This window comes from Temnothorax nylanderi, unplaced genomic scaffold (assembly GCF_030848795.1).
Source record: "Temnothorax nylanderi isolate EJ_2023f unplaced genomic scaffold, tnyl_v1.0 TNYL_tig0942_pilon, whole genome shotgun sequence".
NCBI lineage: Eukaryota > Metazoa > Arthropoda > Insecta > Hymenoptera > Formicidae > Temnothorax > Temnothorax nylanderi.
In genome coordinates, this window is record NW_027250004.1 from 1 (window position 1) to 50567 (window position 50567).

The following is a 50567-nucleotide window of genomic DNA, read 5'->3' on the forward strand; positions in this document are numbered from 1 at the left end:
GAAGAAAATACCACAGTTTGGAGCGATTCTGACGTGGGCCAAAAAACGGCCTTATTAACACCCCTAAAAAATCATAAAAATAATGCCTCCCTTCTGTTACTTTGTATGTGGGATATAGATAGGATAAAACGTATACTCAGATTCGCTGTCGTCGACCGACTGTAACTCGTTTCCGGGCGCAATCGTGGAATCGTGGTCCGGTAACCAGAAAACAAACGGATATAACTAAAAGACAATCGCAGATCGATGTCACCTATTTGATGCGGTCTCGCCTCGCCGCCGATGTCGAAGCACTGTAGTACACACGAACACACATACACACAAATTCTGCGTTCTTACATGTAAAAAATGGCCTGCTCTGATATATTTTAATTGGTTTAGTATGCTGAAGTATTGTAATAATCAAGATTTGTGGACTGTTGATGAAAATAGAGTTAAAACTTCCAAAAAAATTTTCAGCTGCGTCTTTTTTTTAATTTTCAAAATTTTGCTCTTAGTAAAATTTTCAAAAAAAAGTTGGAGGCAGAAGATGAGCTCCGATCAAGTTGAAATTTTACAGATATTAGTTTTAAACATATTCGCATCTTTTCTGCCTAGTGGCGTTATAAAATTCAAAAAATTTTTTTTTCGCTTCACCCTACAGTTAGTAAAATTTTCAAAAAAAAGTTGGAGGCAGAAGATGAGCTCCGATCAAGTTGAAATTTTACAGATATTAGTTTTAGACATATTCGCATCTTTTCCGCTTAGTAGCGTTATAAAATTCAAAAATTTTGTTTTTTATATGCAAGTTCGCTCCACCCTAATGCTCATATATGAATTTTGACCTGGTAAGAGCTTATATGGTCATATGTGATTATATAAGATTATATATAAGAACATAGATATGTATTTAAATAAGTTTCAGAAAATTGTTATATATTTTAAAATGTTATTTTTTAAGCGTGCCACTTTATTATAGGAGTGGACTCCACGATACAACTGATATAAAAATTACTATTAAAAATTCTATCGCTCCATAGCGCGAGACGCCGAGACAGTGTCGTGTCTTTTGATACCGTTCTTATAACACTGTTTGTCAAATTTTAAATACGAGAAACAGATCCTATCGAATGCCATCTATCGGATACTTTGAGATGCAATATTCTGATCTGATCATATATAATCTTATATGACCATGTAAATTCATATATGATTATATTATTTTCAGTTTAAAGTATAAGGTATGTTTGCAAAATAATACGATTAATATATTTGTTTATAAGAACCATAATATATATTATATAACAGTTTTTTTCACGAATTATTACTGGTAATTTCACTGTTTACGAAAATATTTAATAAAAATTAATGTCAATTAAAAAAAACTGAGTTTTGCTGTACGTCGCTTTGTTTTGCCGCCAGGAAAGAAAAAGTGACGCGAAGACAAATTTTCGAATTGAAAAATGCCGGTGCAAACTCGACACCCCGCCGGGGCAAACTCAACACTTTGTCTGATCGACACAATTTGATCTGGAACTTATTTTTTACTGTCTGAAAATGAAAATACATTGTTTATTGTGTATTTAAAAAGTACAAAAATTCGGAATAAAGTAGCTAGAACAATCATTTGAAATAATGAGAACAAAAATTGTTGAACTTTCAATTATCTTCATCTAAACTCATGTCTGAAAAACAATTAATGCAGGTAAACTCGCGATCGGACGTGCGCATACATTTGTCATGAGCCATACGGCTGCATGACAAGCATCGTTTGTTACTGGGAGCCGACGAAACGGCGTGGTGTTGACTTTGCCCCGGACGTTGTTTTTCACTTTTGTCACTTCAAAAACATGAAAATTTTGAAAATATCCAAAAACGATTATCGGATTTATCTTATGCAAAATTAGAAAAAAAAAGAAAACTTAAAATAACATAAGCAATGAGAAGTGCCGTTTTCGGTCGAAGCCGATCTCGGTAATAATATTTCACAATATCAATTTTATTATTAAATACATTTTTTAGTTTTTTAAACTGCGTGCCAATATGGACTTTGTCGGACTTAAAACGCAATTGTGTAAACTGAAACTAGAAATAATATCTCATATTAATTTGATTGTCAAGTAAAATAATATAATAGAAGAATATTTATAACAGTTATACGAACTTATGGATAGATCCAAGTATATGTTCATATATGATTATCTTTAACCTTATATAAATATACTTTTACATGATCAGACATAATAATATACAAGCATATAAGATCATATATGGCTATATAAGGTAATACTTAAAGAGGTTTTATGGAATATATAATCATATATTTTCATATATAGCCATATAATATTGTTCAAGATTATATTTCAATTTCTTATATGACCATATATAATTATATACACAGTGTGACAATTTTCCACCCAGACTTTAAATCTCCCGCCTAAAAGCGTGGCGCTATCTGTCGGAACTATACATATATCGTTAGAAAGGTGGGAATGTCTTCTATACGTCAAGCGAAATTTGAACGCTGTGCCATGTAAGATGACTGAGTTATGACATTTCACGTGACAGCCCAAAAAAAAGTTGTGTCGGAAAATTATAATGGAACAACGCAGTGTCATAAAATTCCATGCTAAATCAGGCATAAATGCCACAAAAACATTCGAATCGATGAAAAAAGTCTACGGCGATGAGTGTTTATCCCGAGCAACAGTTTTCGATTGGCATAAACGTTTTCGCGAAGGTCGCGAATCACTTGAAGACGATGAACGAGAACCGAAGCCTCGAACGACTCGCAACGCCGATACAATAAAAAAAGTTGGCGATTACCTAGCCGACGTATGATGAGAATGCAAGTGTCAGGATGATTTCTGAGGACTTGCACATCAACCGAGAGACAGTCCGCCAAGAATTCGACGTGTTTGGCCAGAATACAAAGATCCGGAAAGTTGGTGCTTGTTGCACGACAACGCACCATCTCATAATGCCATCATTGTACGCCAATTTCTAGCGAAAAATCAGATCTGCGTGCTTGACCACCCGCCGTATTCGCCGGATTTGGTACCGTGTGACTTCTTTCTGTTCCGAAACTGAAATTAGTACTTAAGGGTTGTTTTTTCGAGGACGTAGATACCATTAAAGCTGCGGCGACGCGACAACTAAAGGCAGTACCGGTTGAGTACATGTACCACTCATTTGAATCGCTATTAAGTCGCTGTCAAAAGTGTATAGATACGGAAGAGGAATACTTTGAATAATAAATAAAGAGTTTTAAAAAATATTGAATTGTTTGGATTTTATGAGGAAAGTCTGGGTGGAAAATTGTCACACTGTGTATATCTACTATAATATGAACAAATAAGAGGTATTTTTTCTCGGGTATATAATCATATATGCTCATATATGGCGCTATATAATTATATACTCTCATATATAGCCATATAATATTGTTTAAGATTATATTTTCTATTTCTTATATGATCATATATAATCATATATCTACTAATATAAACTAATATGAACTAATATAAACAAATAAGAGGTTTTTTCCCGGGATAATTTTTTTGTTCAGCGTAAAAAATACTATCAGAAATCATCGTCAAATCAAGGGAAATGAAATTTGGGGAGTATATTCTTTCTATGATGTAAATACTCACTAAGAAGGGATTTTTAGAAATTTGATCTCTAACGGGGTGAAAAGGGTTAAAATGTGTTTTCACGGATTCTTCAATATCTCTTAAGCCCGAAATATCGACTTGGTTTTTGCTTACAAAGGTTACCCATACGAATGCTTAAAAACATAATTCAGGATTTTGCCCTAATCAACCCCTAAAGGAACAAATCTAGATTCGGGGGGATAATTATAGAATCCTTCGTATACCGTAGCGAAGCACGGGGTATCAAGCTAGTTTATTATAAAGTAGTAATTTTCTGAGATAAGATACATTGCAATAGTACAAGTAATGATTTTCACTAATTTATTAATAGCAAGAACAGACAGACAGACAGATAGAAAAAGAGAGAGAATGAGAGTGAGAAGAGAGATATTAATGAGATGTAAAACGAGTATGCTTCAAACAAGCAATCGTAACAGTATATTAAATCGGAGCTCGTGCACCGTCGAAAGTATAATATTAAGCAACCGCGTGAAAAGATATATAGCATCGATATCAACCTTCCGTGACATGTTAGGCACGCACACCGGCAATTAATTGCGCATCGTAATTGTCGTTTGAATGGGGCCGCAATAACCGATCGGAGACCCGGTGATTCCGGTGTTTCCCGCGCGCGAATCGAGATTCAAATTGTCACTGAAGATAATGCCGGACTCAATCCCGGTCGCGTCGGTAGTTTAGCCGCGCAAGTAACGAACAATTAAACCCGTTTTTACTTATTTTGCGCGCCGATGCGGTGAGCACACCATCCGCGTAGAGAGGATGTGAGAGGCCGCGCCTGCGCCGGTTCGCGTGCACCGAGCATCAGCCGAAGGCATCCAGGAAGAGATGCGCGACCGCAACTGCACCTCGATAATCGGTTGCCGCGCGACAAGCGTGATTGCGATTAATTCTTATCAGCTTTATCGCGATCACTGTGAGATTCCGTTGCTTCTTCGTCGACAGGATGTTTGTAAGATCAAAATGTTTAAAAAGAACGTTGCGCCACTGATTTGAATGTTCATAAACATTTCAAGAACCAGAATCTACGATTCTTTTTTGGATTGGGATTTCCAATAAATTTATAAATAGAGTATTTACAAAAATATGTTCGCAAATAAACATTACTGATCTGAATTCTCATAAACACTCCAACCAAATGTTTTTTCGTAGAAAAATAATTAGATTAGGTTCCAATTGGATCTCTCATTGGATCTCTCACAATCAGTTCCAATTAAATCCAAGAAAGTTTTTTGTGTAGAAGCAGAAAAAATGTTATCAAGTATTTCGCGCTCAGATTAATGGTGGTACGAACTCGATAATAACTTTTCTCAGTTGAACGTTTTTGGTGGAAAGAGAGAGAGAGACGCGAAATTCGGATGGAGTTTCGATCCAATAAGAAAAGAAAAGAATTCAATTTATTTCTTTTTCCAAGAATACATAAAAACGATTTAATAATTTGATCAATTTCGAGGTTATTAATTCTGAGCGATTTAAATATAATGTAATTTTTTATAAAATGCAAAAAATGGAATGGTATTGGAAACTTGGAATAATATTGTATAATCCAATCATACATTAATCTTAAGATTCTGAAACTCTTTTACACAAAACCGAATAATTGCTATATTTTTTTTATCTTATACGTAGATAATACGTGCAGTTAGATGTGTGTTTCAACTATCACAGGATTCCCTTCTTTTCTCATCGCATCATAATTCAAGAACTATTTGGCTTTATATTTTTATTGGAGGTTAATCATTTCAGTTTTTGCCAAGAAATATCGCTTTGTTTTCCAAACATGCTCATTACCAAACACAATAACAAATTACTCATAAATTAAGTAAATGTACAGGGTGAGTTAAGTACTTTAAAAGATTTTAAGGGGTGATTTCTCACACAAATTCAAAACGAAAATTTCATATGACGATATGTCCTTTACTTCCAAAAATACAGGGTGTCAAAGTTGAAGGAAAAATTTATTTCTAAAAATTTCGAAAATCACTCGGGTTATTTTGATGAAACTTTATGTATGTTTGAACGACATGAAAACTGATCTTTTCGGGCTATATATTATTTTTTATTCAATCAGAGGCGGACCCACAAGGATAAGCAGATGAGATAAAGTCTACGAATTTAAATTTATTTTTATTCTCCAAAATGGCTTATTCTATCGAAAATATTAAAGAGATCTTTTTTCTGTTGATTTATCCCATTTATCATAAAAAAGTTTCAAACTTAAAAAAATCAGTGGCATACTAGTTTTTTTCGTAAAAAAGGGTACCCGCTTATCCTTAGATTCGTCCCTGATTGAATAAAAAATAATGTATAGCCTTAAAAGATCAGGTCTTTATGTCCTTCAACACCCTGTATTTTTTAAACTAAGCCGGTCATATGAAGTTTTCGTCTTGAATTTGTGTAAGGAATTACCCCTTAAAATCTTTTAGAGTACTTAACTACTACCCTGTATAATAACCTCATTATCCCACTCCCAGTCCCCATCCCATTCATATAACTGATGAGTATTTCGAGATAAAACGTCTAAACAAATTGCTCTAAACAAAAAAAATAGGAGAACTTGGAGCATAACGGACTACGGAGCATAAAAGGATAGGGTCAATAACTTTTTACAGAGATGCTGCCATGTGATGAAATGTTTGGAAATTATTACTCTTAGATGGCTCTAACCGCGTATTGTTATCAGTTTTCATATTATTTTTGGCTGAAAGATACTATAAATTGTTTAATGCGTTCGCTGTGCTCTCCGCGACTGATTGTGAGTTGCAGTTTCTTTGATACATTTGCATAAGATAAGCGCAACAATGAAATTCTATTTTTTATTACCGTAATAGCGCATTTACGTTATTAAACGATCTTTTCTTGTCAATTTAATAAAGTATTTGTGTAAATATTAATTATCTGTGATGATTTATATTACCTAAAGTATATAAACTTATACATTTCGTGGCATAACGAGGCATTAGTCTACGGTAATAATGCCTTGTGTTCTTCAAATGTTTTTTTTTGTACGCTATCAATAAATACCTATGTTATGTTGCGCAATATAGATGCCAAAAATTATTGCACCAAATTTTGATTTTGATTTATATTTTGATTAAAAAAAGTATACTGTAATAAGGAAAGCGTTATTAATAAATAATTATTATTACTTAAAAGTGTAATAATACATTCCTACATATATTGTGTGTTCTAATAAATCATTTTTAAAAAGTTTGGAATATTAATGAACAAGTTTTATGAGGTATTCCATTATACCCCGCATAAAATGCATAATAAGGAAAACTCACGCTTTTAATGTATAAAACAATAATTTCGTTCTTTTAAACTATTTTTTCGCGGTAAAACTTGTGTTTTTCTTATAGCGAATATTTCAAAGAATAATTTGGTGCAAAATCAAGTTTATTTATTTATTTTTAATATGTTTTAAACTTGTTTTAAACTTGTTTAAACCCCTTAGCGTTCCCATTAAGCTCTGGATTCCCCTACGAAGAGAAAATAGAATAGGATTGCCACACAAGCTGTGAGTGGATTGTTTGTAAGATAAAATTATCTAATGGAAAAATGTAATACGGGAGAAAATCGGACTTCAGCTATTGTTGATAGTAATGGAAGAGATAAAGACAGAAAATTAAGACCTAAATAGATTAGTTAATCCAAAATGCCGCAAGTCGACCTATTATCTATCTAGATTTCTAATCAGTCACATGCTCACTTTTGTACTTCAGTTCTGTTTCTTTGGCATTAGCTTTTATACTAATATTTTTCATCTTTATATTTATAAGCTTACTTTATAACTATTTTGTTACCTCTTTTTTCTCCTTTTTCTTTCTCTAATTCAATCTTATGCGTCTTAATATGCGACTTAATATACGTTTGTATATTTTGTTAATACAAAATATTACACATGCATATATCTTCTCTGAGTAATGAAGAAGTGAGAAAGGAGAATCGATTGTGCGTAAGATGCGTTTGTATACGTTAGAAATATAATCGCGATTTTCTAACAATAAAAAAAATGAAGAATGTCGATTATTCTTTATACAAACGATATACGACAAGATAAATTACGAGAATTTTAAATGCGACAGATGAAATGTTGGACCGAATCGTAGAATTTACATGAAGAAGTTATTGTTATGGTCAAGAAATAATTTTCGCGCCTGCAAATAATCGTTCTACGGCATGCAGTTCAATGCGCAAACGTATGTATGGTGACCTCCCCATAGGCGCACGCAAAATCACAAGTATAATTGTTATTCTTTGTCATCGTATATTCAAGATATATTTAATTAGAATCTGATGTAAAATTACGAGGTATCAGTATCCACCACTGGATATCGCGTAGACTACTAGAAAAATTTCCAAATAGAATATAAATAGAATTGTTTTGATGTCTAGTGTGAATGATAAACGCAATCGAAAATAAAGTCTTTTTATTTGCCTACGTAGATAACATGTCAAGTGTGATATTCAAGTATTTTTTAGACTCAGAGATTTAGATTTACTCATATTTATGAATTTATATTCCTTAATTAGTCATTTAATTCTACGCGCCTATGTTAGCTATAATCGCAACAAAAATATAAACGCGAGAATTACAAGAACAAGGTACAAAAAGTACAATAATAATATTTATATTAATAATTTATATATTTATAATATTAATTTGTAATATTTCAATTATTTATATTATTATTATTATTAAAAATGCGATAAGCAGCGAGTAAGTGCGCACGAGCATATTTCCCTAAGAGGGTACAGCTTACTTTAATTATTCCTAAAAATAAAAGATATAAAAAATAGCAAAAGTCATCTGCAGATCAATCCACAGTTCTAGCGATGGTTATCTCGATCTCTTAGGAGATGTCTTAGTAGGTTTTTGCGTATTCGATCGGTATAAGCACGTGGAATTCGCGATGCTCGTGGAATACTCGTGATGAGCACGCGAGCAATTAATACCATATTCCGCTGCTCTCGACGGCAAATGTTTACGACGCGGTGCCGGGCGGCGCGGCTACAATTAATTCGAGTCGAGTTAAGGCTGCAAAGAGTACATACCTGGCAGCGAACCAAGATGTTGTGCTGCAAACGTGTACACACACGACGTAGTTGTCCGGATTTTCATCCGACGTGCGGACCAACTTACCGTACAGCGGACCGGTGGACAACGGCCTCATTTGCCGGAGTTACCTTTTCCCGCCCCGCCAAACTGCACCAACCATGCCCAACACCCGGCAGTAATAGCGCAATAATGCCGTAGCTAAACCGTACGGTATAAAAAGAAACCGAGTCAACGGAGAAGCCGGCTTTTGGCTCACTGTCAAATGGCACTCGCGTTGGACTCCTGAATATCCATCAGATACTTCGTCTCCGTTCAACGATTGACTTTTTAATTTCGGACGAAGTACGCTCGTTCTCTCGAACGTGAAGCAGAAAAATCGATTAGATAAGTTGATTTACGTCGCGGTTATTTTATTGCTACCGCCGGCTACCGGCTCTCTCGTAGATGGACTACTGAAGATTAGACAATAAAAATCGACAATAATAACATACACAATGATCTTTACGGTGATGGAAACAATTAACGCGCGCGCGGAGAAGATATTAATACATCCTAGGCCTTTCAGAAGCGTATTTGTATATCTTTTCTCAAATACTCTAGCAGAAAGTTGATTAGGATTTTAGTAGGATAGGTTTACATATTTTTAGTAAAAATTTGTATTAATAATCATTTATATCATATTCATAGTTATTCATAGTTAACTATAAATAACTATTCATAGTTATTTATTTTTAAGAGGATAGGGGAGAGGGGTATTGGCTCAAAAATAGGCTTGAAAAATAGACAATTTTGAGGTTTTTTTATAAATAAAAAACCTAAAAGCTTGTAGTTTTGCATATGTATTTTTTACTATTTTATTGTTATTTCTACCGAGTTTCATATAAAAATAACTAATATTTATTTAAACGTAACTCGTAAGGTGCAACGTTTCGAAATATTTGTCCCCGATGGTTGCCATATCACGGTCATAAAATTGACCGATTAAGGCTCCTGGGTACTCGTCGCGGCCATGTTGGAATGTGACGTCAGAAGCAAGAAATGACACGTTGAAAATTCTTGCGTAGTATTTCCAAATAAAAAGATATTTGCTTAAAATAACACTACAGATCACTTCAGCACACTTCGAAAATACTCCGAGTTGAGGTTAAGTCTACCTCTTTCCCTTGACAGTTAATAAACAGCCGTAAAACGAATGTGATACGATGCAGGTTTGTGCGCAGGCGCATGACTAGATTTCGTATTACATTCATTTTACGGCTGTTTATTAACTGTCAAGGGAAAGGGGTAGACTTAACTTCAACTCGGAGTATTTTCGAAGTGTGCTGAAGTGATCCGTAGTGTTATTTTAAACAAATATCTTTTTATTTGGAAATACTACGCAAGAATTCTCAACGTGTCAATTCTCAACATTTCTCGCTTCTGACGTCACATCTCATGAGATGTCGGGAAAGTGCCCAGGAGCCTTAACTTCAAATTTTATCTACATATTCTATGTCTCTACATAATCCTACCAAAAGTATAAAAATATCATTAGTATTTTTAAATATCTTTTTAAAAAAGTTAAATTTTTTCTTTAATCTATTGCCATTTCTTTTGGCGTATTGTTAGCTTTTTATGGATGATTGAGGTACGGGCTATAGAGACAAGTCTACTGATTAAAATAAACTTTAACGTTTTTATGTCGCTATGATTAGAACGGGATCAATCATGGTGATCATCGAGGATAAACATTTCGGGACGGTCGCATCTTTGCATTGCATCTTCTATTTTAACAAGTATTAGTTATTTTTATATAAAATTCGAAAATGGTTAAAAGATATCTCGGAACCTGTATATTGTGCGAACTCGCTATTAACATTGTAAACGCTGCTTATGGTACCCATGTGACCAACGGAGTTTCGGCAGGTTACCTGCCGTGTTATGATTTTTACGAGGGCAAACGTGTTTTCGGAAGGTGAAAGTGAAATTTTCTGCGCGTGGAAATATTGTAATATCTGCAATAATATTTGCTCTCCAATCTCGCGGTACGTGATTATAAAGAGTAATGCATGCTGAACACGAATCCAGTGTAGTTTTTTCATTATCGTTGATGTCTAATATTTCGTGGGCGATCAAACCTGAAACTTGTGTTTGGGGCTAATCAGTCAGTAAGCACCCGGGGCTGGTCAGTCACTGTGGCGCGCCGGGCGCACGACTTCAGCTCACGGCGAATTCGCCAATTTCAGGTTAGGTTTCCCTTGAGCGTGATTCTGTCTTCCCTTGCACGTGCGTCAGTTTGTATAGGAGGGAAATAGTACGCACGTATCGTCGCAAAACGGGTGTTTTGGCCGACCGAAAAGATGGCGGACCGTTGTTTTTGAGATCGCTCGCGCTCACGGCACGTCGGCGAGGTACGGCGAGGCACGGCACGGCTCTGAGATCCCGCGATTTCCGCGCGAGAGTTGACATGCCGCGCGCGCGGTACGGTAGATCGTCGTTGTTGGTCGTTGTGTCAGTGACAGTCGCGCGTGCGACCGCATCGTCCAGCGTTCGCCGCATCGTTTCGGCGTCATTGTCGCCGGCGTTGTAGTGGTGGTGGTGTCGGTGGTGGTCATCGTCGTCGTCGTCGTCGTCGTCGTGGTGGTCATCGTCGTCGTCGTCGTCGTCGTCGTCATCGTCGTCGTCGTCGTGGTCGTGGCCGTCGTCGTCGTGGTGGTCGTGGCCGTCGTCGTCGTCGTCGTCGTCGTCGTCGTCGTCGGCGCGTCGAGGAATCGGCGCGAGGACGCCGTCGAGTCGGTAAAATGGTCGCGCTCCACCGCGAGCTTTTCTAACCCCCCTGTCGCTATTTATCGCTCCCCCGCGAGAAACGCGGCTTGGTTAGGTTGCTCGAGGGTCCGCGCTGATCCTATGGCACCGGAACTCCGTCACGCGTGTTCCCCGTGGTTGCCCGCGTTGACAATATGATGTGCCGTTGGGGAGTTTACGATTTGGTTAACCTCTGTATTCACGTGCCTAAATTGTTTTATGGAATAGGTCTAGGTAAAACAATTATTTTTTAATGTTTCGCATAAAAATTTTAAATAAATTTTTATATTTTTCTCTTAAAAAACAATTATTAAAATGTATCCTATCATTTTTCAGGATTAGCTGTACGTATATGTATTGAAAATGCAGTGTGACTGATCAGCCCCGGGGGGGGGTGACGCTTAAACCCCGGCATTTTTGAGATTTCAATTTTTGCACCGTTGTCGTTTTTGCTCTATACCGGTTAAACAAAGCGACGTAGATAAAAATTTCCTTAATAAATTTTGTAGCTAAAGGTTCACTCTTTACAGTGGTATACCACATTTAACTTCATACATATGCAAAACTACAAGTTTCTAGGTTTTTTATTTACGAGAAAAAAACATCCCAAAAATTGCTTACTTTTGAGCGAACACTTCCTTAAATAAAAATATACGAATAGTTATTTTCAAATATCCAATCTGTCAACCTGAAAATTTGTTTAAAAAATGTCTTACCTTTAATCCTTGAAACATGATAATTCTGTCAATCTTAGGATGAAAAAAGTATTAAATATTAATATCTATCTATATTGTAAAAATAGTACTTATGTGTTTGTGAATTTTCTTTCAGATGAGATTAAACAGAAAGAGAGAAAGAAAAGGGGAAGGAAGGAGTGAAAACAGAAACTGTTCGTTGTAGACAAATCAAGAGCATAAGGCCAATTTGTGGGTAAACCTTAGATGTACATTATTTATTAAGGCTAGACACGCGCGAGAATAGAAACGTAAATATCTGCGTTTTCCGGACCGGAAAGAAAGTTTTCTTCAGAATTTAGAGAAATTCGCGGCTTTAATAAATTCGCGTCGTCTGCTCGCGTAAATTAGCGAGCCCACGCAAGCGAAGTGCGCGGAATTATTCGCCGTTATAGTTCGGTGCCGGTTTCTACAGGATCGTTCAAACGAAGACAAAACGCGCGCGCGACACATGAATTATCGCGCCAATGATTTGGTTATTAATAGGACAATAAGTGTGATAAACGAAACTAGTTTGAAAATAACAGCTCTCTTATCTTTCCAATTGTTTTATTTTCTTTTCTTCCATGAAAGTATATGAAAAGAAACATGTCTACATTACATCACAATGGTACCCTTATCTTTTCAGTAATATGACTGTTCTCGTATATAATATATCGTATAATATTAAAAATACATAATATTATTCATACATTTAATATTATATATTTAATATTAATTAAATATATTCTATATTTAAAATATATTTAAAATAATATTATATGTTTAATATCATTACGTGATAAATTAGTCCCTTCCATAATTTCCACGTGATGCTATCATTCAGTTTCACGTTTAATACAATACATACATACGTACAGATATATGTGCAATTATGTATAAAAAAAACATTTTTCTAGAATAGGATCTCAATTTAATATTAACGGCTTAAACAATGATTAAATAATTAATTTAATTAAATTGAGCAAATTCCAGTATGTGAAGATATAAAGCAGGAAGTAAAATCAGAAGGTAAATAAGAAGCACGTTTATTTGTTCTGCGACACTGATATACTTTGCTCATCTCCAAAGGAATGCATTCTTATCGGCGTGTTGATTTTGAAGCAGCCTGTAAAAAATCGACTCTCGAAACTTTACTTCCTGGACGTTCGTTACGAATGGCCGAGTGTCCGACTGACCGTGAGTGCCGAGCGCGAAAAGAGCATCGCGCTGAAACTGAACTGGGCTTACAAGCAGGAGCTTGCAAAATAAGCAAAGAACCGTGAGGCCAACGCTACGTTCATTACCAGGATTATTATATCATAGAAATAGAAATCATTTATTTACGTATTTGTTTTACGTATAATTGGATTTACAGATAGAGCTCGGGTATAAATGTATATTCATACTACATACAAAAAATCTATAATACATAATCTGACAAAAAAATTTCTGATGAAATTGCAATACGTAACATAAAATCAAATAAACGCTTTTTAATTTTCAATATATTCCCCGACAACGTTTACACATCGATGACATCGCTTGTACAAATTTTGGAATGCTTGTTTAAATGTACGTGTCGTAAGAGAGGCTGTTGAGTTCGGCGGTTGCATTCCTTTGACTATCATTGACGTTCTCGAAATATCTTCCCTTCCGGACGGTTTTCAGTTTGGGAAGCAACATAAAGTCCGCAGGGGCCAAGTCCGGAGAGTAGGGAGAATGTTCCAACACTGATATCTCCTTCTTTGCCAAAAGCGTCTTCACAATGATACTCGAGCTGCGCGGGTGCGTTGTCGTGCTGAAGACGCCAACTGCTGCGTTCAGCGAAGTTCGGACGCCAAATTCTAGCATTTCGAATGTCACAGTTGCATTTTTTCCAAATTTATAGTAGAACTTAATGTTCACATACGCTGTCCCAATTTTAACGTCTTTGACATTATGTATCGATGCAAATACGATGAAAATGCGCTATGAGTCGCGACCAATTCTGACGAAGCTTTCTACAAAATTAAACAAATGTCTCAGCTATAATACTTCACCCGCGATTCAACAATATTGTCATCCTGGCGCGCGCAGTATTGCCAGTCCCGAAACTTTTTTGTCGGACCATCTATATATCTTACTAAAAATCTATAATATACAGGACCGGTCAAAAGTATTCGCTTAATAGAAAGGAAAATCATTATTTTAATAAAGAAAGACGTACATAAATGTTATAAATGTTATAAAATTTAATTTTAGTACTGTTCTTTTATGCTTTGATAGGAAAGAAGAAAAAACAAAGATGTTAATGATTTAATTAACATTGAATAATTATCGTCAATGATAATGTATGATAATTATATGTACATCTTTCTTCATTAAAGTAAAGACTTCTCTTTCCATAAATAATGCAATATTTTTTATCGGTACTGTATATCAGTACTTACACGCGAATAATTAAAAAATAGAGTGACAGAGGTATTATCGTTTTAAACATTAGTTATCTTACCTTAACAATTTATTGCATGATTATGCCATGTCATCTCGTCAAAATAACCATGACCTGCTATAACTTTTTTAATTATCGTAAAGACTGTGTAAGTGTATACCTACATGTGTATCGAATTTTTATAATACAGTTATAATTTAGAAATTAAACTGTTCTCAACATTAAATAAAACCATAAAAAACGTACGGAATGTATTTAGCATGTTGATAAGTAAACTCAATTGAGAAACGAATTTAAACGAATCTTCCTTTTCTTTACCATGTCTTCATAAAGTTCGGAATTCACTTCGAGATTAATTTTGTCTGCGAGCGTAATATCAATAAAAATGATGCGTGATGAATAATCAACTTAAATTAACTTTTTAACACGTGACTATCTTCTTGCACGAAAGTGCAATATCTTCGTGAGGAAGATATAATTATCTGAATGACGCATCGCGAACGCATGCTTGAGATAAATCGTCCGCAACGTCAGTTGTCAGTATCACCGAGGGTCCCCTGACTTTTTGTCAGGTGATAAATTCTGGTGGATCTGTGTGGAAAAATCAAAGATGCTAGTGTGATATTCCGGCGGAACAACGCAACGACCTCGCTATGCTCGCCTCGCACAAGCCCGAGTCGTCGGCCGGACACGGACTTCGCAGTAACCACGGGCTCACCTAGTCATTTGGTGCGAGCACTCGGCTGCAGACGTGTTCCGGTCTCACTCTGTCGCATCGTGTATCAGCGAACAGGTTCGAGATTCACCGCGATTCGACTACGCTGCGATAACACGTGCACCGGGATGAAAGACATTCGCGCGCAGGTGAGTCCCACACGGAACTGAAAAATACTCGTGAGAATTGTTTTCCCGTACACCGCACCGCCTTCCTATACGACGAAAGGAGATTCGCGTCGCCCTCGTGTCGTCGAGTCCGACACGTGGACGGTAATTTAATCGATAACGTTTTTGACCAAAATTGATTGAATAATTCTTCGTCAAGATATACCAATTTAGTCGCAATATATCGACAATTTTTTTTCGATAGAGTAACGAATGCAACAATGAATGGAATAATGAACATTTTTAATATATATTTATTGTTTTAAGATTTATGGATGATAAGAGTATAAATGTACATATAGCTTCTTTGTAACGTTATTAGAATTTTTGAAGTTGTTTTAACATGTCCTTATAGGAGATCCTAAAGCCGTCTGTAATACCAACATCTTTACTAAACGCATATCTTTTTATTGTGGCTTTATGGATTTAAAAATTCTTCTCCAAAGTTAAAGTATATGCGCTAATGCTCTCCACGATGGTTGATTTTATACCAAGAACGAAAATAATTTCAGAAATGCAGACAATTAATAAGACGTCGACTCGTGACAACATTTGCTTCATATAAAAATTTTACAAATTGTTGTTACAAAATGAGACCGTGGAAGGTGGATTACATCAAGAAATACCATACGGTTCTCAGAATTAGGATTAGACCCCTAACAAAAAAGTTATGCGTGTAGATCTATTATCGTGCACTGTAGGTACTATAATCTTGTCTATCCTTGTCTAATATGCAAGGGCAGATATAGGCCGGTAACACAGAAAACGATCAAAATTACCGACTTTTTAATTCCGTTTAGATGAGGGTGCATTCCGTCGGAGTTCGGCCTTTGGTTTAGGATCCCCTTAAAAGAGAAAGAGGAAAGGGAGGGGGCGAGAGAGAGAGAGAGAGAGAGAGAGAGAGAGAGAGAGAGAGAGAGAGAGAGAGAGAGAGAGAACTAATAATGATAATAATGAAATATCCGCAAAATAAAAAGTACAACTCCTGTATTGCGGTAAAAATATAACAATCGATAAATGTTCAATTTTTGTACATCAAAATTAAAGATATATATTTTTTAGTTTACAGTATGTTGTACTGTATCTACTTTTAGTAAAAATCGAGTCATTCGGCTTTACGTTTGTAATTAAGGATTTATAGAATTGTATACATTTTTTCAACTGCTCGTATTCACATGTCGCAGAGACGCAAATTTTGGATTTGGTCAAACCTTGTGATTGCTATTTGCGACTACGTTACGACCGGAAGTCGTACTGCTTGCGAAGAAAGCAATACTACTTACTTGTACTACTAGCAGTTCTGCTTGCTTAGGACATGTTGATAACGACATTTTTACAACAAATCTCTTCTTTGATTGGCTGTGACTTGTGATTGCAGTGTAAAAGCGCCTATTGCGTCTTGCTACAATATGGATTGCTTGCAACTAATGTAGAACGACCTTAACGAGCCTCTACGATTGCATCAACGAACTGAGAAATGAGGGTACACAATGTAGTCGTTTAACTAACGGCGTCACTGGAGTTCATGCCATACGATTGACATAATCGACCAGACCTCTCGGTTCGGAGGTCAATGTGATATCTGCCCAGTGCTCTGAATGTCAACGTGAAGAAATTCAAGCAAGCGCGGGTAAACGGCGGGAGTAACTATGACTCGAATAATCTATCGTTCTATCGAAACGTAGTAGCAACTTCCTAACGACTTATTTCTGACTTACTTTAACTTTTAATCTTGTCGCACGTTTGCGATTATATTTTTGTTGCATTGCCTGTTGTAAAGAATTAATATCTTATATATATTATTTAAATTAATAGCTTAGATTCAACTCTTTCTCTGTCTTCTTTTCTCTTTCTTTTCCAATGTTTTTGCAACAATGAGAAATAATACTTCAGCAATTTATAATGATAAAAAAGTAGACAATTAATGGTTCCTTAATACTTGAATATTTTAAACCCAATTTCTTAAATTATTGCTTTCTAAATTTTATCAGTTTATTATAATTACAATCCTTTATTTGAAAGCTGTAATATATGAACTTTATTTTCAATAATAATATCTATATGTAACTAACAATATAAATATGTGTATATTAAAAGAAAAATATTAAAAAATATAAAGTTATTTTTTGTGGAAATTGTATTTCTTTTTTACGGAAAACTATAAGAATAAAAGAAGAGAGTTAAACGTTTAATAATTACATGCGTGCGTATAATTGCGAATTGTTCTGAAAGATTTCGAATTTTGGAATCAATTTCCTCTGCATCTGCGAGAAAATTTTATTAATTATTTCAAGAACGATATTGACAAACCGAATCGTAGTCGGAGAAGCTGATGATTTCGTAAAAACAAAACGTTGTTATCGAATTATGCCTTATCGCTTGACCATTATGATCCGAAGGATATCTTTTTCTTGTCACTGTAGAATTTTGGAGACTATTTTTAAATCTTAACGAAGGAGACCAAAGGGGCAACATATATTATCGCTGTGTATGTTTTACGTACTCGGGACCAACGGAAAGATTCAACGAAAAGTCTATTCTTGTTCCAGTAGAAAAAGGGAAAAAAGGCGCACTCATATCCCAATAATTCTTTCATTTTGAGTGCGTTATGTAATGAATAGATAGCGTGTTTTATCACACGAAGAAATCCATATTTTAAGTAATTAAAAACCGCCCTCCAACGAGAGAGAATATCTCTTTCGTATAAAAAGATATCAAAAAATAATAGAAGATAAAAGATTTTAACACATTTCGAACATTTTGTATTTCTGGAAGATGACTATCGTAAAGTAAAACTTTTTTTTGACGTTTTAATTGCTCGAAACAATAAGAGGAAAAGATAATAAATGTTGCCTAAGAATATTAAAATTAACGGAACGCGATTATCTAACATTCTGCGTTGCATTTTCATGCTTAATTATGCGAATTCGGTGATATTCGCATTAATTAAGGAGTGAATGTTTGCGCGTTAAAATATCGCGAATTATCTTCGCGCTTTCAGTTATAGTTACTGACATTCTCGCTGTAAGTGGAACGGAGAATACGAGAGCCTAAAAACAATTTTGTTTTTAAATCACATTTTTTTGACACATTTCCTCCAGAAACGCGATCCGCGGATAACAATTTTAATCAGTTTTCTAGGAATCACGCGAAAGAGAGTGAAATCGTTTTATTTCTGGACGAAAGAAGAAATGTGTTTACAGTGGAATCATCACCGATAATAATTTATCACGTGAAATATCCTACTCGTTGATCTATTGACCTACTATTAATCTATGTCGTTCATCATTCCCGACGCTATTTTAGTCGTAGCGTCTAGTTGAGCGTTGTTTACGGTTAGGCACAGATATGGTAATTACATTAATTACACCGCCCGATAATAATCTTTTGTTTTTAAGAGTTACAGTTGTGAATCGGTTAAAACAAGCCTCACATTTCTTATTTATTATCAAAATTAATCATTATTATTTAAAAAAAACCTTCGTCTTTCATCTTTTTTTTATCGATATGACCGAAAGGTTGGAAGGAAGTATAGGATCAGAGGACCTTTAGGACGTTTTTAACTTTAAGTACTCTTCGCGAATTCGACATATATACTCAAATTAATTCGAAATACCGTAGGCGACCTTGATCCTTCGTAATCGCGCTGCGAGATGAGAGGCAAACGACGGATGATGAACGCCTACGAACCCTACATCCCGTAATTCCATTCTATTTCTATCCACGCGATTCAGCGCTTTCGCGGGTGGCTTGAGTCATTCGTATATACGGACGAAATTCCAGAAAAACGTCGACAACAAGGGGAAATGACGTAGCCCAACCACCCACCTGTCAACAACGACTAGCCATACGCTATTTTCGGGATGCGCTTCGCACGCATATAACTTTGTTAATGTTAATAAACGTAGTATGCCCGCGCGAGTTTGGCTATCGAATTCGGAGGTGCTTATACGCGGCTTTAAAATTCTTATGCTCGCAAGCCGAAAGAATCAGTACTACAGAAATCAATTAACTGTGTATGTGTATGTGTTATATACACAGCATTTAAATTGAGACACTTGAATAGCTTGAAAAGGAAGCATTTAAAAGAAAAGTGTTCCAGACGAAAGTTGAAAAAATCGACTTTATAAACTCACATGAAGACCATCGCCATATTTTAAAGTAGAATTGTATGATTTTTTTTACATAATATGATTCTTCCAGTTATTCTGTATATAAAAGTATCAAGGTAGAGTTATCAAAAAATTAGTAGTTTGAGATATTTTGTACTTTATTCTGGCACATTTTGATACGGAATATAAAATATATCTCGCAAACTATTAATTTTTTGATAACTCTACCTTAATACTTTTATATGCAGAATATTAGACTAACTAGAAGAATTATATTATGTAAAAAAATCACACAATTCTATTTAAAAAATGGCGATGAAATTTATGTGATTTTGAAAAATCGTTTTTTTTTTCGAAAATTGATTTTGCCATTATTTGTCCCTCTTTAAACGATATAACTTTCGTCTGGAACACCGCAACCGGTATACACGGAAAAAAATGACGTTGTATCAACAGCATCATTTTTTGTATCAACAGTGTTATTGAGATAAAATTTATTGATGCAACATCAATATTAATGAACAAAAAACATCAGATAATTGTTTTAATAATTTAAATATTTAGTCCAATAATATCTAATTGAATTAACTATTTATGCTTGTGTGGCAGTCCGTAACGTCGACGTTTAATTGAAGCAACTTCATTTTTTTCCGTGTAGGTATATGTGTAGGGGAGACCGGGGCAAACTCGACACAATTTTTTCAAAGGCAATTTTCAACAATTAATTAAAATTGTCAAGCAAATTTAATGGTACACATTTAAAGAGCGTTCCTTCAGGTACAAAATTGCTTAAGGAAATTTTGCTGTACGTCGCTTAGTTTTGCCCCCAGGAAAGGAAAAGTGACGCGAAGACAAATTTTCAAATAGAAAAATGCCGGGGTAAACTCGACACTTTGCCTGATCGACACAATTTGATCTGGAACTTATTTTTTATTGTCTGAAACTAAATATACATTTGTTTATCGTGTATTTAGAAAGTACAAAAATTTGGAATTAAGTAAAACAATCATTTGGAAATAATAAGAACAAAAATTGTTGAACATTCAATTATTTTCATCTAAACTCATGTCTGAAAAACAATTTATGCAAGTAAACTTGCGATTACACGTGCGCACACATTTGTCATGGGCTTATAGCTGCATCACAAGCATCGTTTATTATTGGGAGCCAATAAAACAGCGTGTCGACTTTGCCCCGTTGACTTTGCCCCGAACGTCGTTTTTTACTTTTGTTACTCCAAAAATATAAAAATTTTGAAAATATGCAAAAACTATTATCGGATTCGTATAAAGCATCGAATTTCCCATCAAAATCACTTACCGGTAGATTCGCAAGAGTAAAGCTCGATGAAAGAGTAGACATTTTCGAGAGATCAGAAATAGTATATTGTGCAACAAGTGCTGGAAGATGAAAATTCACGGGTGCGGAGTTGACGCACGAGCCGAAGGCGAGTGCGGTCACCGCACACGGGAATTTTCAACTTCACGCACGTGTTGCACACCCTATTTTATGTTGCAAGTGCGTGGAAAGTGGTAAATCCCGCACGCGTCGCGTGCGGAATGTGTCACTTTCCATGCACGTGTGACATAAAATTACTTTTCACTATTAAAAACGCTGTCGCGTTAAAAATTACACTATAACTCAGAATGTTACCAAATTCCGTTGATAATACTGGCACATAAAGACACATTTACAGTAGGAAAGGCAAGTTTCTACGATAGATTTAAATTGGCAAAAAGCCTAGTGTCAAGTTTGCCCCGGTGTCGAGTTTGCCCCGGTCTCCCCTATATGTATAAATTAATTTCATTATTTTATAAATATATTTAATAAGAAAGAATGTATATCCTCTCATATATTTTGTTAGGTATATTTATAAAATAATAAAATTAATTTGTGTGTACGCACACAGACACACATATATTTTCTTATCTCATTAAATTTGAAAACTAATTAATAATCCGTTAATTCCATTTACATCCAAACTATATTATTGAAATAACCGTTTCAAATTACATCATTCAAACAACGGTTTCTTAACTTGAGGGAGTTTAATTTGATAAACTGTGGCAAATTAAACGAAAAACCCCAAATAATCTGTTGATTACATTTACATCCAAAAATATATATTATTGAAACAACCGTTTCAAATTACATCATTCAAATAACGGTCTCTTATCACCATAACTGTGGCAAATAAAAGGAAAAATTCCACATTGAAATCGTCAATTTTAATCTTTATCGCGTTGTTACGTAAAACTTATAGGTACTATCTGATCAATATAACAGAATGAATAAAACGTAAAATGTTTATCGTGATGGACTTCGTTAAATTTTACAACTTACTTTCTCAAGAAATCTTTTTTTTTTTTTTCGTTTTTCTTGTATCGCTGCTCAATATTTTAATAAACGTTTGACCTGAAGTTTTAGAAAAATCTCACATATATTGGCGGAAGAATTAAATGTCAATTCAATATATTCACAGCAATGTTGTTGAATATGGGGTGAGAAATCATTGTCAGAGATGAAGATGAAATATATTCTACAAATCTATCGTTTCTTGCGTCTTCATTATTAACTATCATCTCGAGAAAAAGAGTGATTGATGTACGGCTGTCATAAAAAAGATCGATGTGTAATCTCTTTGTTTGCGAGCGGTTGTGACAATTCGAAGGCCAGAGCTCAGCTGAGGGCAGCACAAAGCAGAGAAGATTGCAGATATCATTGTCTTAAATAAAATTGCTACTGCGCCGAGCGATATTTCTCCTTTATCGCAGGAAATGCATTATATTGTGGCGATACAATAATGCGTTTCGCCGTAATCGAAACGTAAAAATGGCGCACATAAATTGCGAATTTTTCGAAGATACCCGCGAGCGTTCTGCGTTCCCCGTGGTGTCTTTATTGCGACGCGCATTTTCCCCGAGCCGTCACCGGAATGAGGAAGAGACACCGTGTAGCTTTCGAACGAATGACAAGTGCGGGACTTCCTACGATCGCGCGATGTGACTTTCGGCAATGTTTACGACCGATATCCCGCCATTCCCGCCGTTTCGAACGCTAAAAATACCGCGCGCCCGGCACACCTTTTTCCCGACCGTCTACTAACACCGCGGAGAGGTTTCGTTTTGACATGCGAGTTTTGGAATTTTGCCGAATGCAGCTTCCTTATTTTTTTTTCTGGCGACTTTGTCGGCCCTCTAAACGTCCGTTCGATCGTAAATCAAACGATTAACGAATATGCAACAAGAAGACGAACGTTACGTCTCGGCTCTTAGGGGAATTGCTCGTAAAACCGTTCCGCGAATTAAATGCCGCACGAAGTGACGTTTCGCTTTCGTTTAACGGCGTTTTGCAACTTCGAAACATCCGTTTTGACGCGCACTCGCATGTGAGATAACACGGAAAGGCCTCTGCCAACTAGCGTGTGAGATTGTATATCTATATACCGATACGCGTGAATCACAAAACTACGATGTACGCGACGATCTCCGTTGCGCAAACGTTTTATTTATATATAATTTATTTAGACTACGAGTCTTAATGACACGTCGCGCGCGCATGATAACCGGTTAATATATAAAAATAAATTTCTGAAAATTGGATAAAATTATCGGCGGATAAAAAATGGGGAAATGGAACAACGCGACGTATAGCCCTGATTGTAATTATTAAGAAAAATATTTTTTCGAAAGCTGAATATAAACAGCGCCACAAATGAGAAAACAAAACCATTAAGATATTAATAATTAAGAGAAATGCAAGATTTTTTTTATGGATATATTTTGTATTAAAAAAATCTTTTTTTTCCACGTGTCTTGGACTAATCTGAAACGTCTGACACACGTAATACGTGTCGAACTATCTTAACCGGTAACAAAACAATTTGCCGCTTTTTTAACGGATGTATGCGCATCGCAATCTGATTGTATGATCGGCGCTGACGCGAAGCATGGAATGCGATAGGTGTGAAACGGAAAAACGTAGGAACTCTGGGCGTTCGTTTCCCCTCTGAAGCAGGCAATGCCCATGGGTTTATTCTTAGATGGCTTTATCGGTCGTGATCTATTTATAGAATCGCAGTCTATCACTCAAAACATCGCAGTGCAAGGTGCAACGAAACTACGACATTGATCGGTCAGATGATCAAATGACCGGAAACGAAATTTCTTTAAATTTCGAACCAACGACCTTCAATTACCGCTTATCTTATCCCGGCAATAAATCGAATAAGCGATTCGTTGTTCTCAGATTCATTCAAATTTTACTACAAAATTCAAATTTTTACGGTGACGTTAATGATGCTACGAAATTCAAGTAAAGAGACTGCAGATTATTCCGGAAAATGGATAAATATTTTTTTAGTTCTTCCGCACATCTACATCTTATGTATATTTATTTTTTATATAAATCCATTTTTTAAATTTATGAATATAATATATAATGGAAAGCGACTTCTCTCACACATTATCATTTCTTTCCGCGCTTGTGATTAAAAAAAGATATGGTATTTTAAAACACTTATTTTATTAGCTTATATATGTATAAAAATGCCAAAATAATATTTATATATTAATTATGCATTTAAATTAAGTTTCAGAAAAATGGCTACGTCATTTTGGAGGACTTCTTTCGACCGGAAGAGATCGAAGAATTGAGAACTTGTGGAGAAGAATTAACGAATAAATTGCCACCAGAATCGGAACGAAAAGTATTCAATACGATACAGTTACAACAGGTGATAAGAATTTAAGCAATTATGAAACTTAAAAGCATAAAGCGTATAAATATTAATATGGCGATTCAGAATCAGTCAGAGATGATCGTACAACGTATAACTTGTGAATACTTAAAAACGATTTTTATCAGAGAAGGTAGTTTATGTTTTGCAAAATTTATTCTTTGTATGTATCACTGTATTATGTATTAAGGGCATCCTATAGTGGAGGCCGAACTTCCTCGACGTCGGTAATGTCAACATTTCTAATCCTGTTTTCTATGTTATATATCTATATCTGTCCTTGTCTAACAAGAGGCATCTGTCTTTGTTCGATTGCTGCGCCATCTCTCGCTACACGCAATACTGCTTATCCTATCAACCTGAATGTGCTTTTGCTTAATAAACCTTCATTTTAGAAAATCTTTTTTTCTAGGCGTTGAATCTTAGTTCTATTTACACAATATTGTTCCTACACGTTTGCCCTAGGGCGCTGAGGTGTCATTTTATATATATATAAACTGCAGTATTTTTGTTATTGTCGTCAAATGACAGCTGTATGTGCCCAAATTAGTAACATTTTTAATTTTTTTTCGTTCCCGATATGAAATCGTGTGTAGCGCCCTAGATATTTGTGCGTACTTTAATTCTAGACCAAAAACTTGCAATTCTGTAAAGCCAATTCAAAGATTTCTTAAAATGAAAAAATGTCGGTAACTACTGCCACTATAGGATCCCCTTAATGTAAAACTATATTTTCGTTAATTTCGAGACTTAATTTCCTGTGAATGTTATACAAATGAAACTCAATATTAATGTTAACGGAAGTAATGATTATATGATCTTATTTCAGAATAAGGATAAGTATTTTTTGGATAGCGCCAATAAAATAAGTGTTTTCTTTGAGACTGAAGCTCTGGAAGAGGATGGGAAATTGAAGGTTCATCCAAGAGTGTCATTAAACAAAGTAAACTATCTCAAAAGAGCCGTACCTCTAGTTAAATCAATTCCTACGAAGATATTTTGAAATAATTTCAATTATTTTACGGTGACTTAATAATTTCCAGGTAGGCCACGCTCTTCATTGGTTACACCCTACTTTCAAAAAGTACACGTTCGATGAGAGAGTCAAAGAAGTTGCTTTCCAATTAGACTACGAGGAACCAGTCGTGTGCCAATCAATGTACATTTACAAAAATCCCGGAATAGGCTCGGAAGGTAATTAAATAATTCTCATAATTATATTTATATAACTCAATGCGCATGAGAATTATTTAACTGAAATGAAAACTCATGTGATTTAACAAAAATACACTATACGTAAATAACTACTGTAACATTAAGCCGAACATAATTGTTATTTCCTTGCAGTTACGATGCATCAGGACGCATCATATTTATATGTTGAGCCGGTGAAACTCGTGGGTTTCTGGATTGCATTGGAGGATGCAACGCTAGAAAACGGATGTCTATGGATCGCTCCGGGCTCACATCAGAGCGGAGTGCACAGGCGTTATATGAGAAACAAAGATCCGAATTCCCAAGAGTTACTAATTTTCGACAGAGCGGCGCCTTGCTATCCGTTAAGTAATTTCAGACCAGTACCAGTACGCAAAGGAACCTGTATTCTTATCCACGGCCAGGTGGTCCACTTTTCTTATTCAAACAAGAGTGAGACATCGAGACACGCTTACACTTTTCACGTGATTGAGACGAAACATGTATATTATTCCAAGGAAAATTGGCTTCAACAACCTGCTGAAGGTTTTGCGAATCTTTATAAAAATTAACTGTATCATATTAATCGTGTTACGAATTATCGTCCATTGTTTATTGCGCAATCTTATTCTTCAAAATATTCGTTTCTTTTCTCACTGTACAGAAAATGATGTTATTAATCCATGATGATGACATTAATCCATATACAAGAAATATCCATATATTAAAAAATAAAACAAATTCTTAGTTTACATAATTACATAAAAATATCGATAGCACCAATGAAAAATTTTACATATGCAAAATTTTCAAGAGACTAACTTGTATTAATATTAATACTTGGGTAAAAAATATATGGATAAAAAAAACTTCACTTTTTTTCTCGAACGATACACTTCTCGTATACGCAATATAATCAGCAAAAGACAATTCTAAAGTACTTTTACCCAAAAATAAATCACAATAATTCATTTTCATTGACACCATTAATATATCAGTCACTCATAAAATTAAAATTATTTTTATAATATTTCGTTAATATTATTAATATATTATCATTAATATATTTAAAACTTATAGACTAAATGTATATACATTTTTGTAAATATCTACACGTTTTTAAATACTCTGAAAACATAAATTACAAAATACATACAACTATGAATGAGCAGCTAGTGCACAGAAATGCGAAGTTAATTCTTGTAGTTGTCTTAATCCAGTCTTTAATGCTTCTTGTTTTAATTTAACACAACAATATATATCCAAAGATACCACGTCAAATGTTATCCTCTCTGTGTCAGGCAAAAATGTACTTAAATTTTGCTGTAAACTAAGTAACGTCTGATATTTTATAGAATCATCAGCCTGCACCAGTAACCTGATTACAAAAAAAATTGCATAAATATATATGTATGTATATAATATAAAATAACTTGACATAAAATAATGTGATAAACTATCAGTATTAACAGATTATTGACATTATCAATCCGGGAGTAATCACCTGGGGTGATTTTTGTATCCTAGCAATGAGAAAATAAAGTTCAATTATAGTAGTTTTCTTTATTGATCGAGAATTTATACCTTTTTAAAATTATTTTTTCCCTTTAGAAAATATTAAGTAAATCTATATACATAATAATCTCAGATAACGTAAAACGTAAAACAATCAACAATATACAATATGTAGTCAAAGTGATTTTTAATTGGATATAAAAAACATCCCAGGTGATCGTTCACGCCCAAAAAAATACCAGGTTATTATTCCCGAGTTAAGAAATAACTTACTTATTTAGATTCTGCGTCAGATCAGTCACTTTTCTGGTAATTTCTGATTGCAAACGTTGTACAGATGCTTGTGTCAATGGTGGATCTATAGAGTTGAAGGTAAAAGAATATGCCATTCCCGCATTGTTGCACGCCAAACCACTATTATGAAATATAAATATAATAATATTTAATCACAAAGAAAGCATAGCAGTATTCTTATTAATATATATCACAAAGTGATATATATAATACATTTTTGTACGCGCGCGCGCGTGCGTGTATGAAGTTATTTATATCTATAAGAAATCTCACCACATGTCACGTGTGTAATTATAGATATGCTGGAAGCACTGGAATACTTTTTCCGCTCTCATTTCTTGTTCTTGGACATTTTCTACGACGCCTATTTTATCGTGTAATTTTTTCAGGTTGATATCAGCGATACATTTCTTACACTTCTCCTTGAGTTCCTAAAAGTATAAATTTTGAAAGTATTAATTTTCAAACTCTCCCAAAATAATAAAATATTTAAAAATATAAAAAAAAATATTACTGTAATAGTACTGAACGTTTGGGTCATGAGATCACAGTGTTTATCCATATTAACCATTTGTACCAAGTCGCTGCACTTCTCTAAAATATATTCCACATCTTGCAATTTTCTGCCACCCACTGAAAGAACCATCAAGATTAGGCTCAAGTTGCAGAATGTAGTTTTAATAGGTTACACATGTATAGGTATACCTGGTATATGTAGAAAAGCGTCAAGCAATTCCTTTAGGATATATTCAGCGCGTCTTTGGAACGATTCATTAATAGCAGCAATCCAGTGCTTTATAGCACACTTTAATGCAGTTATTGCAGTCCAAGGTGGCTTTATAATGACATATATCTTCCACTCTGCTTCTCCATAAATCTCTGACATTTGCTTCGTGATAATCTGAACATAAAAATATTCGTTCGACATGAGCTCGTGAAAATTGACACATTTCATAATCTAACATACAATGCGTACCGTTGACAAAAAGTTTTTCACGATCAATTTGGCATCCTCAAAAATATCATCTGTTAAACGTAATTCGTCGTTAAAGAGAGACTTTTCAACGGGACCATCATTCAAATTGTTGACCATTATACCACTCGTATCTAAATAATCTATTTTTTCAAGTGGATCATTGCGTCCCAATGCCAGTATATTATATATCATCGCTTTAGTGCAGAGATTTTTGTCATAAGATAGCAAGACCTACATATATAAAATAAAAATAACACTTCTATTCGTTCTTAACATATGCGTGCATTATGTATGATGTAACAAAAGAACAACGTGCCACTGATTTTCCTAATTGATGAATCTGTAAGCAACACTGAAGGATCTCATCATCTGGACAATCGAGAGAAAATTCCTTTTTATTTTTCGCTGCCTGTTCTCGTGTTTGTCCTATGATACGTGGGTGCTTAGAGGAAAACTGATCGTGAATGAAAGATATGGCTTTTCTGGCTTTTAACGATAATTCATGTTTAGACTTATTATCTTTGAAGTAGTCTAATTCCTATAGCAAAAAAATGTTCAAAAAAAGAAACATGTATATTAAAACTTTTACAGAGACGTTACAAAATTTTCGCTATACTGTACATATATTATACTTACACATATCACGGTCCATGGAATTACAATAAAAGGACGTGGATAATTCTTAAAGGTTGCATCTCTTGCTTTTTCAATAATTTCCAGATTTGACAGAAACACATTTGTGTCAACAACAATGTGCAGTGGACCTTTTTCGTGTGATTCTGTTTTGTCGGATTGTGTTAAATCTACAATATTTTTTGATATATAATCTGTTTCTACATTGTCTTTATCAATTTGTGTTCTGACAACTTCTACCTATATAAGAAAAAGTACGAAAACACGAAATATATTAAAAAGTTTCTTTTACGGTAACATATGAAACAAAGATGTCTTTTAAAGATTGAGTCTTGAAGAAGATACAATAGTCAAATATATTCATATTGTGGATTTTTCCTATAATATAAATTATGATCGTGTAATATAATGTTTCAATTATACTGGTCATACCTCTAACGCAATTTCCTCATCTTTCATGGGTTCCCAATCCATTTCTTCGTACAGAACTTCCCGTTCAGCCTGTTCTATTAGTTTATCTTTTGTCATTACTTTATCATTTCCGGCAACTGGTCTATTACTTTGTTGATTTTGTGATTTATCGTCGTTTGATGTAAAATTTCTTTCATATATTGCATCTTTCAAGATTTTATTATGCAATCTCTTAAGTCGTACATCAACATTTTTATAAATACATGTCGATCCTAAGTTGTCATTGTCTGCAAACACAAAGCAACGTAAAAATACTGAAAAGTCTAAACAAATATCTCGAAAACTTTATCGAAAGTGTAAAATATAAGAAATATATAAAATATAAAATTTTATATAATTACAAGACAAACTAGGCAAACCTTTTCTAAACTTTTGTGAAGGTTTCTTACTAACTAAATCGGCACGACACATTTCCTGAATTTTTTCCTTATCAATATTCAAATTTTTTCTTATTCTTTGCATACGTTCTTTTGCCAAATTTTTCTTCGGGAACAATTTTCCTCCTTTTTCTCCTAAACACATAATTAATATTAATTTAGTATAACAGTAATGACTTAAATATAAATCTATACAATTGTATTTACTTGAAACATTTCGACTAGATGATTCCTGGACATTTTGATTCTTGTTGCGCTGCTTAATATCATGTTTATCCCAAGCGATACTTTCTCGGTCTCCTGTATTTTTCTCTTGTTTCTCCCATGTTTTTGTTGATTTCTGATTGGCAATATTTACACTTTGCTGCTTATTCTTAGCGTCTTCCTTTAATGTTTTATTTCGACTAGACACATTTGAAATTCTCTGTTCAATTCTTTCATAAAGAACCCGCATTTGTGGTGTGAATATGACTTTATTATCATTCTTGTCTCGAGATGTTACTGATGTATCGTCCCTTAACTTTGAAGAGGAGTTTCTTGGAGGAAAACTCCTTCTCTTTGTTTCCACTGTCCTTGCATATGAAACTTCTAACGACGAGGGAGAAGACTTATTCCTGGCTTCTAATCTCTGCAGCACCTTCGCTTTAAGGGCCTTCATTTGCGGGGTGTCCAAGATTTTATCATACGAACGTCGTCGATTGGATATTTCCTTTTTCTCAACATTGCGTTCAGGTGTCATTGCACTGGGATGAATCTCTTCTTCGTGAATTTTACATTCATTTACTAAAGATGTCTACACAACAAATGTTTTACAATTAACAACTTTTAAGAGTTATAGAATAAGGATACAACTTAACGTGTTCTACAGCAGACAAATAAACCATGAAAAGTAACGTACTTTGCCGGCCTCGTCCAATGTTGGCTGAATCCACGAAGATTGATTTGTTTTCACATTAAAGTAATACACTCTGTCCGGATGACTTTTAGAGTTGACAGTAATCCAATCCTTCGGCAGTTTACGCTTTAACATGATGAGGAGATGCGCGTTGTAGCAGGAAATTTGAAAAGGAGGCCGTATTACTCGTTTAATCGTCCTTCAACGATCCTCGAGCAAAACAAAACTCTGTGAAAAGATAATTGTATGTACATTACATACATACGTATTGATACGTATTATGTCGCGACCTCATGCAATGGGCGCGTTCAGCAGACACAACTGTTGCACAACTGTTGAGTTCGTCTTATGAACACTTTGCGTTGATTGGTTGGTTCTAAATGAGCCAATCACGTTCGATTGCTACTGAGCGGCTTGGTCTGCTGAACGCGACCAATGCGTCAGAAAATGTTTTGTATTTTTGTATGTGTAAAGGTGCGATTTCACGATGACGCTCGAATCCAGCGTCGAGCGTCATCGTGAAATCGCACCTTAATGCTGGGTCTACAATGGGAGTCGCAAAGTCGTGAGTCGCAAGAATTGACCAATCACAGTCGATTATTCTCCTCAAATTCGATTGTGATTGGTCAATTCTTGCGACTCACGACTTTGCGACTCGCATTGTAGACCTAGCATAAGTGGTAATTGTATTTTGTAAAGCCTTGTGTACACGATACTAGAAATTGGTCCGAGTTTCGGTTTAAGCCAATGAAACTGCTGCTTTTCTGTAAGAGCTGCAAGTTGATTGGCTTAAACCAAAACTCGGACCGATTTCAAGGACAGATATAGAATTTGGTCGGTAATACAGACGGCTTTAGGATACCCTTAAACCGAACGCAGTTCTAGCATCGTGGACACAAGGCTTTACAGAAAAGTTGCAAGTCGATTGGCTATCGCATAGCTTTTAACCAATCAACTTGTAACGTTTCTGTAAGAGCAGAATTTTCGCATACGTTTCTCTTGCGAATGAATTCAAGAATCGAGCCCCTGTGAATCTAATACACCTATATACATATGTACAATACATACTTAAGCCTTGTGTACACGATACTAGAAATCGGTCCGAGTTTCGGTTTAAGCCAATCAACTTGCAGCTCTTACAGAAAAGCAGTAGTTTCATTGGCTTAAACCGAAACTCGGACCGATTTCTAGTATCGTGTACACAAGGCTTAAGCCAATCAACTTGCAGCTCTTTACAGAAAAGCAGCAGTTTCATTGGCTTAAACCGAAACTCGGACCGATTTCTAGTATCGTGTACACAAGGCTTAAGCCCGGGTTCTAGCATCGTGGACACCGGGCTTTACAGAAAAGTTGCAAGTCGATTGGCTATCGCATAGCTTTTAACCAATCAACTTGTAACGTTTCTGTAAGAGCTGCCAATAAAACTGCTGCTTTTCTGTAAGAGCTGCAAGTTGATTAGCTTAAACCGAAACTCGGACGCAGTTCTAGCATCGTGGACACAAGGCTTAAGAACAACATTTGCGCATACGTTTCTCTCGCGAATGAATTCAAGAATCGAGCCCAGCACGGGGATTCTCTAACTCCTTAAAGCCCGTATCAGACTACGGATTGGGATTGAGATTGGATTGAAATTTAATCAATCAGGGGGTCAATCATGTATTAATGTGGAACTTGGAAAGTGAAAAGTTTTATATGACTATCTCTTTCTATTTAACATTAATAGAAAGAGAGATTTTTCATTTTTCACGTTTCCACTCTAGGGGAAAAGATTCATGATCGACCCCCAGAACAGAGAAAACTGATCTCAAGTTTAGTAAACTTTGCTCTGATTGGTCAAATTTCAATCCAATCTCAATCCCAATCCGTAGTCTGATAGGGGCATAAAGCCTTGTGTACACGATACTAGAAATCGGTCCGAGTTTCGGTTTAAGCCAATCAACTTGCAGCTCTTACAGAAAAGCAGCAGTTTCATTGGCTTAAGCCTTGTGTACACGATACTAGAAATCGGTCCGAGTTTCGGTTTAAGCCAATCAACTTGCAGCTCTTACAGAAAAGCAGCAGTTTCATTGGCTTAAACCGAAACTCGGACCGATTTCTAGTATCGTGTACACAAGGCTTAACGACAGTGGTCTAGTTTCCACCGAAGTCGATGGTCGCGTTCAACAGACACAACTGTTGAGTTCGTCTTATCAACACTCTGCGTTGATTGGTTGGTTCTAAAAGTAAGAGCCAATCACGTTCGACTGCTACTCAGCGGCTTGGTCTGCTGAACGCGCCCGTTAATTCGCTCCTAGTGCGCCGTAAAACCAAATTTAAGTCGATGGAAACGTGACTGACTGCGCCTCGAGGCTCTTAAGGCTTAGGCCGAGTTTCCACTGAGCGCGTCACGCGTCGTGTCATCCATTGCAACCAATCAAAACATCTTATTTTATTACATTACTTGTGACGGGATGTTTAGATTGGTTAACGACACACGTCGCGACGCGTGACGCGCTCAGTGGAAACTCAGCCTAAGGCTGAGTTTCCACTGAGCGCGTCACACGTCGCGTCATCACGAGTTAACCAATCAAATCATCCCATTTTGATACCGTCACAAGTAATGTAATAAAATGGGATGTTTTGATTGGTTAGCTGAGTTTCCACTGAGCGCGTCACGCGTCGCGTTATCCATCGCGACCAATTAAAACATCTTATTTTATTACATTATTTGTGAAGGAATGTTCAGATTGGTTAACGACAGACGACGCGACGCGTGACGCGCTCAGTGGAAACTCAGCCTTAGGGCTAAAACACCTATTGTAGACCGGGACTTAGCCCTAGCCTTAGGCCCGGGGGTCGATTCTGTATCTTGGGACGAAGTGAAAATTACAAAACTGAAAAAATTCACTAGAGAATCTACAATTTCATTTGTCGAAATCTAGTAAATCTGTTCACTTTTGTAATTTTCACCTTGTCTCAAAATACAGAATCGACCTCCATGGCAGAGTGTGACCATACAGTAGCAACTTTTGATGTTTTGATTGGTTTGCCATTTCTTGGCAAAAACAAGAGAAACAGAAAGAGAAAGAGATATAAGAAAGAAAGAAAAAGCGATATGATATCGCTTTCTCTTTCTCTCTTATATCCTTCTCTCTCGCAGAATTTTGCCAGAACTGCAAGTTGGCCAGACTCTGATTAGAGGGACTTTAGTATATTACGATGTCGCCGGACGGGCATAAAAATTTTTTGAAAATTGCTATTCACCGCAACTCTTTCAAAATTATAAGAATATATACTTATTGTTAGTAGTACCTATACGAGAACTTCTTTGAAATTAACAGAATTGTCGAAAATATCGGACAGCGTCTTATTTGTAACATAATTAAAAATATAAGCATAATATCAACAACTGTTACAGACCATTACAAACAAATACAAACAAATATTTGTATAACAAAATTAACTTTTTATAAATATCTATATACAGGGTGTACAAGAAATGTTGAAAACTTTTAATTTTACAAAAACTATATGCATTTTACAAAATAATGTTTTAGACAAAAGTTGTAGGGTTTAAAAAGATCTATTTACTGATTTTATCAATTTGACCTTAGGTGATGTTAGTCGTTCTCAAGTCAGGGTCAAGTCAGGATCACTTTGCATTTTTTAAATTGGATTCCCTATTTTTTATTGCATATTCTTGTAGCCCTTGTCGTGTTGTAAAATACTATAATGAGCTGCTCTCTTTCGTTAAGAATTTACTGAGATATTTTCAATTTTGTCATATTTTTAAAAAAAGAAATACCTCGTAAAGTATTCACTTTTCGATGACTTATTAAGTCTACTTGCGTCATATTAAGTTGAACATTATTTTTCTAGAAATTCTCAAATCTGATTCATATATATATTATTCAATAACCCCAAAAACTTATAAAAATTAATTTTCAGCTAGATTGGATGAATATTTAATTGTTCGCTACGCCATATTGAGCCCGCCGTTTTGTTTCTTTACAAATTCAACACCGGATTCGTAATCAGCGACCTCGAAAACATAAATCTACCAATTTTTTTTCAATTCTGATGATTCCCCGATTTTATATAGCCACGTTTTGGCCAAAATTGATGCCCACACTGTGCGTTCTCTCGACGAAAGTCATCGAAAAGTCAAAATACATTAATAAAAAAGTCAAATTATGTTTCATTAAAAGTTAAATAATAGATATATCATCTTGACTTTCTAGAAATAATTACTTTTTGATACGTCATCTTGACTTTTAAATATAATTTTTCTGTTTAGGCACGTGTAATAATTTCAGATGATACGCAGACGAGGCAGACTATAAGTGAATGTGGTGAGGGAGGGAAGATGAAGAAAATGAATAAATAAATGAACGATCTTTATTTATTATTACTACAAGAACAATGACTTTGCTTCGCCAGTAAATAATTGAACAATTAATGTAGGTCATGGTTTTAATCGACCTAACTATAATAATAACATTTATTAATGATTAATATCTCGACATTATTTTGACTATGGATTTTGCTCTTTATCAAGTATATAATCGTAAATTCGCAAAAGTCTTAATTAGCATATCATTGTACCCAAATATGCCACAAGTCTAAAAGTTGAACATTATATATACAGATGAGTCAAAGTATAAAATTTAGTAAATATATGGAAATAAATATAAATATATATAAAACTGAAATGTTTACAAAGGAGAATGTGTAAAAATAGTTGATTTTTGCCCGCAGCCGAAAAATAAAATTTGTATGTTTTTTAAATAGTTATTTTATCACGTGGTGCAATTAGTATTCTATAAACATGTGAAGAGAACATATGTAAAAATGTGAAAGAAGTGAGTAAATAAGCACGGATGTGCCATAAGAATGAGATACATAATGATCTTTTTTACGAAACGTTCTAATTCTCGAAAATCATCAAATGTAAGTATGACATTTTGTTCTGATGATAGAGTTTGAATATAAAAGAAAATAACAAACCTACAAAAACTCAAAGAATACACACGCTTCGCACGTCAAAAACTAAGTAAAATAAAGTCGAAGTAAAATAAAATATGTAAAAATATTAATATAATGTAGGGGAGACCGGGGCTAAAAGGTCAGTTTTTTTTCGGTGCCGATTTTTAACAACAAAATAAATAATTTTAGTTAAATGTGGTATACCACTGTAAAGAGTGAACCTTTAGCTACAAAATTTATATAGGAAATTTTTGTCTACGTCGCTTTGTTTAACCGGTATAGAGCAAAAACGACAACGGTGGAAAAATTGAAATCTCAAAAATGCCGGGGTTTAAACGTCACACTGCATTTTAATACATATACGTACATCTAATCCTGAAAAATGATAGGATACATTTTAATAATTGTTTTTTAAGAGAAAAATATAAAATTTATTTAAAATTTTTATGCGAAACATTATTAAAAAATAGTTACGAGGGTTCCTCTTTCCGCAGAAGTCACTCGCCCGACTTGTTTCACTCCTCGACGTCCGATGACTCTGTTCAGTGTCTGAACGGTTGTAATTCCCGTCTCATCCATATTCCATATGCAATGAGCCTGGAAATGCCTTGGAAATGCATCTGGACTGCTTACTGACCGATTAGCCCCAAACACAAGTTTCAGGTTTGATCGCCCACGAAATATTAGACATCAACGATAATGAAAAAACTACACTGGATTCGTGTTCAGCATGCATTACTCTTTATAATCACGTACCTCGAGATTTGGAGAGCAAATATTATTGCAGATATTACAAAATTTCCACGCGCAGAAAATGTAACTTTCACCTTCCGAAAACACGTTTGTCCTCGTAAAAATCATAATACGGCAGGTAACCTGCCGAAACTCCGTTGGTCACATGGGTACCATAAGCAGCGTTTACAATGTTAATAGCGAGTTCACACAATATACAGGTTCCGAGATATTTGATTTGACGCTTCAACCCCGTTGACCTTTTAGCCCCGGTCTCCCCTAATTATCATTACCAATTTGTTATATAAATGTCTTAATCCTTATCGGAATCCTCACAATCAGTTGCAGTAAGATCCAGACTCAACAGTAATTGTATCGCTTCAGGCGACAACTCCTTCAATTTTTTTTTAGGCAGTTTTCTCAAACTGGATATATAAGGATCTGATGACACCAACAGCCAATTCAAAACGTCTTCCATGGTCTTTTCACGCGAACATTTTCGCGAGAATCCCTCTCGATATTTTTTAACGTCTTTGCAGGCTTCCCGAGCTTCTTCAGATAGTTGCCCAATTGGTAAAAGAGCTGAAGCTATTATCTGAGGACCGTGTATTAACAGTTTGTGAACTGTAGTTGGCATATTGTACCACGGATATTCAGATACAAACATTTTTGCGGTTTCCAAAGCGTACTTTTTGTAATTGTCTACATCAATGTCGTGTCCACTTGAAATAGCTTGTAAAATTATATGGAATCTTTTAATAATTTCTTCATTTAAGCCGGTTATTAAAGCGGTTATTGCCGAATTTTTAAAAAAACACCGAGCAGTGGTTCCGTCGTTTGTACTACCATATCCGGGCGTCGGGCGATCTACAATGAGCCCCAATTCTGATCTGAAGCCTTTTTGAATATCTGCTTTACGTTGGCTAATTAGCTCTTTTTCGTCCTTTGTCCGTGCTTGCCACTTTTTAAGGCTGAGTTTATAAGAAAGATGCAATAAGCACTCAAATAAACGAATCCACGCGTGCAACGTGGACATCCCGAAGCATAAATTTGTTTCCTCTACATCTCTTGTTAGGATTTTATCAATATTATTAAAATCTTTCGAGGTAGCGCCGCATAGATAGCACCTTAAAGTAGAAGGTGTAGACGTGACAGCATTACATACTTTTCCGTCAGTTATGGTAAACAACATTTGGTAATTGACCGTTATTTCTTTGCCATCTATTACGATTTCAAATGGTACTAGCGACGTAATCTGCTGCTCGATAAACTCCACTTCATTAACCGTAGATTGCGTATCTTCGTGGAGAAACTGTAGTCTGATAGGCCGACAAAAGCGAGGAGACGAAGGTCTTGGATTTTTCCAAATAATGATCTCAGTTTCGTTATTACTTTCGGCAAATTTAAGTTGCAAAGGGACAAGCGACGTTAAAAATACATTTGCGTCCGAAGTACTTTTGTCATTAAACTTTTGTTTATACTCGCTTTGACCGGGACTTTCGTTGCACCCCCACTTACAGATCAAATCCGCTTTTATAAACATTTCCGTATTCAATGATCGTATTACCTCTCTTTGAGTAAAAAGAAGACGTTCGCATGTGTGGTCTAATAAGTCTTGCAACTTTATATCAGCACTACTTTCAGTAATAGTGATACTAAATCGAGGTGGATAACATAATTCTTTGGCTGCTCGCACTGCGTTGTAGTTCGGATATAATCGACAGTTATGTTTCTTCATTGATGACCTAATGATATTGTATTGCTTCTTGGTGAGTTTGGCTTCTACCATAATCGAGAGAGCTACATTCGCAGATAACGTAGTCTCGACTGTTGTTTGAAATGCTTTTTTGTATAGTAAAGCTCTCGTTGGTGAAGTTGTAACGTCTTTTACAACTTGTGCCGAATGTAAATTTCCGGAAGAGCGAAGGCTCATTTGCGTTGCGTATGACAGCTCTTCTGTTGTGAAGTTTCGACGAAGATCTTCAGTCTTTCGCCGTTTTGATCGCTCACTAGATGAACCGAAGTCCAGCGAGGGACGACCGCGTACGCTTAGTTTATCTGTATCGGAACGTATAGGGAACGACATATTCACTTCCAGCCAATTCTCGTTTTTTTGAAGAAAAAATTTCATAGTCCTTTTTGCCTTTTGCCATTTTGCGCGCAGTTTGGAGAAGAATGTTGACATATGTGATCTGGCATCTGGATGGATTTGAATGGAACAGTTATTTTGTTCGGATAATTCCTGCTCCAAATGTTTAATTTGGGTACTAAACTCCTTGCTTAAGCAATTCCGCATAAAGAAAAATATCTCTCTTCTTTTGTAAGTTAGTAGCTCATTGCGAGATCCTGTAAAAAATGCATGAAAAAAAGCGTATATTGTAGTAACGCGATTTTTAGGAGTTTACTCGAGGTAAATGTCTAAGTATGTGTGCGTGAGTGTATTTTTAAGAAGCTTGCGTTGACCCGATGCGAAAGAGAGTCGTTAAGAGTCAAGAGTCAAAAGTCGCGAGTCTTCGGTATAATAACTATACGATGAATAAACAAATAAGTTTGTAAACTCGGTCAACAATTATTTTCGATTTTCTTTGTCTAATTTGTATGTATCATTATTATATTTAAAAAATAAACTCGAGCTCTGAATACCGATTGTGAGAAATTTGTTCGTATTTAGTGAACAAATTTCTTACAATCAGTATTCAGGGTTCGAGTTTATTTTTTAAATATAACATGATATATACAAATTAGACAAAGAAATTCGAAAATAATCGTTGACCGAATTTACAAATATATTTGTTTAGTAAACATCCTGTATAAGGCACCTAAAATCTCCGGTATGTTAATTTCTACATAGACTGGATTTTAAACACTATTGTTATGGGCAAACCCCTCGGGCAGCTGTTACTAAGCGGGACTACCTGAAATGTAAGACGCCGCGGGAGCCTTCTCGGAATGCGCGCAGTGTTACAAAAAAATTCCGTACAACAAGGCTAGCAGATATTAGCAGTTGGTTATTGCGAATTTTAATTGCCAATAGTATAAGCTATAAGGGAGGAAAAAAAGAACGCGGGATCTTGCGGAATCTGCAACTAAAAGTCTACACGAAATAAAAATTAAATCGAAACAACAGGAGCTATGTCGGTCCATCGTTATACGTCATTAAACAAACACGGTAAGCGTTATTTAAAAATTATACAAGCAAGAAAAAAATATTCTACGTACCTCCAGGAAGAGCATCCATTTTGCAGAATTTGATTATCACTTTTACTTTAAAAGTTATTCACATTAAAAGGAGACTGAAATTATTGACGAAACGTGCGAAAAACGTCTGTCGTTGGCGAGAGTCAACTTTGAACTAACATACCTGCTTGATATAAAATAGTGGGGGACTGAGGACAATGAGATTCTATGGGGAACTTAGAACATACCTAGAAGGGAAATCGCCTATGCTGCCTAGGCCGAAAGTGTCTCCAATAGGTATTTGTGCGAGAGAGAAAGGTATACATGGGATGATTGTTTTGTGCGCATGCGTTGGAGATCGTTTCTCAATTTAATCTCAATCCCAATTCGTAGTCTGAGGGCCGGCACTTCGACCAAACTTCGATTAACTTAGTCGTTGATTAGTCCATTGGAAATGATCAATCGCATTTGCTCATTAAACAGATTGACAAATGCGATTGGTCATTTCCAATAGACATATAATCAACGATTAAGTTAATCGGAGTTTGGTCGAAGTGGCCCTGATACGGGCTTTATAATGACTTGGATTTTCTCTTCTTCTAAAACTTTCATCTATTTGCAACGCACAATTCACATTCTCAAATATAAGTAATTCTATTATGAAACCATTCACCTTCTACTAAACATTTCTCACATGCAAACTGAGAATTATGTGGCACAACTGCTTTACAAAGCTACTTGTGCATCTAAAATATATAATTTCTAACACAAAATGGAAATACTATTCCATTGCATTTTCAAAATCATTTTCTGCAAGTTCTGCCACTTCAATGTAATTATGGAGATACATATCTAAATTACTTGGTTTCCCTCTACCGAAAAAGATACCGATAATAGGGTAAAAGTACCAATGCCCGGACATGTACCTATATCTAGACACCTTTATTATTTATCAGTATAACGTGAATTAAAATCAAAGATAAAAATATTTATTCTTGTAGTTTGAAACTTTAGTTATAGTATCCAAACATTTATTTTCATAAATTTATATTTTTTTAAAGGTGTTTGTGTTAGTGCGAGAAGGAATTTCGGCGAGAAGGCGAGAAGAGAATTTGAACAGAATTATAGTCTAGACTTTTAAGTTTATAATTACAATGTAATTTGGTAAAAATGTTACTTTATACAGATTATTTACAGGTTGTCGAGTTATCGCGAGTCCGCGAGCCACGGAGCAAATCACGCGAGTCCGCAAATAATAGAATCGCGCGAGCTACGAGATTTGCCGCTGAAACCAGTGTAGACTAAACGTGAGCCGCGAAAGTCTTTCTATTTCGTGCGCGCCCGAAAGGACTTCTAAAGCCCCTTGCACAATGCCAGGCAACAGGCAATAGGAACAGGAAATAACCAAAAAATTTTTAATTACAACCTAAAAAATTCGAATACTATGATTGGTTGGCAACAGGCAATAGGCACAGAATTTTCAACGTGACGGAAACTCTGTGTCTATTGCTTGTGTCACTGTTTATTCTGCATTTATACATGATTTCTGATTTCTATTCCCTGTTCCTATTGCCTGTTGCCTGGCATTGTGCAAGGGGCTTAACACTTTCTTTGCTACGAGACTTAAGCCCCTTGCACAATGCCAGGCAACAGGCAATAGGAACAGGGAATAGAAATCAGAAATCATGTATAAATGCAGAATAAACAGTGACACAGGCAATAGGCACAGAGTTTTCGTCACGTTGGAAATTCTGTGCCTATTGCCTGTTGCCAACCAATCATAGCATTCGAATTTTTTAGGTTGTAATTAACGATTTTTTGGTTATTTCCTGTTCCTATTGCCTGTTGCCTGGCATTGTGCAAGGGGCTTTAGAAGCGAGTGCTCTCAGCGCGCGGAGGAGCTTTATCAATTCAAACTTCGAACCCCCGTTCGCACTCCGAAAAATACGTAGGGCCAATCGGTTATCGACGTCTTGAGACGTACGCGATTTTGCAAATTTGAATTGCTCAGCTGTTCTCGGGGTCGGTAACCGATCAGCTGTTTTCAAGGAAGTCTTTCTCGTTGTCTCGGGTGTTTACCTTTCGCTCGGAAGCCCGGAGACAAAGGGAGAGAATTGGCACGAGCAGAAAAAGCGTGACACATTTTTTCTGCCTTTCGAAACTCTCGGAAACATATCGAATATTCTCGGATCGCGAATATACCTATTTAGCCGTAAAATTTAATGTAAGATTTGAGAAAATCTAAGCGAATTTCCGAGAGAAATTTTTTATGTAATTTTATAGCAGGATTAAGCCGTACGATTTCGAACAAAAGGTATCCAGACATAAGTACGTGTCCAGTAGGCCAGTCAAATTAGACATTTGAGCTCGGAAGTGAAGCGGTAGCAATGAAACCTTTTTAGACTTGTTGGGGGGATGTAGAAGAACTTATTTCTGAGTTTTCGGGTTAATCGGACCGATGGGTTTTTAAGGGGGGGAGGGGGAATGAAAAATTTCGTTTTTTCGCAATAACTCGGCGAATTTTGACCGTACATGATTGACTAACCCCTCATTTTGTAGCTCTTTTAAAGCCCTACAATTCATTTCGTGAAGACCCTAACTTAAAATCAAGATTTGTCGAGTTCTAGCCGGTGAAAGTGGGAAAAAATGTATTTTGTCGCGGTTTTTTGCGTTTATCTCGTTTCCATTAATAGATAGAAATATGCCGCCACTGACAAAGTTGTAGGGCTTGAAGAGACCTACAAAATGAGGGGTCAGTCGTTCAGATTCGTTAAAAATTGAGCCCAGGAAAGCCTCTGGAAGTCGCGCTTTTAACGCGTGGCCGATCGTCGCCGGCGGCGACGCGGGCGGCGCGGGCGGCGCGGGCGACGATCGGCCACGCGTTAAAAGCGCCACTTCCAGAGGCTTTCCTGGGCTCAATTTTTAACGAATCTGAACGACTGACCCCTCATTTTGTAGGTCTCTTCAAGCCCTACAACTTTGTCAGTGGCGGCATATTTCTATCTATTAATGGAAACGAGATAAACGCAAAAAACCGCGACAAAATACATTTTTTCCCACTTTCACCGGCTAGAACTCGACAAATCTTGATTTTAAGTTAGGGTCTTCACGAAATGAATTGTAGGGCTTTAAAAGAGCTACAAAATGAGGGGTTAGTCAATCATGTACGGTCAAAATTCGCCGAGTTATTGCGAAAAAACGAAATTTTTCATTCCCCCTCCCCCCCCTTAAAAACCCATCGGTCCGATTAACCCGAAAACTCAGAAATAAGTTCTTCTACATCCCCCCAACAACCCTAAAAAGGTTTCACTGCTACCGCTTCACTTCCGAGCAAAAGCCTTTTTTTGTCTAATTTGACTGGACTACAGGCACTCTGGTACATTTACCTACTCTTAAGTGTCCCGGCATTGGTACTTTGACCTTAAATGGATATTTTTAATGCAGTGCAAATCTTCCGAGTATCGGCTAAAACTGTTTATTACAATTCTTTTGAAGGGGGAGATTCCGTCTACATTCCACCAAATAATTAAGGGATCAAGAAAAATTCTCTAAAAAATAAGCAAATTTTAAACAGTTATGACTTTATTAAAAAAATGTAAATCCAAATTTAAAAAAAGAATTTTAAAGCTTAAAATTTCTATTTTCGAGAGATCGCTGCTATTTTTCACTTCCTTTACTTACTATTAAGATTTTTAGATTTTCAATATGTGTTCATATAGCAAAAACATGGTACAATACTATTCTCACACTGTAATTCTTATATAACTTTGGCTGATTAACTACCTTATTGAAAACCTTAATATAAGTTCAATTATGACGTTGGGGATCATTAAATTCGAGCATATAAGATTTTTTTTATAAATATAAATATGTGAAATTAAAATATATCTTTTCAAGTATGCACATACAGGTTTTATTTTAAAATTTAAAATGTTTTCCTGATTCACCAATATCCCTCGACGATCATTGTATTTGTTATGAGAAAAAACAAATTCTAAAGTTTTATACTTATTTAATTACATTTAGTATATGAAAGTAATGCCATCTAAAAATCAATTTTTAAAATATTTTATACTTTATCCTGACCCAAATATTTTGATATAAGAAATGAAATATCTCGTACATATAAAATATTAACTTTATGATAACTTTACTCCTTGGTACTTTTAGGCACAAAACAAGAATAGATTGATGAAAAAAATAGCGACTAAAAAATAACATAATAGCATTTAAAATATATTGTGTGTTTATATGTATATATGAACCTATTATTTATGCATCGAATTTGATGCAGATATTTATCTGAAATATTTGTATTATAATATTAATTAATCGTAAATCTATGTTCTCTACTTACGATCATGTATTTCATTACGCGAGACTGAGAAGTCGATTGGTTTATTTCATCGATATATTCACACGCGCGTTTTGCCGTTTACTGCGAGGATAGCTTGATGGTGAAAGTATTATAAGAAACTGTCGAAAAGCAGGTATTATAAAGGTTTCTCCACACCGAAGCAGTTTTCTATATATGATTCGTATAATTATATTATAAACTCAACTTATTACATTAACAAAACGGTTATTTTAAATAAAATTATTGTTTATATTAACATTAATATTTATTTAGATCAAATTAATTAACATCACTGTAGTAATTATACTATTAGATTTAACCAGAATAGTTGATTATATGCAAGTATTAATGTCTCGCACTTATAAAATAAAATAAATTTACAATAACGATGAAGAATTTCTTGTTTCTTATTTATTTGTTCAATACAGTAAATAAGATTGCAACGTTTGCTTCGCATTTTATATGAGAATAACTTTCTTAACGTATAAATATATTTAAACTGTTTAAATTTAATACTAATCTTTGTTGAAATTAACATAATAATATAATTTTATCTGTTACTAAATGTTAGGATTGAATAATTAAATTTGATTACCGCAGAAAAACATTATATGTATGAAAAAACGCAAATAACGCAATAAGAAGTAATATAATTAAATTTGTGATTCGTGCATGCAATTATGACATATCTAACTATTATATGCTTAATCTGATCTAATCTAATAAACAATCAGTACATTTGTTATTAGTTGTTATTACTATACTATATTTAATTCCATAAAGATTGGTTAAATATTTAATGTTAATAAACATGAAATAGATTAGTATTTTTATTTTCCAAAACTGTGTGGTTATCGCCGCGTATTCTAAAAATAAAACCAAATAGCTATAGCTATACCATTGGTGTTGCAAAACATTTAATTATTCAATCAATCGATTTCGAGCTTTTTAAAGCTTTCTTCAACTCCAAACAAATCCTTTGCTGTCTTTGCCTTGCCCGGTCGTAGCGCCTCATTAACGCGATGACCTTCTTCCTCTTGGAACCAAGCAACGTGATCTACCAATTTTTTGACTTGTTTATCATGTAACTCCTGTAGAGAACCGGCTTGACCGCCTGATTCATTCGGAAGAACTTCGAGCGGTATGAATTTCTCCAGAGTGTCGCTCGTGGTATGGATATGAAACTAGAATTTATAGAAACATATAGTTCAAAACTTTTATACTTTTTTCATCGAATTATATTCCGCTCCACGCAATTTTTTACAAAAATAAAAATATAATTAAAATACGTATTTATACATACGTATTATATACGCAGTAAATACAATATTTCTCTTATCTCTTAGCATTTAAAATTATATTTTCGAAGATGCAGCGTTGTTTAATATATAAACAATTTGCTATATCAAATAGGAAATTTGATCCTTTCACTTTTTCACTTTTAATGTAATAATGTGGATAATTGATCGGTAATGTGTGTATATAATTTCAATCTTACCATATCCATCAACTGCTTTTTCATGAATGGTCTCATCATATTCATAATGACATCCATTACCGGAGAAGAATTCATAATATGGAAACCCTTCAATCTGACAGGCAATCCTTCTTGTAGATAGTAGAGCCATTTCTTTATGCCCATAGGACTCAAACGGCCGACATGACCGAAAGAAAGGTTTTTCACGTCAAATAACATCATGTGGCCTTCGCAAGTGCCTTCGGTGTAAAGGCATAGATCGATCACCATATTTAGGAATTTCATCACATCGTAATAAACAAAATGCGATGGATCGCTGTCTAGGACACTTCCATAAATGATTTTATAGCCTTCTTTAGTAGTTCCTTCCAAAATTTGGTCTGTTCTGTCGATAATAAGATCACTTCTACTTTGTATGCGAAATTTCTCTGCGAGAAATATTGCTGCATTCATTTGTCGTGTATAAGGAATACCACACACACATGAATGTAACGAATAATTAAAAAGAAAAAGATTATAAATAATATATACTTACACCGTTTCAATTGCTTTTTTGAGTTCCTTATTGTTATTAGGATCTCGATTGCAGAATAACTCAGGTACGTGAGTCCTAACTGTGTAAAAAGTATCGATAGTAGTTTTCGTCGGTTTGAGTCGATAATAATTGCTATGCAAGAACAATGCTAATTCGCTGTCTAATATCTTGGGCAAGTGAGGCTGTTTTTCGCACCATTCTCTCAACATTTGAATATCTGCCTCTTTCAATTCAGGATTCTTCTTCAGTTCCTCCTCGAACGATACTAGTTTTATCGAAGCCATCGATACTAGTTTTATCCAGCCACTTTGAATTTAAACTCCTATGGAAGTGAAAACAATAACAATGTTGACAGAATCGTATAACTACACTACTACATTGTATATCGTAGCAAAACTGGATATATTTTTTATTTATACGTATACAGGTATACAGGTGTAGCAAGGTATGTGACTGAATGGGGCCGCGTGAAAGTCGTTCAACTCGCGAAATTTCAATACATAAATATGTAACATTTGCTTTCATTTATTTGATCCTGCGCTAAAATAGCATTGATCTGAAAGCTTTGCGAGATAGGAATGTTTTATTCCTTCGTAATACAAAGAGATTTTACAGCAGATTCTATATGTATACACACACACACACACACACACACACACACACACACACACACACACACACACACACACACACACACACACACACACACACACACGTATATATATATATATATGTGTGTGTGTGTGTGTGTATTGTGTATATATATACATATGTATATCTTATTATAGGTATATAAAATAACGACATATGATTGAGGAAATAGGGACCATTACGTTAAATTTTTATATCTGTTCGGGAGTCGATCTCTCGACGAGATCGTCCCGATTGAAATGCCGGGATACGCTCAGAGATGAGCGCGAAGACAATCGGTTGCGCGAATCCTCAGATTCGCTGAAGGATCGTGCGCGGGAGAAAAACTTGAGAGTTCGTGTCGTTATTAACAAAACGTTTATTTCGTGCACAAGGTGGAGCAAGGCGACGCCCGGAGCAATTCGCGTACACGCGGAGATTTTCGTCCTTCTGACAAGGCCGTTCCGCGAATCGGATGTAAAAATCGGAGATCTTGAAATCGGAGATCTTGCAGTCGGAGATCTTGCTCGCGAGGCCGAGGACGATCGCGAGAATGATACGGGCGTCAGCTCACAAAATCACAGAACACTCAGTGTTATGGCCAGTCTACAATGAGTCATTAGTCGTTAGTCAGATGTCGGAAGAAATAGTCATAAGCGTATGGTAAGGCAATCGGAAGTCTGTAATCGGTGATCGTAAGAGATGGCATTTGGCCAATCGCTTACGATCGCCGATTACAGACTTCCGATCGCCTTACGATACGTTTATGACTTTTTCCGACTCTCTTCCGACATTTGACTAACGACTAACGACTCATTATAGACTGACCTTTACACGCAAACGATTTTCAATCTTAGAACGCTTGGCACGAGATTTTATCAAAGATCGTCAGCTCCCGTACGAACGAGCCGACGATTCAAAGTCTTCTGCCTGCTCCGAAACTCTCCGTTCGGTAGTCGCGCCGTGGAAAACTGAAGAATGTGCTTATTCGGCCAATCACGCGTGACTCTATTTTCAAGCTTTAGTATTTCATTATAGGGTTGCTAATGCTCGCGCGTCGAGCACGTGCTACTGTTGTGAGGCGCGGTGCTTCAACGAATAATCGCGCGCGACGCTCTTCGAGGCGCGTGATCGCGGCTCACGACTGAACCATACCGGGCAGCGAATATCGACGAGTTTAAATTGTATGCCACACGATATAGATAATATATTTCGTTTTGACTTTCAAACAATATCAAATGCAATATTATATTAACTTGTTTATGTGCGGAATCTTCCAAATAATGCATTACAATGTGGAGTTGAACGTAATCGAAAAATGATTGCGTGCCCAATACTTAATTCTTTGCAAGCCAACTTGTCTTGCACAATTGTTAGACTAAAGTATGATCATTTTAATGATAGCGAATGAAATATATACTTATAAGTTCCATATACCTCGGATATACGTGCTACACGTATGTGAAAGAATTTCGGATGTCTCACGATCAGCCTGATGTCTTGGACAGTACTAATTGAGATCTGCATAGACCTTTTAAACTGTACCAGTGACGAAGCGGCAATGGAGAATGTAGCGTGACAGTTGAGTACGTTTATTGACGTACGTGATGAAACATGCTATCTTCGTGATAATTAGGGAATGTATGAAAATGTATGAAATTCTACTTTATAGACACATACAGTTTTCCCAATCAGCAAAAATGAGAGACATGCAATCTATAGCAACGAATGTCTGGATTTATTATGAGTATTTCTTATAATTATACGTAATAAAAATTAATATATACATATTTATATAAATAAATAAATAAAAGTGTGCAAGTAGAAACTTGCACATTGCTTCCTCATAGTTTTTAAGTTGGCAAGTAGAAACTTGCACATTGCTTCCTCATAATTTTCAAATGTACAAATTATAAATTTGAGCCTATTTTTTAATGTATAATTATTAGTAAATATTTATTAATTTGGCTTCCTTATAGAGAAAACTTTATGAGCGAAATAAAATGTTGATTAAGCAACGTGCAAATTTATAATTTGCATACTTGAAAATTATGAGGAAGCAATGTGCAAGTTTCTACTTGCCCACTTAAAAACTATAAGGAAGCAATGTGCAAGTTTCTACTTGCACACTTTTTATTGTGATAAGCTTTATTGCGACTAATATTTGTTATACTATTACAAAAATCAATTAAATAATTAATGTTTTTATTAAAATAATCCCTACTAATTGCAGATATTTCTTAATTTTTCCATTTTGTTTTATTTTTTTATTTATACATTAGTTTTTTAGTTCTACTTTAAAATAATTTTTTAAATATATAAAAAGTGATTTTATTACTAAAATTATGAAATAATAAATTAGTGGCACAAATGAAGTTTTACAATCGACACAATGTTAAATCGATGTTGACTTGAGTAGTTCAGGCTACATGGTCCATATATGGACTTGAGAATATAAGACTGAAGAATATAACAGATTTAGAATTGAATAAATTGCAACTGGTTTGGCGCAATTTTTCTAATTTTATTATATTTTTAAGTCTTTTCTCCCAGTATTTCATATATAATTCTTTAAGATTTGGTTGATTAGTGCTTGAGGCATCCTGTCTTTTTATTAAGAATGTTCAATGAATTTATTCGATCAAAATCTGTAAACAAAACACTATTGCTGCTAAGGTGACGACAAGTGTCTTGAACATTCAAAGGAGTATGAATGTGTTAAGAATTTATGAAACTTGACAAGTATTAGATGAAGTTGTAGTTATTCTTTAATTAAATAAAGATTAAATACTATTCTTTTTAAATTTAACATATCTTTGAGATGCTGTGATGTAATTGTGTCCGAAATTATTTTTCTAATACCAAAATTAGTGGCTGCTATAATTTTGGTATTATAAGTACGGATCATGCCCCGATCATGGCTTAATTGTCTGGATCATGCCCCGATCTTGGCTTAATTGTCTGGTTCGTCCCCCGATCTTGACTTAATTGTCTGGATCATGGTGTTAGAAGTCTTCTAACACCATGGTCTGGATCGTCCCCCGATCTTGAATCAAATCATGCCCCCGATCTTGGCTTAATTGTCTGGATTATGCCCAAATCTTGGCTTAATTGTCTGGATTATGCCCCGATCTTGGCTTAATTGTCCGGATCATGCCCCGATCTTGGAATAATTGTCTAGATCATGCCCCGATCTGCCTTAATTGTCTGAATCATGCCCCGATCTTGACTTATTGCTTGAATCATACCGATCTTAGATCATGATCCGATCTAGACAATTAAGCCAAGAATATAATAAAACTATAAATACCCCAATATTTCAAAATTTGCCACACATATTTCTAAAAAAATTATGGAGCTTTAATCGCATGTAAAAATTGATCTAATCAACCAAATCTTAAAGAATTATATATGAAATAGGGGTAGAAAAAGTGAAGAATATAATAGAATTATAAATAGATCGATATCTCAAATATTGAGAATGCTACAGCGTAAAACACACTTTTCTAAAAAATGAAAATCCCCTTAAAATCCATACCGGTCGACAGATTTTAATAAAATTAGAGAAGAACATACTTTCTATGATACTCTATTTGTGTGCAAAATTTCAACCCGGTATCTAAAAAATTATAGAAGTAGATGCGTGTACAAAAAATCCGTACACACACACACACACACACACACACACACACACACACACACACACACACACACACACACACACACACACACACACACACACACACACACACACACACACACACGCACACGCACACGCACACGCACACGCACACGCACACGCACACGCACACGCACACGCACACGCACACGTACATACATACATACTTCCGGACATTTTCTACTAATATAATTTCTCGACATTTGGAACATTCTAAACCTATTTTTATCAAAATCTCAAAAAATTTTTTTTTCTACCATCACAAAGCTTCCTCTATGAGGAAGC

At 35.3% G+C, this 50567-nt stretch overlaps 4 protein-coding genes and 1 long non-coding RNA gene across 7 annotated transcripts; 1 reads left to right on the forward strand and 4 right to left on the reverse strand.

The window, feature by feature from the left end:
• Window positions 1-13521: 13521 nt before the first annotated feature.
• On the reverse strand, window positions 13522-15010 carry LOC139786042 (uncharacterized). Its single transcript, XR_011722164.1, has 2 exons — window positions 14704-15010; window positions 13522-14212 (listed from the first exon to the last, which is right to left on the reverse strand). It is a non-coding gene; the product is annotated as an uncharacterized lncRNA (long non-coding RNA).
• A 333-nt stretch (window positions 15011-15343) lies between these two features.
• On the forward strand, window positions 15344-27028 carry Phyhd1 (Phytanoyl-CoA dioxygenase domain containing 1). The gene is made up of 5 exons (XM_071725204.1): window positions 15344-15507; window positions 24229-24372; window positions 25205-25318; window positions 25419-25569; window positions 25723-27028. The coding sequence occupies exons 1-5, from the start codon at window positions 15487-15489 to the stop codon at window positions 26139-26141; spliced, it is 849 nt and encodes a 282-aa protein (XP_071581305.1). The 5' UTR covers window positions 15344-15486; the 3' UTR covers window positions 26142-27028.
• Swt1 (Swt1 RNA endoribonuclease) lies at window positions 26156-31176 on the reverse strand. The gene is made up of 12 exons (XM_071725203.1): window positions 30734-31176; window positions 30043-30628; window positions 29818-29970; window positions 29420-29685; window positions 28991-29227; window positions 28671-28892; window positions 28355-28585; window positions 28084-28279; window positions 27893-28011; window positions 27652-27809; window positions 27358-27498; window positions 26156-26947 (listed from the first exon to the last, which is right to left on the reverse strand). The coding sequence occupies exons 1-12, from the start codon at window positions 30863-30865 to the stop codon at window positions 26728-26730; spliced, it is 2661 nt and encodes an 886-aa protein (XP_071581304.1). The 5' UTR covers window positions 30866-31176; the 3' UTR covers window positions 26156-26727.
• Window positions 31177-35093: 3917 nt separating this feature from the next.
• LOC139786039 (uncharacterized) lies at window positions 35094-39764 on the reverse strand. The gene is made up of 2 exons (XM_071725202.1): window positions 39647-39764; window positions 35094-38773 (listed from the first exon to the last, which is right to left on the reverse strand). Exons 1-2 carry the CDS (start codon window positions 39663-39665, stop codon window positions 36741-36743), a joined length of 2052 nt encoding a protein of 683 aa, XP_071581303.1. The 5' UTR covers window positions 39666-39764; the 3' UTR covers window positions 35094-36740.
• Window positions 39765-44357: 4593 nt separating this feature from the next.
• Window positions 44358-48173, reverse strand: LOC139786038 (alpha-tocopherol transfer protein-like). 3 transcript variants are annotated; one of them, XM_071725200.1, is made up of 5 exons: window positions 47432-47610; window positions 46807-47209; window positions 45974-46295; window positions 45460-45823; window positions 44358-45145 (listed from the first exon to the last, which is right to left on the reverse strand). In XM_071725200.1, exons 3-5 carry the CDS (start codon window positions 46255-46257, stop codon window positions 44891-44893), a joined length of 903 nt encoding a protein of 300 aa, XP_071581301.1. In that variant the 5' UTR covers window positions 46258-46295; window positions 46807-47209; window positions 47432-47610; the 3' UTR covers window positions 44358-44890. The 3 variants fall into 3 exon arrangements, with proteins under 3 accessions (XP_071581301.1, XP_071581302.1, XP_071581299.1); XM_071725201.1 differs by lacking the exons at window positions 46807-47209; window positions 47432-47610 and adding an exon at window positions 48041-48173; XM_071725198.1 differs by lacking the exon at window positions 46807-47209 and having other exon boundaries at window positions 47432-47607.
• Between the last annotated feature and the right edge of the window lie 2394 nt (window positions 48174-50567).

What these genes read in the sequence shown, in the direction of transcription:
- Phyhd1 (XM_071725204.1), top strand. Translation starts at nt 15,487, where the DNA reads ATGAAAGACATTCGCGCGCAG. An exon ending in TGAAAGACATTCGCGCGCAG is followed by an intron (nt 15,508 to 24,228) that starts GTGAGTCCCACA and finishes ATTTAAATTAAG; the next exon opens with TTTCAGAAAAATGGCTACGT. An exon ending in CAAGAGTGTCATTAAACAAA is followed by an intron (nt 25,319 to 25,418) that starts GTAAACTATCTC and finishes AATAATTTCCAG; the next exon opens with GTAGGCCACGCTCTTCATTG.
- Swt1 (XM_071725203.1), bottom strand. Translation starts at nt 30,865, where the DNA reads ATGTTAAAGCGTAAACTGCCGAAGGATTGGATTACTGTCAACTCTAAA. An exon ending in CGCTTTTCTACATATACCAG is followed by an intron (nt 28,012 to 28,083) that starts GTATACCTATAC and finishes TGGTTCTTTCAG; the next exon opens with TGGGTGGCAGAAAATTGCAA. An exon ending in AATTACACACGTGACATGTG is followed by an intron (nt 27,499 to 27,651) that starts GTGAGATTTCTT and finishes ATTTCATAATAG; the next exon opens with TGGTTTGGCGTGCAACAATG.
- LOC139786038 (XM_071725201.1), bottom strand. Translation starts at nt 46,257, where the DNA reads ATGGCTTCGATAAAACTAGTATCGTTCGAGGAGGAACTGAAGAAGAAT. An exon ending in AAAAAAGCAATTGAAACGGT is followed by an intron (nt 45,824 to 45,973) that starts GTAAGTATATAT and finishes TATTATCGACAG; the next exon opens with AACAGACCAAATTTTGGAAG. An exon ending in AAAAGCAGTTGATGGATATG is followed by an intron (nt 45,146 to 45,459) that starts GTAAGATTGAAA and finishes TATAAATTCTAG; the next exon opens with TTTCATATCCATACCACGAG.